The 72,089-nt window shown below is 39.7% G+C and overlaps 1 protein-coding gene across 1 annotated transcript; it reads right to left on the bottom strand.

Annotated features, from left to right (window-relative positions):
* Nucleotides 1-18,231: 18,231 nt before the first annotated feature.
* fam20ca (FAM20C golgi associated secretory pathway kinase a) lies at nucleotides 18,232-65,782 on the bottom strand (the record flags this gene model as incomplete). The annotated part of the gene is made up of 10 exons (XM_083897070.1): nucleotides 18,232-18,490; nucleotides 19,205-19,264; nucleotides 19,861-19,942; nucleotides 20,762-20,871; nucleotides 20,968-21,148; nucleotides 22,077-22,192; nucleotides 25,079-25,171; nucleotides 58,248-58,326; nucleotides 64,606-64,787; nucleotides 65,226-65,782. The coding sequence occupies 10 exons, from the start codon at nucleotides 65,780-65,782 to the stop codon at nucleotides 18,232-18,234; spliced, it is 1,719 nt and encodes a 572-aa protein (XP_083753196.1).
* Between the last annotated feature and the right edge of the window lie 6,307 nt (nucleotides 65,783-72,089).

The raw sequence follows: 72,089 nt of genomic DNA, 5'->3' as shown, positions 1-72,089 counted from the left end.
CATTATGTAATAAATCTAAAGCAACTGGCCATAAAATCCTGCTAATATGTCACATAGACTCAGGAATAATCACCAACAACAACAGTACAGCCAACATATTTACATAAACAAAATTATTTTATGCAAATGCAAATCATGTTTATGTTTTGAAATCACGTTTTGGCATGTGGCGCCACCTACCACCATCTACCAATCATTGCAGTCAGTAGAGTCTCAGCTGCCGAGCAACCACGGGTTGCCAGTTATGTCAGAAAAAGAAACCAAAAAGACCTTGGTATTTTGAATTTGAATGTAGTTGGACACAATCTTACATATGGCACCTTTAAACCAACTGCTGTTATAGCAACACATGAAGGAGGCGATATTAATTTGTCAAAAGCTACACAAGTGCTGACCAGAAAAGTCAAACTGGAAGTCTCTCACATAAATAACGGCAGCCGGCGTTTCTGCCAGAATTAAGGTCTCTATCTTGACATGACAGTAGATAGCTCTGTGACATCCCTGTTACCCACTGGTCTGTCAGAAATATTGAATATATAATAGACTTTGCATTCATGAAAATTGGTAAAACCCAATCCGTAGCACAGAGTTAGCTACAGTAAACCTTCACCACACTAGAGGATAATTGGCCCTGCCAACAATCTTGGGTGTCTTACGATTTTAGGCATCTCCTCTAGTCTTTCCAGCCTTGTCATTTAAGCATATACAAATTATGAGCTTGTTGGTTTTTAGTCCTGTTTGTGAGCCAGTTTTTTTTTTACATGGGTGTTTTTGTGTGTGTGTGTGTCATACTACATGAATAAATATGGCCACAGGAAAGCCCAGGGTTTGTTGACTGCTCTGATGTTTAAATGTGTGCCATGGCTTCTTCTGGCGCGGCTTGTGACTCACGCTCAGAGTGAAGCTAACACGCTAAAAGCAACTGCAACTCAGGTAGCTGTTAATTGTTACCAGCCTTATCTAATTCCACCACACGGATGACTAAGCTGGTTATTTTTCGAGTCGATCGACGTGTGCAGCGGGACACGAATTGTGACATTAGCTTCGGCTAGGCTAATGCATTCTAATGCGTTCCCTGCTGCATTTGTATTGGCCAGCTAGGACAAGTGTGTAGCATCCTGTCTGACTCATTGAGATCTCATTACAGATCACTCACACCCTTGTCACTAGCTTACCCTGTCCACATCCATCCTTCTCTCAGAACCTCGCTTGTCTCATCCATCTCTCTCTCCTCACCGATGGCCCACGTCTTCTGTCCTGATCTTTTTAGTATGCATTGCTAGGGAGCTTATGGCTGCAGGTAAGAGTTGCCGCATATGCATGAATCCCTGAGTGTGTGTGGATGTGTGTGTGTGTGTGTGTGTGTGTGTGTGTGTGTGTGTGTGTGTGTGTGTGTGTGTGTGTGTGTGTGTGTGTGTGTGTGTGTGTGTGTGTGTGTGTGTGTGTGTGTGTGTGTGTGTGTGTGTGTGTGTGTGTGTGTGAGAGAGAGAGGACATGTGAACTGTTGGCAATGGTTTGCACACATGTAAATCCAGGCTTGTGTGTGTGATTTTAGCAACAGACTTGGCTGAGTGAACTAGAACTTTGACTTTGCCAGCAAGCACATGCATTCAGACACAAACATGAGAGCATGTGCAAATAAATAAACACACAGTTTTCCGTGTCTGATCTCGATACTGATATCAGTCCAATAGTTTCATCTTAAAATAAGTCCACATTTATCACATAATCACTGGAGACCAGTATCAGACCAGTACTGATCATATCTGTTCATCCCTAACACACACACACACACACACACACACACACACACACACACACACACACACACACACACACACACACACACACACAGTGCCTGCATTACAGATGGCCAAGTGGTGCTTAGTGGGTGTGTGTACCTGCGCGCGCACACACACACACACACACACACACACACACACACACACACACACACACACACACACACACACACACACACACACACACACACACACACACACACACACACACACACACACACACACACACACACACACACACACACACACACGTGTGACTGATTCCTAATCTTACTTCCTCCAAGGTGCTCCTGCTATTCAACAGCCTTCATATTTCCCTCCTCTCTTGTCTTCCGTCTTTGTATAAAGGCTCAACACACATGGATTTATCTCCACAAAAGAGATGATAGGTATAATAAAGCAATAATGAGGCACGGAATAGCCTGGCAGCTCCATTCTCTGCATTCATTATGTTTTGCTCACCACAGTGGAAATACATGAAAGTGAGATAATTGATGATATCTAATTATAATTTAATTTCAAATTTTGGCTTGGGCTCATCCCTCGTTAGAGCCTCAGGTGACTTTGTGTTTTGTGTGTGAATAGGTGAGTGTGTGTGTGTGTGTGTGACTTTGGATGTATGTGTGTGTGCTTTCATCTTGGCTTCCATGGCTACAGCTCGGGCAGTTGATAGAAATCTGAGTGAGACGTCATCAGAATCTCCCTCATGTTTTCTCTGCATGATCCGACTCTGCGTGAATGAACAGCACACGTTGGGACGTGGCTGTCATTTGTGCCATGATTGTTTTGTTTCTCATTTTTCTTCTTCTTCGCTCTTTGTTTGAAAGAGTTTGGTTGATTTAGCACAGTGTGAGTTGCTGAGTCCACTTTCTGAGGTGCGATTGTGTTTATGACCCAAACCTCGATTGTTGTTAGCATTTGACATGTGTTTGACGTCTGAGGTGAGCTTGTGTGTGTGTGGGTGCGTGCGTGTGTGTGTATCCAAGGTGATGGGCCAGCTCTGACAATAACACTCTGATAAAAAAAAAAAAAAAAAAAAATCCTCTGCCCCCGCACTACACCCACCTCCGCAATGCTGCAACCTCTTTTCTCTGAGACACACAGAGGGAGGAGAGGACAAAAGCAAATAGGGAGAGGGAGAGAAAGATAAGAGAAGGAGAGCAAACAGAGATAGAACGGGGGGATGAAAAGCAGAGAGATACAGAGCAGCGCACCGAAAATAGCAATGGAGAAAGAGAAACAGGAGGAATACAAACTGAAGCGGCATCAAACAGAAAGAGCAGCTCCATTATTACACTGAATGCCGCTTGTGAGTTTGTGTGCCATCCACATACCAACACACGTCGTGCCCATCTCCAGCGACCACCACTCCGTTATCACCCCAGCAACGACCCACCATCAGGCCTGTGCACACTTTGAGATCACACGGCCAAAGTGGCGTTCATTCACTTCACTGACTGACTGGGCTCTGAGGCTGTGTGGCACTGGTTGCTATGGAAGCTAATTTACAGGCAGAGAATCTCTCTCTGAGTCCATAGCATGGAGCCAGTGAAACAAAAACATACACACGTCTGCAATCTAAGCTAGACACGCACATGCAGCCTAGCAACAGCACTGAATACGGGGGTCTGGCTAATGTACTCAGAGGGGATGCGGAAACGGCAAAGTGTTAGACTTCATAATGAATAAATAGATGGAAATGCGTATTTAAAGGTGCCACATGAATTATACTAGATAATGAGCACAGTGGGTCAGCAGAGGTTAAGGAAACATAACGTATATAATGATTTTATGGTCAGTTATTGTTGCCTATATAGTCTTCTGCTGACATCATGTGATCGTCATTCTCAGCTGCTGCTCACACTTTCGCTTTCATTCTTCGCCTGTTGCTGACGAGCTAAAATTAGCCACACAGGTTTATAATGATTTAACAGTTATGTACGTGTAAGTGCGTGATAATCATGCTCGTGCCATGTTTTGAGTTGGGATTGCAGTAACCCTTTTGAACACTAAAGGGTGCTGATGAACATGTTTTTTACGTACATCAGCTTTAAATATTCATATTCTATTTGTAAGTTTTAAGGTGACACGAGGGAATGCAATCTGTCCCTTGATGACCTCGGAATATAAATTGTGTGTACATTCATTTTATGATGGGGAATAAAATCCTGTCAGGCAGAGAGGCAGTTAACTGTGCCCTAAGTGCTTTCTCTTGGAAGTCTCCTCTATTCTAACCCACATCTGTCCTCTGTTGGGGTCGTCACCTTTCTCAAAGTCGCTTTGTCTTTTCTAGGTCACAGAAGTGATGTTTGTTCATTTTCGTAAAACGGCAGAAAATAAAACCTCATTTACCTTCATCTCCATTCAGATGCTTTTTAGGTGATACGACTGTAATTAGTTAAGCATTTCCTAAATGTCTCTTATTATAACCTAACAGAACACATTCTGTAGCGTTTTCCTCACTGCCTGCTGCTCACTCTCGCTCTGTCTTGATCTTTACTTTTTTTTTTTTTTCCACCTTCTCTGTTTTTGCCTCTTTAGTCTCAGCGTTATATAACTCCAGCAGCTGTTTGAGGACACGGGGGAGAAGCGAAACTTTTCAAAGTACTGTTGTTACTGCGTGATCAGAACACATGAGAGACACTCGTGACAGCTTCTAGTTCCAGTATTAGTCGTGCAGTTGCCCTGTTCCAATGAACACTTCCTGTGCACTTGTTATTTCCCACGATTCTTCTTTCTTTCTCTTTATCAGTCTTTCTATTCCTCTACAACTCCTTGATTCCTGCTCTCTTGTTGTTCTTCCTTTACCTAATTTGCTTTCTCTTGCTCTCTGGCAGATCAGTGCTATAGGCTTTTATTTGCAAGTCACTCATTTATCCGAATGCACATACACATAAACACACTTTAGTCTTTTAAGCGCATCCTTTCCAAGCTAAAATTATGACCTTGCTTGCCAATTATAGTGATGAACAGCTGTGCAACCAAATAAAACTGTGCACAGAAATTGCACACTCACCCAAAAAACTTTAATAATAGTACTTTCATAGTAATAAGTGCATATCATTCACGATGCAGCTCAAATGTGAGGAAAGTCACTGTATTCAGGGGCAAAATTGAAACGGTCCTTTATGTTGCTAAATGTGAAAGCATCTATATATATATACAGTTCATGTATGTGGGTTCTTTTTTCAGAGGAGCAGATGTGTAATTTCAGCGATTGCTTTTCAAGAAAACTGCGTTCCACAAAGAGCCTTCATCAACAGCTGCACCTGCATGTGACTTCATAGTGACACATACACTTTAATAACACACACACAGCGCGGATATATAGGTGCAGATGTTTTCATATCGGTCATCTACAGTGGTGGGAAGGAAGAGGTGTAAAAACTGAGGGGTGAGGAAGGAAGTAAAGGAAGGAGAGGGCAGGGAAGAGAGGAAGAAGAAGAGGAAGAGGGTGAAAGACGTGAAGGACAGTTGATGAACTGCTCGGCGTTGAACAGCCGCCAGATCCTTTTAATGAGCAAAGTGCTGCACCCAACACCTTGCACATAATCTCTATGTCTCTCTCTCTCTCTCTCTCTCTCTCTCTCTCTCTCTCTCTCTCTCTCTCTCTCTCTCTCTCTCTCTCTCTCTCTCTCACACACACACACACACAGGTTTGTGCAGCTATTCTTATTAGGACACACTGACTTCTATTCATTTGGACGGCATAAACAAAGCATTATCCTTCAAACTTAACCATAACCATGCGATGCCTTACCCTTATCTTAACCTAACGACAAATTCAAATCTTAGCCCTAAACTTAAACACTTCCTCAGAAATAAATTAATAAATTCTGGCTCATTAGGTCCAGGTTTTCATGAGGTCTCCGTGAGGACTATTGATCATGACAAGGTCAGTGTTTATGCCCAAAAAAAAGGAACTAAAGAGGTAACAGGCGCACACACACACACACACACACACACACACACACACACACACACACACACACACACACACACACACACACACACACACACACACACACCTTATTTTTGCCTTCTCCGCTCTGCAGCATCCCACCATCCAGCACTAAGTACTCCCTCCAGATCAAACAAGCAGCACACAGTAACCAGCATACAGATGAGCCGCTTCTCGTCTCTCTTCCTCTCTACCCCCCCCCCCCCCTTCGCTCCTCTCTCTCATCTCATTTCATCTCATCTCATCACAACCTCTGTGTCTTCTCTTCCCTGCAGTAACCCCTTGCTCTCTCTCTCTCTCCCCCAGCCCCCAACACCCCCCACATCCCTCTCTCCTCTCTCCTCCCTCCTCTCTCTCTCTCTGATGTTACTCACTCATGGAGGGGAAAACATCAGTCCTCACTACAGACAAACACACTGCACTGACACTGTCCTCACCAGTCCAATGAAAACATATTACCTGGAAACTGCATTAGGTTCATGCATGCCCCCCCCCCCCCCGCACACACACACACACACTTGTTGGCGCTTCATTCATAGTGAGGACACTCATAGACATAATGCATTCCCTAGTCCCTAACCCTAACATAAAAAGAGCTCTAACCCGAAACCCTTAAACCGTTTAAAGATGTGAGAATCAGCCAAAATGTCCACACACTCCGTACAGTTTATATGATTTTCGGTCCTCACAAAGCAACAAATACGAGAACACACGCACACACAGCAGCAGCAGTGCATGTGAGGAGCCACTGTGTGTAATCAGATCTAGGTTAGCAGCCGTGGTGCACTGTTCACTGGAACAGCATGTTCCCGCCCTCTCACACTGCACTCGTGCCGCGCTCTCCCGGTAAATATGCTGTGTGTGTGTGTGTGTGTGTGTGTGCGTGTGTGTGAGGTTGTATGATGCACATGAGGATGAAGGTAAAGTCTTTACACTGTGTTTATGCGCGGTGACGATAACAGAGAAGTTTTAGTGTTTTGTGTGGTGTCTGCGTTTACACCTTTGCGCACACATGGAAATGGCAAAAACATCTTTCATAACCATAGACTTTACTTTTCAGCCACTTCTGGAAAATATGTTATTTTCAGTGGAATATTTTTAATTTTACTGTTCATATTTTGGGACAAGCACCTTAACCTGATGACTGCTGTTGTTGTTTGAAAAATAGCCCCATAGGTGTGAGTATATGTTTGTCCTGTGATGGACTGGCGACCTGTCGAGGTTGTACCCTGTCAGTTGGGATTGGCACCAGCGGCCTCATGTGGAGGATAAAGCTCTAGACCAACAAACATCAACAAGTCCTTCAACTCTGATAGTAGGGAGTAAGGACTTCCTTAAGGTTACATGGTCTTTGTCATGATGTGGAGAGTTCACGGATAAAAGGAACAACACCGCTTAATCGTATTTTAAACTGGAGCAAAATATGTGAAAATCCATTTTTTTGTCCATTCATCCATCCATCCATGTGATCTCGCTTCATAAAAGACGTCACCTGACTTCCTCCTCTGCACCTCTCATAATTACTACATCCGCCGCGCGATCGCCAAAACAACGCGACGAAACTACGAGTCATCATAAGCTGCTCACACTTATGAAAAGGACAGTTTAGAATGGAATTCAATTCAATTTACTTTAAGGTCCAGGCTTCAGTAATAATCTCTCGGGATGTGTGTGTGTGTGTGTGAGATTTTGTGCTTTACAATTTCCGTTTCAGAGCACAGAGACACTGTAGATGTACAAGATGTACAGCCAGGCCTGGTTTACTCACACAGGCGTCATATCTTAGAGGCCGTTTTCCAGTAAGATGAGCAGGTATTATGTCACCATGTCGATTCCCAAAGTCACTGCGGACTTTACCAACACACGTAATGAAGAAATCTGTTGCGGTCGAGATAAGTAGTAAAAACAATAGACTTGGTTCTATTTATAAAAAAGCAGGAACTGTCTTTCGATATGAATACAAATGACATACTATGACTCATAGTTGGAGTGTCTGCATTCATTAGTAGCTGAGTAAGTGTGTTTGTTTCTGTGTGTTTGTGTGTGTGTGTGACTTTTAATGATCATACTGAGGTCCGGCTGCTCCCTACAGCTTTGCTTGTGTTCATGACACTTCTCCATAATGAGGGACAAACATTTTTTTTCTCCCTTTCTCTCTCCGTCTCCTAATAACCCCCCACAGTAAATATCCATGAGCCTCTGGGGCAATTAGGTGGGCACTTGGGGCTTATAGTGCAGTGCTCGTAAACACACACACACACACACACACACACACACACACACACACACACACACACACACACACACACACACACACACACACACACACACACACACACACACACACACACACACACACACACACACACACACACACACATAAGCGGACTAAATGAGACACAGAACATAAACAAATACAGACCACTGATTATAAGTTAGAGGGAGGACTGTGAAGAGAAAGTTGACCACGTGATGCTGTCTTACAGTGACCTCAGCCTGTCCTCTTCTCTCCATATCTGCCTTTCATATTTGCTCTTGTTTCTCATCATTTTTGCCTGTTTGTCGTGTTTTTTTTCCCTCTTCTCCTCTCCCCCTGATCTTATATATTTGTTTTGGTGTTAGAGGATAGACGAAAGCAGAGGTGGGAAAGAAAGCAAGAGAGGAAGAGGAGAAACTCGAAGGGGAGCTTTCACCTTTCATTACACCGCGGCAATGATTTGCCAATTTCAGTATGCCCTTTACTGACCATCACACACACATGCGCGCGCACGCACACACACACACGCACACACAGAACTGCTCTCCACACGTCTCCCAATCTCCATGATAATCAGCCTCCTTTCATTGTGTTGCATCATACAGGAAACCTGTTAGTCTGAATGTGTGTGTGAAGGAAAAGGAGAGCAGGCTCACAGTGTGTGTGTGTGTGTGTGTGTGTGTGTGTACCGTAGACGTTTTATCAGAGATGATGTCGTCTTTTAGATTCTTCCCGAAGGAAGAATAGGACATGAACATATTATTGGATGAGCAACAGGGGGGGCGACTCCGTTGGGTGCATAAAGAACCCCATTTGAATGGGGGAACGAGCACTTATTAAGAGCATGATGGCAATTTTGTAAATTATGGTCCCATTTAGAGGAGAATAGGTGATAAAGTATGGACAAAAGTGTGATTGACAGCTGGTGTGGTCCAATAGGAGCCTGGTTGCACGTGCTAACTAATGGTTGCGAAACGTCAACATGTGCCGAAAATTGCAATTCTGTTTCAAAACAGGTGTTAAGATTCTCGTGGGTGATGTCACGATTGGTTGCCTCTTGATGCGTATCCATTTTGTCGCCTCTTAGGACCGTTTCTGGTAAAAAAAATAAAAATACCGACTTTTTCAGGAACAGCAGTCCTCATATAGGAACCGAAGTGCAATCCTAATGGGGTAGAATGTGGTTCAACTGAGGTTAAGGTGAGACATTCACTGGTTATGGCTCAGAATAAGGAAAAGGGTCAGGTTGTCTGACATGAATAACTGTGTGTGTGTGTACAGTTGTGTATTCAAGGTACTTTGTTATGGTTTGTGTTTCTTTTTTTGTTTTACTGTAGAAAATTCAGGCTTTTACACACATACAGTCTATTTGGTTATATATATATATAGAAAAATATATTTCACAAACACAAGGAAAGCACACATGCATGCTCTCTGTGTTTATCTCAGTGCAGCTGTTTATGTGTTGATGTCGCTGCATTGCTATAGGGGATCAGCCTCTCATCTTCCATTCATATATTCTTTCTTCCCGTCACTTCTTATCACTCTCTCTCTCTCTCTCGCTCTCTTCTGCTCTGTCCCTTCTATTTCTTAGTCTTTTGTGCACATTGAGTCTATCTTGGTCGGCTCACACACACACACACACATGCACATCACAAACACACACATACTCAACACCACCAATCTCTCACCCCCGTTTTCCGTCCCTGACACCTCTCTGTGTTATCTCTGCCACTGCCTCCTCCATGTTGCGCTCTCCCTATCCCTTCCTTACGCACGCACGCACGCACACACACACACACACACACACACACACACACACACACACACACACACACACACACACACACACACTCACACACACACACACACACACACACACACACACACACACACACACACACACACACTGCTGTGCCTCTGTCGCTCTTGTTTTTTTTTACTCCTCTCTCCCTTCACTGTCACACCTCACACCTCACACCTCTATGCCCACCACCACCACAATCACCACCACCACCACCTCTCTCATCCTCTCATCCTCTCCTTCCCTCTGGTGAGTGAGGTCGTTGGTAGCATCTGTTTCAGTAAGCAGTGACACTGCAGTCTCAGTGCATATATTATTTTAAAGCCACTTTTAATGGTCTTAAATAGAACAAAAAGGCCACCTCTAAACTACACATATGTGATACAAATGCAGCACACACACACACACACACACACACACACACACACACACACACACACACACACACACACACACACACACACACACACACACACACACACACATCCCTGACCTGAACACATGAGGTAAAGCCGTGCACTGTCCTCCTCTCTCTCACAGCACAATATACCCAACACAGTAAAACCTGTACACAACTAGATCCAGACAACTAAACACAGTAGTTTTGAGTAGAGTAGAAAAAAATCTGAATACTCGTCACTGTTTTCATGAGACCAGGGTTTTTATGCGTGTGCGTGCATTTCAGATTTCTCCTGCAATAGGCAGAGTAAACAGCGTGCTATGATGACACACCATCCCTGTGACATAGCGTCCCGTTATAGCACTATGTAACACGTCCTAAAGCTCGGGGATGCTGAACGCAGCTAGAGAGGGGGAAAAAAAACAAAACAAACCACATGAGAAACAGAGGTTAGAGCTCGTGCATCCTCAGCATGTTCTCCATGTGTTTATCAGGCAGATTCAGTGTTTGCCCCCCCCCCCCCCCCATCCTCAAAGCCTTGTTGTTTGGACAGATGCTGGTGGAAAACAGTGTTAAGGCAGGTGTTTAGTATACGGAGTGTGTGTGTGTTTGTGTGTGAGTGTTCTTCTACCAAATGAAAATAGAACGCAGTCCAATGAGGGACCCTGCTGTCCTCTATTTGGCACACACACACACACAGACACAGATGCACACACTGACAAACACAGTCACACAGTCACACGCCCCCCTCTACAGTTCCCCCCCCTCATTTGCTCTGACTTTCATCTGCACTGTGTTGCAGAACATCTAGTATTCTGCTACAGAATTAAAAAACAAGTGACAGGGGGGAGAAAAAAAAAGCATGGTACCTGTGTTAGGTGTAAGCCGTTCTCTCCTCTCTCCGTTTGTCCCCTCCAGTCCCACTCTCACACAGCTGTTGTGAGCAGAGGCGAGCTGAGCTGAGCCGAGCTGAGCCAAGCTTACAGCAGCGAGGCTCAATCCTTTACCCTGCAATGCTGAAAATGGCACCAGTATTCCCTGATAGCGGCAATCTGCCTGCCTGCATCTCTCTCTCTCTCCCTCCCTCTCTCTCTCTCTGTCTCTCTCTAATGTTTTCTAGCTCGCCACCCTCCTCTGCTTGTCTGCTGCCATGTTGAGTGCACACAGGGCGAGGGGTGGGCTGCGAGGAGGGGGGAGCGGGGAGGAGGAAGACGGTGGTGGTGGTGATGACGGAGAAGGAGGAGGAGGAGGAGAGAGCGAGGGGCGGGGGGGGGGGGACTCAGGGGGATAAGAAAGCAATTAGAAGACAGGCCCTCTTCCTTCCAGTCGGGAATGCATAATGGAATTAGCTTGGGGTGGTGGTGGTGGAGATGGGTGTTTGGGGTGTTTGGGGGTGTTGGGGAGCCTCGTCCTGCAGCCTGTGCTCTGGAGTCTAGCAGCCTGTTCTGCAGCCATCACACGCTAATATGAGTGTGAGGAAGAGCAGATGGGGTGATGGTGTGGAGAGTGACTGCCATTGCACTGAGAGAGAGGGACAGAGAGATTGTTGACGCACTGATGAGAGAGAGAGAGAGAGAGAGAGAGAGAGAGAGAGAGAGAGAGAGAGAGAGAGAGAGAGGACAGAAGAAGTGCAGGCAGGACCACCTGGTCTTTCTCTCTCTGTCCTTCTTCTGTCTCAGGTTCTCTTCTCATCCCCTCCTTCTTACACACTCTCTCTCTCTCTCTCTCTCTCTCTCTCTCTGAGTGAGTGGGTGCACAACTTGGAAACACAACTGTGTGTGTGTGCAGAAGGGAAATGGAGTTTAGCGTGCAGTTTTCCATGTGCAGTTGCTTCTGTTTGTTTTGTGGTCTCCTTTTTTTGGCTTGGATGTGTGTGTGTATGAGAGAGAGGGATGGAGAGAGAGAAGGAGAAGGATGGTGAGAGAAAGAGGGCAAGAGAGAGAGAAGGAGAGAGGTCTTTAATGGAGATTGACCGAGCCAGGCTCTGCGTGGGGGAAATATACGTGTGTTGCTGATTGTGCCATGAATGAAAATAAGGAGTGAGTGAGGGAGGGAGGGAGGTGAGGGGGCGGGGATGGGACGTGTGACTCTCCACCCATTCAGCCCTCTCCTCCTCTCCTCCTCTCCCCTCTCTCTCTCTCTCTCTCTCTCTCCTCCTCCTCCTCTTGAGTGACAGATGAGGGGCTGCTGGCGTCGAGTTCAGGCGCGCGTCAATAATTAGCCTCCTCTCGTCTCCTCTCCTCTCGTGCAAGAAAAAGCGTTTGTCGCAACGCACCGTATCCACCCGAGCGTCGCCGATTCTGTTTTTTTTTTCTCCCTGTGCAGCAGCAACAGCAGCAGCAGCAGCAGGAAAGTGTTTCATCGGGTTTTCAGGCGGCGCCTCCTCCTCCTCCTATTGCGCTCTTTACATTACGCGTTGTGCAATTATGTCAATGCCCCGTGATCGCTCTTGGCACACACACACACACACACACACACACACACACACACACACACACACACACACACACACACACACACACACACACACACACACACACTAGGACGGAAAGATACGTAGAGGAGAGCACATCAGACAACCTCGGCAGCCCCCCCCCCTCTCTCTCGCCCTCTCACTTAAACAAATTCGCGCCTGCCTGCATTGCCAGTAAGTCCGTCGCACACGCGCGCGCACGCATTTGCACACGCTCTACGGTTCAAGGGCGATTGATTTGGAGTTTAATTTCTCTCCCGGTGCTCCTGACGCAAAAGGATGCGCCTCAGACTGACCTTGACAACAGACAGGGGGAGTTTAGTCTTTGTCGCCATGAGGCTCACACACACACACACGCACACACACACTAGTTTGTGCTGCTATTCTTCTGAAGACACTACATTGACTTCCATTCATTTGGACACAAACAAAGCGTTATCCCTTAACCTTAACCTTGACCAGTCGGTCGGTACTCTAACCATAACCTAAACCAGTTCCTCAGAAATTCGAAACTGCCTCATTAGTACCAGGTGTTGTTCTCCATGGAGACTCCTGGTCCTGACAAGGTCAGTGTTTATGCCAGAAAAGGTCCTACAGAGGCAACACATACAAGTAACACAGACACAATCTTCCAGGTCCCCATTCTGAATGAACGCGTACCATTTGCTTTCTAATTATAGGCTACTCCTAAATTTAGCTGCAGCCGCGAAATAATCGTCTTTAAATAATTCATAAGTTCAGACAGAGCTTGTTCCTGCTCCTGCTCCCGCTGACTGACGCGCTTATTGGCACAGTGTCGCTCAGACGGCCGAGAAACAAGCAGGAGAGGCCCGTGTTTTACAGAGAGGGACACAATTGCACCATGATGAGACATGATGAGCTCATTCTGCAAAGGTAACGCGACTGTAAAAACACTCACAGAATAGAAGAGAATAGATTTATATTGCCCTGGGTAACTATATCCCTATATCACTCGACCCATGAGTATTTGGCAGTTTGGGGATCAGTATCATCACCAGATGCGCGGCAGCTTTGCAAAGACTTCGTCGCGCTTTTGTGCCTAAAGGAGTTTTTCTCCCCGGGACGCATTTGTTTTGATCAATGCGGATCTGAGTGTAGCGTGATTTCGCCTGCAGCGCTGACATCAGTCGAGATGGACAGGGGTTAATTAAAGAATTGTCTCTTTTATCATTTGGAATCTCAGTGAAATATTATAATAAGTTCATATTGAGGAGGCTGCTGGCTTCTATGATAGTGTTGCCTCTTTTTCCTCTCTTCCTCAACTGGAAGATTGCATTACATTGAATGTGCAACATCGACAGCATGCACCTGTTTGTGGTGACGCTGTCAATAATAATGCAAAGCTTTGTAGTTTAGTCAATGACATTTTAAGTATTTTTTCGATTCACTCCAAGGAACGTGCACATCCTTAAACACCAGCATAATACAAGTTCACTCTGATGGGGGGAGGTGTAGGGGTCATGACGGTGAGGGCACCCACACACACACACACACACACACACACACACACACACACACACACACACACACACACACACACACACACACGCACACACACACACACACACACACACACCTTCGGATCCGTGGGAGGCTCCGCGGGAAGGGGTCGCTCTCTGTTGCCATAGAGATGGGAGGACAGTGGCGTTGGATACTGTTACTAGGCAGGCGAGGCTGCCACTGAAGGAGGTGAGAGAAGGCGGGGTTCGTCCCGCTGTGGCGGGTGACCATAATCTATTCTACTTCTGCTTGGTTTGATGTTCTCTGGTCAGGTGGAATTATTAAAATAATAATACAAAAATAATATTACTTTGGGTGAGAAATTAACCATTATTGATATTTGTCTGTCCCCAAATTATGTTCTTATTCATCAAATAAATAAAAATATTGTGAGTGCAGAACTTTCTCCACAAACTCCTTCAAGTCCCAACTCAGTATCCTTCAGTGCTTCAGTAGTAGTCATGTTATCCACATGTGCGTAAAAAAAAAAAAAAAAAAATCCGCTGTTCAAACCGTATTCAATTCGCTGCATTTAACCTCAGAGCGACAAGATGCGTCATAACTGTGACAGAGGTGCAAAAACCTTTCAAAAGTGACCGTCGGTGCTTGAGTGCCACCTGGCGCATTTAGCCAGTAACAGCGTTATAGTCCTGAGCGCCACACTCATACATGAGGTACACCAGCGCCCTCTCTCGGGGAAACAACACTATTTCTCCCTGTAGTACTGTGCATACACTTTTTTTTTGGATGTTGCTTGCTCTTTAGCAGAGTCGCACCAAAGTCACTGATATGACATCTATACGTCTCTAACCAATGTTACTTTACCTCTGCTGCCTCTTTCTGTGTTTATACACATACAGATGTAGTCCAGTTTATCCATAAACAAACCTCACATGTGACGAACTGGATCGTCCTCAGCTCCGGCGTCATTCAGCGTCGTTGTGACACTTCAGGACCAAGGACAGCGACGCGACATTCTTCTCTAATCGGCGTCCTCGAAACCCCATTTAGCACCACGGACAGCGCCCGAGATTTTCTTATGCATACCGTTGAACGCCGTCAGCACGTTGGACAGCGCCGCGGAGCTGTCCAGCGGCCAACTGTGGAGTGACAAGACACGTGCAAGCTAAACTTTTCCGTGTGGTAAATAAAGCCAGGTTTGATTCATCATATTTCACCAATGGAGAAATAGTTGCAGCCACCTATATTTTAATGTAACACATGAAGGTCGCAAAGGTTGCTGGTGCGAATCCCAGCTTACATAGGGTCGAGTGTTCAATTAATACAGTCCAATCCAATCCAACTTTAAAGACACAGTTGGCCAAAGTGCTGTACACAAAAAAGTAAAAACAATAAGCAATAAAGAGAGAATCCATGCACACATTAAGAGATCATGCAAACTCCACACAGAAAGGACCAGGCCAGGACAAGAACTATAGGAACCTTCTTGCTGTGAGGCAACAGGGTGTAACTGTATTCAAAGAAAAAAATGTTTGGCTTAGACAAAACGCTTGATGTGCAAGGCGAGGGCCTTGCTTTGTGGGCGCTACCATCTTGGGCAATCATGTTTCTTCACCTGCCTGAATGGACTGATCATCCAGAGAGTTGGGTTTGACACTTTCAAGCAGACACTTACTACACAAATAAGAAATTATATCATACATACTTTTTGGTTTGCCACCGCAGTTCTCTGATGTGTTTGGGAAGTTGAGAGGGGAGCAGAGGAGTTTGTTTGTTACATACTGCAGTCTCACCTTTACATGTCACACATTCTTACACACCGGACCTTTAAGCTTTCCCACATGTATTGTTTTTTTGTTTAGTTTTTTAAAGGTGTTTGTACTGGGGATGCATTCATCTCAGGGTGAGAAACAATGCTTTGTACCTCACTTCTTGCTTTTTCTCTTTGAAATGTTTTGAACCCACATTAAACACGGAGACCAGTGGGGATAAGATGACATGAGAAGCAGACAAAGTGCCTTGACATAGGCAAATTCACACATCAGCTACTGAAGAAAACACAAAGAAATAAAGGAAGCTGCAAAATAAATGTTTAAATGCAACAATAACAAATTCATGAAGGAGTGAGTAGCATGAAGATCTGACATCCATTTTTGATCCCAATTAATGTAAAACAGATCACAAGTTGAAGCTAAAGCCTTTTGAGATTCACTGGATTAAGTATTAAATACTAGAGTAAATCTTCAAGGTGCACTTTGTTTTCTTGTGTCAGGTTTTTCAGGCAAACATGAAGGCCTTGGCGGAGTTCTGACATTTGTTTTTCTAAGTCTTCCTATACTGACAGCTGAGTTTGGCAGCTGTTCAGTGTTTTAAATCTTTAATTTAGTTCAATACATTGCGAGTCCTCTCCCCTCAGACTGAAATGTTTACACCCACCTGTGCATAAAATGAAGAAAGAAGGCTTGCACACCTGCACACGCACACGCACACGCACACACAGAGGAGTTTTTGTCCTCACTTTTTGGTTTTTATTGCACACTTTACTCATTTAGTAAACAGATCTTCACAGTAACAATGCAATAGCAGAAAACAGAAGCAAATCACTGTCTGGTGCTGGCTGTTCAGTCTTCAGAGTTTCTATAGGTATGTACACTGAGAACATGAAAACAGTACCCAAGGTTATTTTTGAGGTGGGATGAGGCATTTCAACCTCTTCATCATCATCAACAGGCAGACTTGAGTCCAGCTCACAGGCTTTACACTGTTTGTAGCTCAAAGAATCCTGTTGTTCATCCTACCAACCCAAAAACATTCAAGTACTACATTTCTGTCATTGCACATGTACCGGGGTTAGCCAATACACAGGATCCTTGGAAGAAAGTGAAAATTGCACTGGCACCACTTCAACAACTTAAGACCATGTGTTTTTTTTTATTCCTTACATCTGAAAATAATAACAATAATAATTATAATAATAAAAAATCCCAATTTAAATAATACCCAAATATTTAATATATATTCTCCTACAAAGCAACATGAAGTAAAACTGTAGCCAAGAATGTATTAAGTCACTTTCACCCATCATAGCGATAAATAGCCATTTGAATATGAAATCTCATGACATTAAACAACATACAAACTGTAACATTTTGCATTGCATAATGTTGTTTAAAAAAAGTATATGATATTAGACAATACAAATGTTCCCGGACTGCAGGAAAGAATGGTGGTGCATTTAAATAAAACTGACATTTAACACAAACTGACCAACACATCAGTGTGAGCTTCATTCTTGACAGCGAGAGTCTTTTTTTGGTTCATGTAATAATTTTTTTTGTGTGTTGTACTGTTGTACAGTGGAGTTAAGGAAACAAAAAGCGATGCAAAAGATGAACGAGGCAAAACGTCAAAATTACAGTGAGAAATCTGAAACTTGAACTTGTTTTTCCACAGAGTTTGTGTCTAGAAATATAAACATAAAACCCGTCTTTGTCTGTACCAGGCTTCACTTCTCAGGCTGATAAATTTGACTGCAGGGGGTGAACACTATGTTTTTACAAAACAAACAATACTATCTCCAAATCTCTACATATTCCCGTTTATACATCGTAATAAAAGATAAAGCTTATTGTCTGGTCATAAGATGCCCAGTCAGTGTTTGCTCTCATTTGGTTATGCAATAACATAATAAAACGCACGAAAACAAGCTGATACCCCCGTATTCAAAACAAATAGGACACAGCAGTGGTTCCTTTATGTCTTAGACAACATCTGGTAAAACAAAAATACATCTGCAGCTGACAAATACAAAGTCTCCTTTCCATGTGAGTGCAGCCGTTCACTGCAACTGTGGACAGGTTCTTCTATAAACACCACAATTATACAGCAGATTCCAATAGAGGCAATTTTGGCAAGTCTTGGAATTCACTGAATTCAGCTTGATAGCAGAAGCGGGACGTTTGGTCCGATCCCGTTGGCCCGACAGCCACAGACGTGGTCCATTGTCCATGAGTCACTGGTGGTCCCCCATCGCCCGTAAGCAATGCCCCTCACTACCTATGCCCTCGGCTCCTGTGGGTGGATGTGTCACCAACTATATCCTCCTCCACGACATTAACGGAGCCTTCTTTCTCCACACAGCCCGCGAGGACCTGCAGCACCAGCCGGAGCCTGCGGTCCATGGCCTGCAGGTGTGGCTGGATGAGAACGGGAGACAGACGGTCACGCAGCAGGGACTCTTCCATCAGGGAGCTCAGCTGGTATTCCTCTTTGGCCAGCAGCTGGAGACGCAGGTATGTGGACTTCCTCACCCTGAAAGGTTAACAGAACATTTGATATGGTTTTTGTTTCTTTTGTTTCCATTGTCCATTGTGGTTGGGAGTCAAACAAACCCGTAGATATAAATACCAGGCAACACTTTAGCAGAACACCAACGATCCTTAGAGACGGCAGAGTTAGATCTCCGCCAGAAAACACAGAGTGATGGAAAAGGTATCAATGCTTGTGCAGTGATTATTTCACATCAGAATCCAACGATAACTAGCTTTAATATCCTTTTTTTTTTTTTACTCCCAATTACTGAGATGAGTAAGCATTCTTTAGAGTATGATGAGGGGAAGATTATCACAAAGCTGAAGATATCGAATAATGCCCGCTCCTACTGTTTACATACTTGCGGAAACCACCTGACGCCATACGATATGATATACCTTTATTGTCCCACAATGGGGAAATTCCCGTCGTATATATTTGGTCCGTTAAGTTCTGCGATACATTGCTCGGACTGGATTTATAGTGCACAGTCAGCTGTGACAGCTTGAAACTGGCAATGGCACAGTTGTCTACGAGTTCCGTTCTTTAGTTTCAAAACAAGAAGATTGAGGAGAAGGAATGAAAAAAAAAAAAAAGACACCTTAATTGTCAGTTTCACATGACCTCAGTGTTCTTATTTTTTATTTGCAAAGGTTTTGAAAAAGTTTCGCATAATTACACATTTACACACAGAGAAGTTAGATTTAGTCTGACCTGCAGCACTGGCTGAGCGGCACCAGGATGGATATTTCGTCATGGGAGTGTTTTCCAAACCTAAGAGGAAGGAAACCATTTGTTTATAAAAATGCCAAACAGACAAGACATCAAAAAGACGGGGGAATGAGTAAAAAGCTAAAAGAAGGAAAGAAAAACAAATCTATATAGGTCAGAAATGATGTTCTCTAATCATGGGCTACACAATAATAGAACATATTAGAATTTAGAATTTCCATGTTGCAAAAAGCTTCCCCCGGTAGCTCGACAGTTAACATCTTAATCTCTCCAGATGTAAAATGTTCATTAGTTTTCTTATCCAAGTTTGGAACTGGGGACCAGAATCAGACCTCCATAAATCACTGTCAATCCATATCACAAACAACAAAGATATGGCAGTCCAGTAGATTATCTTATTTATCATAAAGAGTATTCTATGCTGGACTTTGCTTTTGAAATGACTACTCAAACAGTCGCTTCATAAGTTCTATAGTTTGAGAAAGCTTGAAAGAGAGAAGATTGATTTCCATTGATTAATTTCATCTCTAATTAATGTCTGAGTCGCAGCGAGATGTCAGTTGCCGTGTTCATCACAGTGGCTCAAACGTTTACTGCCTCCCGAGACAAACACTTCACGAGCTGATGAATGTCTTTACCCTCTTCCGTTGTCAAGGTGAATGATGAAAGTGTCGTTTCCAAACTTCTCAAAAGTTTCGTAATGATGACGATCCATATTGCCTGCACAGGGAGAGAGGACAACGGTAGAGAAATATGATTTGGTGTGTTGGGTGGATATGTAACAGTGTAGTGACAAGTTCGCAATATCACAATGACAAAGGTGTCTCAAAAGCTTCGTGTGGCTATGACGGTGTTAAACAATCGGTCGTCTGGGCAAAAACACAGAGCAATTGCCAGTTGTGTTTGGATGTTTTTGTCTTGTGCACCAGTAACAAGGTAAAACATGAGATAAATGAGTAAAGCAATGCTATTACCACAATGATTAGCTTTTTGCTAACACACAGACCCTCAAGCAAGCAGTGTGCATGCAATTCACAATGGATAGATCGACTGAATGAAGGTACTATTACTATCACAAAAATCACAATAAATGTCATGTAATTGTACACGTATACCATCTCATATTATCATATTTGTGTGTCTTGTATTGTTATATTCGTTGGAACAAGGGTCTTTCTGCATGGAGTTTGCTTGTCTCCCCATGTGTGTGTTGGCTTTCTCCGGTTTAGTCCCACAGTTCAAAAACAAACAATATGGGGATTAGATAAATTTGATCAACTTTAAATTGATGGTGAGTATGAGAGTGAATGGTTGTTTGTCCCTATGTGTGTCCCTGTGATGGACTGCTGATCTGTCCAGCATGTACCCTGTCTTTCGCCCCTATGTCAGCTGAGATTGGCACAGCGCTCCGAATGCGATCCTCATGTGGAGGATAAAGTGGTAGATTATGGATGGATGGACATATTTATACAACTATAAATACAATTTATTTTTTTACTATATCAGTTATATGTCACACCCTAGTTACTCTCTGATTACCCATTAAGAAGTCAAAGATGGTCATGTCCATGATGTCCAGCAGGCGATTGCCACGGTCATACGGGGGCGTCTGCTTCACTTCGTCACAGTAATCTGGGTCCACCTCCCACCTGGGAATACACAGAAAAAGAAAATCCAATTTGAATGTCATGAAGACTTGAGGTTTACTCTTGAACGTCGTTCACATGTGCCTTCTGTTTTCTTACTCTGCTTTCTTGCGTTTGTGGTAGGAGCGTCTCCAGGGGTTTCTCCAGGTCTTGCGTTTGGCCAGGTTCAGGTCTGGCAGGAAGGCTGCGAGCGAACCTTCAATCTGGTCTGGTTTCCCGCACAGAGCATGCTCGGTGGAGCAGTAGTACGAACATTCACCGTAGAAGCAGATGTTGTTGGCTGAGGAAAGAAAGAATGAAAGAAAGAAAGGAAGAAAAGCCTGGTTTAGAGATGAAGTCAAGCAGGAAGAACAACAAGGGGATTAACACAGTGCTACATGCTGCCAGTGAGGAAGTAAATATTAAGAAACAGAGGAGGCAACAACAAACCAGCATGATGGTTTTCTAATCGCAGTATCAAGTTGTAAAACTGGCAGGATAGAAAGTGCTGATTCAGTAAAGTCAAAGAGAACTTAGCATTCTTTTATCCACATTATCTTCCTACTGAGACGATGTGAATGCAGGTCAGTGTGGCTACAAGAAGCATTTGAATTTTACCAGTGTTGTAATTTATAGAAGTACAAATACTTTAATTTTAGAAATCACACATCTGTACTTTGTTTCTTTTGTCTTGCTCAAGGGGACATATAGTTTAGCAAAGCCAGAAAATAAACCCACAACCTTCCAATTGGAAGGCAACTATACTTTAAGACAATTACTTAAGTGATATTATTAAAAGTGACTTCAACTTCTACCAAAGTCATTTTCTGGTCCTTTACGATACCTTTTTACATCATGTTTCTTTCAATTGTTTTATCAAACAAATGAAAACCCTCCACAGTTGACAACTTTCTGAACAAATTACCTTATTTATTTGTGCAGTACATGCTTTTTAACTTTTATAACTATTATAATGTTTAATATCTATAAATAAATTCACACCTTGTGAAAGCCTGGTGATTTGTCCAGGTACTTTATTCTTTGTCTTTCTCCTATATGTCTCCATGCAGTTCCCTGTGTGACCCTCAAAAGGTTAAGCAGTACAGAAAATGCATGGATATAAAATAACCTGACTTACAGTGCCACCCTGTGGTGAGTTTTGGCTTTATTTATTACCACACATGGTTGTTCTGTGTTTTTGAAACCAGTGACACTGACACTGTGCCTACCTGGTGAAATGAAGAAGGTCCTCCACAGCTTCTTATCACGCGTCACATCTCTGATCTCTCTTGTCATGTTGACGAGCCGACCTGCCACCGGGGGCACTCTTTTGAAATCAAGGATCCTGGAGAAAGAGACAGAGGCAGACAGAAGAAAATGTTATATAGTATTTAAAACATCAGACCTTTTCAAGGGGAAATAATGCTGTTGTTTTTTAATGAACTAACTTGACATTATTCCAACTTGCACAGTGTTTACTTTTTTTGTGAACAGATGCAATGCATCTTCTTTTTCCAGCTCATTGTCATCTGCATTAATGTTCATTATCTGCATTCATGTGTCCATTAGTGTCTTAGTCAGTACACTGAGTGATTTTCCATCAAAATTGACCTGAATGGTCTTCATAATTCACCATCTTGTGTGATTGGCATCAAAAAGCAGCATTATTCAACATTCGCCATCTGCTTATAAGCAAAGACAAGGACGTGTGAGTGTCTGTTGCACCAGCAGTCACTGAATTTACTGAAATGAACTCTGCTTGCATTCTGATATTGTAATAGAGAGTAAAAGAGATAAAACATATGTTTTTACTGTTCAAATTTAAAATTTAACATCAAATTTAACAGCAAAATCTGGTATGTACACACTCTTAGAAATAAGGGTTCCGAAAGGGGCCTTCTACAAGGGCTGAGGTTCTACCTGGAACCATTTGCTTCTGAAAAACCCTTTCCCAAAGAAAGGGTTTTTCAGAAGCAAATGGTTTTCAAGGATTCTTGGTAACACTAATGGTTCCAATAAGAACCACTTTGATCCAGAGAACCCTTTAAAACCCCTTTCCTGAATAAAGGGGTTTAAAAGGGTTCTTGGTGGAACCCTCCAAAAGGGTCCTTCTACAAGGGCAAAAAGGGTTCTTCTATGAAGACAAAGAGGCCAAAGAGCCTTATATAGTTCTACTTAGCACTATTTCTAAGAGTGCATGTACTACACTGTTTTTTCAAAATGACTTCATTTCAAATTGTTAATACACTATTTTGACGTGCAGCAAACTGTAAATAACTTCCAGATATTGAAAGTTATCACAGTTAGCACTTTTATGATGATTAAAATAAGCAAGAAAGTCCAGAAGGACATGTTGAGGCTCAGGTGATAAAGGGTTAAAAGGTAGTATACACGTATCCTTCACAGTATAGTGTCTGGCAGCAGGGAGCATAGTACAGTCTGGTACAGAGATCACATATTGTATTGCACGTTTCAGACTTGACGATGTTCGGTGAGTGTTGGGGGGGGGGGGGATAAACCTTTTGTGAGATTAACAGTCTGATGGCTTGTAAAGCTACTATTACTGCTCTCAACTGTGTGTTCTCTGTCCCTGTCTCTCTGTCTGTCTCGCTCTCATTCTGTCCTCATGCTCCCATGTTAGAACATGATATCTATTCAGCCTCTGTTTAGACTCTCTCACCCTTTTGTTTTCTGTTCAAATGACCCTGGCCCGTTTGAGACAAGCTAAGCCTCCTGGGAGCAGGCAGGAACACAGACTTACTGGCTGGGTTGGACAGAGTTGGGGGAAACTTAAGCCGACAGAGGACGGCATTCAGGAGCTGAAAAGTGCACTGTCATGTCAGGCCCTGGTGACAAAGGAGCACCTGTGTGTGTGTGTGTGTTAGTGTGTGTGTGTGTGTATTGAGAGTACATTCAAATGTTTCCCTGATTTTGCCCATTGCACATCCCTGAGTCATGAGGAGTTCACACAGCTATTCGAGGACTAAAGGATAGTATACAGGTGAAGGACTCAATAAATATACCCTGTCCATACTAAATCCGCTAGATTTAGTTGACCTCATAGATAACCTCATGCTACTCATCTTTTCTGCTAATTCTACTATTACTACTACTGCTACTACTACTAATAATTATTCTTGTATAAAGTACATTAAAGGGATTCTTGAGTAAAAGTACCTTATCAGAAAATGACATTGGTAGAAGTTGACGTCACTTTTTTATAATATTACTTAAGTAAAAGTCTTAAAGTTTATCACATTTACTGTACTTAAGTACCAAAAGTCATTTCCTGATATAAAATGCACTTAAGTTTTAGAAGTAAAAATAGTAAGGAGTTAGGATTGAGCCATGGTAGCTCAGTGGAAGGTTGTGGGTTCAATTCATGAATCTGCTCATCTATGCGTCCTTGAGCAAGACACTTTACTCTATGTTGAAGCGTTTGAAAGGGTGAATGACAAAAATATAGTGTAAAACAGCTCATCAAAACTAGAGAAGCTATATAAACACAGACCATTACCAAGTCTTCTTCTTCTTCTGATTTTATTTGGTAGTAACGAGTAACAAAGATAGTTAGAAGAAACGTAGTGGAGTAAATGTCGCAAGAAACATAAATAACAAAGTAAAGATACGTGAATTTTGTATTTAATTTGTACCATTCACATTAGGTCCCATTCACCTTAAATGTTAGCCTGGCTGATACTGGATATCTGGATATATGACTTGTGGTTTGTTGTCTCAGAATTGTTATTATTCATTTTCAATTCAAAGTGGAAATGAAAATCACAGTTATTGATACTACTGACCTACAGTACCTGTTAAATCACAAACATGTATACATTAGAATCACATGTATGTATGTTTTTACATCTCTTTAGTTATTTTTATTCTATTTTATTTCATTTTCTAATATTACTGTACAGCACTTTGGTCGACTGCTGTTGTTTTGTTTTTTTTACTATGCTTTATAAATAAAGTTGGATTGGTTTGAACACAATTGAATTGTGGCAAAAACATATCAAGCAGCCCTAGTAAAAATGTTGCTGTCTGTGTGAATGAACATGTCACTTGTGATTCATCATTTTTCCTGGAAAGGAATGTGGAGAATGAAAATGCACTCAGACGTAAAACATGAGTCACCAAAAAACCTCAGCTGGGTTGTTTTTTGTATGTGTGTGTGTGTGTGTGTGTGTGTTAGGCGTGTTTAATGTTTAAAACGTTGGTGAAAACTCACCTGTCCAAGTGAAAAGCAGCAATCTCAGCGTTGTGCCTCTCAAAGTCAGAGAAGTAGAAGAAGTCTGGCGGGGTTTGCTGCTCTCGAGTTTGCCTGAAAGACAGAGAAAAAAAACATTGAATATAGCAGTAGGACATTTTACTCATCAAAGCCACCCATGTATCGTAGATTTTACACTATATAATTGTAAAAAGGAGTCATCCTGGAATGAAAATAGTTAAAAACAGTTGAAAAAAATAATTCATATGTGCTTTAATTTCATGTTTTCTTTTTTTTTTTTTTTCTATTTGAGGCATTACTGCTTCTGTCTTTGCAAATCTCCTCAGCCGTCATCAAACGCTGTTTCCTGAAGCGTGAAACTCATCTCAACGCTTCTTTCTGGAACACAAGCTGACGCACGAGTCCAAAGCCTGAGTGGACAAGGCTGCTGAGGGGAAGCTGGAGGAGATTTCTGCTCACATCCTACACACACACACACACACACACAGGACTCCATGACTTCAGAGGACATTGCGTTGACTTTCATTCATTTCCTGGAGACTTACGCTAACCTTAATCATAACAAGAACGGGCCTAAATCTAACCCTAACCCTCATCCTAACTTAAAAAAAATTTCTTCATGTATAAAATGTAGTAATCTACGGTATGTGGACTTGATTTTTGTCCCCATAAGGAACACAAATTCCCATAATGTGACTGTGTAAACAGATATAGGTCCCCACAACATAACGAATACCAGGTACACACACAGAGGACTAAAGGCCAGACAGAGACAAAGGAGCCTGTCAGTAAGGGGCGAAAATCTACTGTATATTACACATAGATGACAGATCTCTTGTGCGCCTTCTCCGTGTCTCTTCTTTAATTCTATATGCTGGATCAGTAGCTGCCATTACACCACTCAATCACTGGCTACTGTTTCCTTTCTTTCTTAGCTCGAAGTTGAATAATGCCTGATTATTCCTGTCATTTCAAACTAAGCATCACCACTGAAGCTGGAGAAAACAAACCATATACTGTTTCATCTTTATTCAGCAAGCGCACTGCTTCTTTTTTTTTTTCTTTCTTTCTTTTTTTTTATTTGCTGTCATTAGTTTCAATTCAAAAGACGACATGAACGTTGTAATTGTGCTGTGTTTTTTTCTCGCTGGGTTTGTTCTGCGCTGACCTCTCTCTGTCACCATCATGTGTCATTAACCTCAATCTGGCTGTGTGATTGTACGTTTGTGTGTCTGTGTGAGAGAGCGATGGAAAGAAAAGAAAAAACGAGTGTGTGTGCAGAGTCTGGGCTGCAGCTGTTGTGATGTGTGTCTCCTCCTCCTCCTCCTCCTCTACCATCTTTCTCTAATACACTGTGCAGGTCTAAGCTCATAAAAAAAAGCATAAAATCTGCCAAGTCAGCGAAACTGAGTCCACATAGGCATACTGTTCAGCTTCATCACTTCATGTAATCACACACACACTCTCTTTCACTCTCCTTCAGATAAAGGGACTTTATTATTTATTATTAAGATCTGTGTGTGAACAGAACTAAGGCTAATTCGTGATTATGTATTGTGTGTGTGTGTGTGATTTACAGCTTTTCTCATAACATACTACCTACATTCAAAATTCTAGAATTTTATGTCTTGGTGGCCATGGCAACCCAAGCCTGGAATTCCTGTCAGTCAGGTTTACATAACATGTTTTCCACAGTGGAAAACTAATAATAAAACAAGCAAACAAACAAACATAGTGTATGGTACCAATGGCAGCTGAGTGCATACAGTATGTCAAAGGGTGTGACAGCTAATGTCTGTGAATTATCATGTGCATTTCAACCTGTTACTGATGGGGTCTGTGTACTGTGTACTGCATGTGTGTGCCTCTGTTTTTAAAGTTTAGCGTTACTTTAGAGACTCATTTTAACAATCCGGAGTCACGTAAACATGTCAACAACAACGCGTCATGCACTAACGTTGATGCCGTAAACGCGCCCAGCACTAATAAACACATATATATATGGAGTGTGGCATCACTGTCTTCTCAAAATACTATAAATCAGGGGTTCTCAAAGTTTTGATACCTGAGGGCCAATTTAGGAACCCAACATTGGACTGAGGGCTGCCAAAGGAAAAAAAAACTGAAATAAATCCCGTTAATAATTATTTATTTATTTTAATAAATAATAATATTTGTAATGACCAGATGAGAAATTCTACAGTTTACACTTATTGATCTGTGTCCAGTAATGTCCAATAAAAATTTAACAAGCTGAGTAGCTCCTGGATTAAAACTATCAACTGTAATTCATTGCGGGCCGCCAGAAATGTTTCTGCGGGCCGCCATTGGCTCGCGGGCGGCACTTTGAGAACCAATGCTATAAATGTACATGGCTAATATTTGTTTCCTGCTATCTTGAGAGGCAGAATGTTGCATATTGCACCTTTAATACATTGATATAGCATGGATTTATCCCACTTAGTGCCTCATAGGCTGTTATTATGTTATGTTACTATGAGAGTATAGAAAAAAACATGCCATTTAATTGTTAGAACTATGCATCTTGTTAAGTATATAACCAGAAAATGACTTTGGTTGAAGTCAAGTATACAATATTACTTGAGTAAAAGCCTTACAGTATATAACACTTACTGTACTTGTATTTGTCACCTCATTAGGACCAGTTCTGACTTCATGGAGACCAAAACCTGGTCCTAATGGGCAAATCTCTGAGGAACTGATTCATTTAAGGGGCAGGGTTTAAACTGTGGTTATGTTACGGATAATGCTTTGTTTAGGCTGTCCAAATGGTGTGTGTGTGTGTGCTAAAGAATGATTTATGACGATCATTTTCAGATGAAGAAATGACAAATCAACATTTGACATCTGATCGGCTTTTGCAAGTTTATAATGTGTGATAATTACCTTTTGTCAATGTGTTACCTTAAAAACATAAATGGATAACCTTTATGTGATATTGGATGGATGGTAGAGATGGTGATACAATAATGTATAATAATAAATGTATAAGAGCTTTCACAGGGTCCCAGACTCCATGTTGCAACCTTTGGCTAATAATAACAATAAATAAAAATGAAAATGCAGAGTTAACGTAGCACCGACCGTCAGCTGTGACAAGCCACAGCCAATCCCATTAACAATGTAAACAGATGTAGCAAAACAAGACAGCGTGTCGTCAAGTACGCCCTCGTGTCCTGAGTTACAAGTCTCCTAGACAGCATCAACATGGTCAAAGCGGGCTATGAATATAACAAGGAGAAAACATTTGCATGCAGGTTTCTCACGGGGAAAGAAAAGGATAAAAGGAGATTTTGACCTGCTTTGATTCACCAGTTCTGCTACTATGCAGCCACATAAAAGCACCTCTTATCAGCTTCACCGCATAAAACGCTATCCAGCAGTTTCTCATTTCCTCTGTTTTTGTCCACTTTGACCCTCTTGTTTTGTTCCACGCCACTTTCCCCCAACAAAGACGACTAATGTGATACAAACTTCTCTCCCTCTTGATATTGATTAGTTTTTCTTTTCAAAAAAAGAATCACATACAGTACTGTCTGCTGTTAGATGCTTCTAGGTTTTTTGTGTATAAGGGGTTTGGAGAAGTGCAGGTGATTAGTGTGATGTATTCACACTCATGGGTAAATGGCTGTATGATATCATCATAAAAATACGATCTCTACAGTACTACGAGTGAGGGCCGTAGTACCCCCTAGTTATTTAGAATACTAAATAATATCTGCTGGGAAGCTTAGTATTTAAATAAACAAATATAAATTATTTGATTTGGAACTACGAGATCCTTCATGACACCTATAAAAAATGTGTGCTCCACATAATATTCAAAAACTATTTCCCAGGTTATTGTGTCTTTATATTAATACATTTTTGGTGTCATGTTGAAAAGCTGTACTACACTATGACAATTTTGGTTGACTTTGGACGACATAATAACCGATTACATTTTTGGCAAATTTTGGACAAAAATATGTCTTGAAAATTGTCCGATTTTGGACGAAATAGTGTAGAATGACATTGAGGTCGACGACATAGTATAGTATGACGTTTTGGACACATTTTGGGCTTAAAGAAAATTTCAAAAAAATTTCAGATTTTGGATGACATAGTATAGTATGACGTTTTTGTCCAATTTTGGACCAAATACTTTTTCAAAAAAATGGTCAGATTTTGGACGTAATACTGTAGTATGACATTGAGGTCGACGACATAGTATAATATGATGTTTTGGACACACTTTGGGCTAAAAAAAACAATTTTCAAAAAAATTATCAGATTTTGGACGACATAGTATAGTATGACGTTTTTTGTCAAATTTTTGACCAACATTTTGTTTTCAAAAAAATGGTCAGATTTTGGATGAAATAGTGTAGTATGCCATTGAGGTTGAGGACATAGTATAGTATGACGTTTTGGACACATTTTGGGCTAAAAAGAAGATTCAATTTTTTTTTCCGATTTTGGACGACATAGTATAGTATGAAGTTTTTGTCAAATTTTGGACCAAATTTTTCTTTCGAAAAAATTGTCAGATTTTGGGCGCAATAGTGTAGTATGACATTGAGGTCGACGACATAGTATAGTATGACGTTCTGTCACATTTTGGGCTAAAAAAATAATTTAAAAAATTGTTTCGATTTTGGACGACATAGTAAAGTATGTCGTTTTTGTCAAAATTTGGACCAAATTACTTCTTTCAAAAAAATTGTCAGATTTTGGATGAAATAGTGTAGTATGACATTGAGGTCGACGACATAGTATAGTATGACGTTCTGTCACATCTTGGGCTAAAAAAAAAAAATTCAAAAAATTTACAATTTTGGACGACATAGTATAGTATGCCGTTTTTGTCAAATTATGGACCAACATTTTTTTTTCAAAAAATGGTCAAATTTTGGACTAAATAGTGTAGTATGACATTGAGGTCGATGACATAGTATAGTATGACTTTTTGTCACATTTTTGGCAAATAGAATGTTTTTAATTTTTTTTACCCATTTTGGATGACATAGTATAGTATGATGTTTTTGTCAAATTTTGGACCAAACATTTTTTTTTTAAAATACAGCGAGATTTTAGACAACATGTGCCGCACTGAGACCTGACACAGCCAGGATTTGAACCCGCGATCTATAGCTTGAAAGGCAAGTGTCTTAACCACTACACCAATGTATGGATCGACTACGGAGGACATAGCATAATATGAAATTTCAGCCGAAGACAAAGTGTAGTATGACATTGAGGTCACCATTTTGGCTAAAAAAAATGTCCCAAAAAATTCAGATATTGGACGACATAGTATAGTATGACGTTTTTGTTAAATTTTGGACCAAATTTGTTTTTTCAAAGAAATGGTAAGATTTTGGACGAAATAGTGTAGTATGACATTGAGGTCGACGACATAGTATAGGATGACGTTCTGTCACATTTAGGGCTAAAATAAAAAAATAAATAAAAAAATTTACGATTTTGGACGACATCATATAGTATGACGTTTTTGTCAAATTTTGGACCACATTTTTTTTTCAAAAAAACTTGTCCGATTTTGGACGAAATAGTGTAGTATGACATTGAGGTCGACGACATAGTATAGTATGACGTTCTGTCACATTTAGGGATAAAAAAAAGAAATTAAATTTTTTTTTTCGATTTTGGACGACATAGTATAGTATGTGTTTTTTGTCAAATTTTGGACCAAATTCGTTTTTTCAAAAAAATGGTCAGATTTTGGACGAAATAGTGTAGTATGACATTGAGGTCGACGACATAGTATAGTATGACGTTCTGTCACATTTTGGGCTAAAAAAATAATTAAAAAAATTGTTTCGATTTTGGACGACATAGTTTAGTATGTGGTTTTTGTCACATTTTGGACCAAATTAGTTTTTTCAAAAAAATGGTCAGATTTTGGACGAAATAGTGTAGTATGACATTGAGGTCGATGACATAGTATAGTATGACGTTCTGTCACATTTTGGGCTAAAAAAATAATTTAAAAAATTGTTTCGATTTTGGACGACATAGTATAGTATGTCGTTTTTGTCAAATTTTGGACCAAATTAGTTTTTTCAAAAAAATTGTCAGATTTTGAATGAAATAGTGTAGTATGACATTGAGGTCGACGACATAGTATAGTATGACGTTCTGTCACATTTTGGGCTAAAAAAAAAAAAAAAAATCAAAATTTTTTACGATTTTGGACGACAGAGAAAAGTATGTCGTTTTTGTCAAGTTTTGGACCAAATCTTTTTTTTTTCAAAAAAATTGTCCGATTTTGGATGAAATAGTGTAGTATGACATTGAGGTCGACGACATAGTATAGTATGACGTTGTGTCACATTTTGGGCTAAAAAAAAAAAAAAATCAAACAATTTTACGATTTTGGACGACAGAGTATAGTATGTCGTTTTTGTCAAATTTTGGACCAAATCTTTTTTTTTTTCAAATTTTTTTTTCGATTTTGGACGAAATAGTGTAGTATGACATTGAGGTCGACGACATAGTATAGTATGACGTTCTGTCACATCTTGGGCTAAAAAAAAAAAATTCAAAAAATGTACAATTTTGGACGACATAGTATAGTATGCCGTTTTTGTCAAATTTTGGACCAACATTTTTTTTTCAAAAAATGGTCAGATTTTGGACTAAATAGTGTAGTATGACATTGAGGTCGACGACATAGTATTGTATGACGTTTTGTCACATTTTTGGCAAATAGAATGTTTTTAATTTTTTTTACCCATTTTGGATGACATAGTATAGTATGATGTTTTTGTCAAATTTTGGACCAAACTTTTTTTTTTAAATACAGCGAGATTTTAGACAACATGTGCCACACTGAGACCTGACACAGCCAGGATTTGAACCCGCGATCTATAGCTTGAAAGGCAAGTGTCTTAACCACTACACCAATGTGTGGGTCGACTTCAGAGGACATAGCATAATATGAAATTTCAGCCGAAGACAAAGTGTAGTATGACATTGAGGTCACCATTTTGGCTAAAAAGAATGTCCCAAAAAATTCAGATATTGGACGACATAGTATAGTATGACGTTTTTGTCAAATTTTGGACTAAATTTGTCTTTTCAAAAAAATGGTAAGATTTTGGACGAAATAGTGTAGTATGACATTGAGGTCGACGACATAGTATAGGATGACGTTCTGTCACATTTAGGGCTAAAATAAAAAAAAAAATAAAAAAAATTTACGATTTTGGACGACATAGTATAGTATGACGTTTTTGTCAAATTTTGGACCAAATTTTTTTTTCAAAAAAACTTGTCTGATTTTGGACGAAATAGTGTAGTATGACATTGAGGTCGACGACATAGTATAGTATGACGTTCTGTCACATTTAGGGATAAAAAAAAGAAATTCAAATTTTTTTTTCGATTTTGGACGACATAGTATAGTATGTCGTTTTTGTCAAGTTTTGAACCAAATCTTTTTTTTTTCAAAAAAAATGTCAGATTTTGGACGAAATAGTGTAGTATGACATTGAGGTCGACGACATAGTATAGTATGACGTTCTGTCACATTTTGGGCTAAAAAAATGTTTTGAATTTTTTTTTACCGATTTTGGATGACATAGTATAGTATGATGTTTTTGTCAAATTTTGGACCAGACACAGCCAGCATTTGAACCCGCGATCTATAGCTTGAAAGGCAAGTGTCTTAACCACTACAACAACGTGTGGGTCGGACATAGAGGACATAGCATAATAGGAAATTTCGGTCGAAGACATAGTGTAGTATGACATTGAGGTCGATGACATAGTATAGTATGGCGTTTTGGTCACAATTTTGGCTAAAAAAATGTTCCAAAAAAATTCAGATATTCAGATATTGGACGACATAGTATAGTATGACGTTCTGTCACATTTTGGGCTAAAAAAAAAGATGTCAAAAATTGTTTCGATTTTGGAAGACATAGTATAGTATGTGGTTTTTGTCCAGTTTTGGACCAAATCTTTTTTTTTTTCAAAAAAATTGTCAGATTTTGGACGAAATAGTGTAGTATGACATTGAGGTCGACGACATAGTATAGTATGACGTTCTGTCACATTTTGGGCTAAAAAAATGTTTTGAATTTCTTTTACCCATTTTGGATGACATAGTATAGTATGATGTTTTTGTCAAATTTTGGACCAAATTTTTTTTTTTTTTTTTAAATATAGCGAGATTTTAGACAACATGTGTCACACTGAGACCTGACACAGCCAGTATTTGAACCCGCGACCTATAACTTGAAAGGCAAGTGTCTTGACCACTACACCAATGTGTGGGTCGGCCTTCAGAGGACATAGCATATTATGAAATTTCGGTCGAAGACATAGTATAGTATGACATTGAGGTCGACGACATAGTATAGTATGACGTTTTGGACACATTTTGGGCTAAGAGAAAATTTCACAAAAAAAAAGATTTTGGACGACATAGTATAGTATGACGTTTTTGTCAAATTTTGGACCAAAACTTTTTTTTTTTTTAAAATGTTCAGATTTTGGACGTAATAGTGTAGTATGACATTGAGGTTGACGACATAGTATAGTATGGCGTTTTGGTCACAATTTTGGCTAAAAAAATGTTCCAAAAAAATTCAGATATTCAGATATTGGACGACATAGTATAGTATGACGTTTTGGACACATTTTGGGCTAAGAGAAAATTTCAAAAAAAAATAGATTTTGGACGACATAGTATAGTATGACGTTTTGTCACATTTTAGGCTAAAAAAATGTTTCCAAAATGTTTACAGATTTTGGACGACACAGTATAGTATGACGTTTTTGTCAAATTTTGGACCAAAACTTTTTCTTTTTTTAAAATGGTCAGATTTTGGACGTAATAGTGTAGTATGACATTGAGGTTGACGACATAGTATAGTATGGCGTTTTGGTCACAATTTTGGCTAAAAAAATGTTCCAAAAAAATTCAGATATTCAGATATTGGACGACATAGTATAGTATGACGTTTTTGTCAAATTTTGGACCAAATTTTTTTTTCAAAAAAATGGTCAGATTTTGAGCGAAATAGTGAAGTATGACATTGAGGTCGACGACATATTATAGTATGACGTTCTGTCACATTTAGGGCAAAAAAAAAAAAAAAAAAAATTGTTTCGATTTTGGACGACATAGTATCGTATGTCGTTTTTGTCAAATTTTGGACCAAATTAGTTTTTTCAAAAAAATGGTCAGATTTTGGACGAAATAGTGTAGTATGACACGTTCTGTCACATTTTGGGCTAAAAAAAAAGATGTCAAAAATTGTTTCGATTTTGGAAGACATAGTATAGTATGTGGTTTTTGTCCAGTTTTGGACCAAATCTTTTTTTTTTTCAAAAAAATTGTCAGATTTTGGACGAAATAGTGTAGTATGACATTGAGGTCGACGACATAGTATAGTATGACGTTCTGTCACATTTTGGGCTAAAAAAATGTTTTGAATTTCTTTTACCCATTTTGGATGACATAGTATAGTATGATGTTTTTGTCAAATTTTGGACCAAATTTTTTTTTTTTTTTTTAAATATAGCGAGATTTTAGACAACATGTGTCACACTGAGACCTGACACAGCCAGTATTTGAACCCGCGACCTATAACTTGAAAGGCAAGTGTCTTGACCACTACACCAATGTGTGGGTCGGCCTTCAGAGGACATAGCATATTATGAAATTTCGGTCGAAGACATAGTATAGTATGACATTGAGGTCGACGACATAGTATAGTATGACGTTTTGGACACATTTTGGGCTAAGAGAAAATTTCACAAAAAAAAAGATTTTGGACGACATAGTATAGTATGACGTTTTTGTCAAATTTTGGACCAAAACTTTTTTTTTTTTTTAAATGTTCAGATTTTGGACGTAATAGTGTAGTATGACATTGAGGTTGACGACATAGTATAGTATGGCGTTTTGGTCACAATTTTGGCTAAAAAAATGTTCCAAAAAAATTCAGATATTCAGATATTGGACGACATAGTATAGTATGACGTTTTGGACACATTTTGGGCTAAGAGAAAATTAAAAAAAAAAATAGATTTTGGACGACATAGTATAGTATGACGTTTTGTCACATTTTAGGCTAAAAAAATGTTTCCAAAATGTTTACAGATTTTGGACGACAGTATAGTATGACGTTTTTGTCAAATTTTGGACCAAAATTTTTTTTTTTTTTAAATGTTCAGATTTTGGACGTAATAGTGTAGTATGACATTGAGGTTGACGACATAGTATAGTATGGCGTTTTGGTCACAATTTTGGCTAAAAAAATGTTCCAAAAAAATTCAGATATTCAGATATTGGACGACATAGTATAGTATGACGTTTTGGACACATTTTGGGCTAAGAGAAAATTTAAAAAAAAAATAGATTTTGGACGACATAGTATAGTATGACGTTTTGTCACATTTTAGGCTAAAAAAATGTTTCCAAAATGTTTACAGATTTTGGACGACACAGTATAGTATGACGTTTTTGTCAAATTTTGGACCAAAACTTTTTCTTTTTTTAAAATGGTCAGATTTTGGACGTAATAGTGTAGTATGACATTGAGGTTGACGACATAGTATAGTATGGCGTTTTGGTCACAATTTTGGCTAAAAAAATGTTCCAAAAAAATTCAGATATTCAGATATTGGACGACATAGTATAGTATGACGTTTTTGTCAAATTTTGGACCAAATTTTTTTTTCAAAAAAATGGTCAGATTTTGAGCGAAATAGTGAAGTATGACATTGAGGTCGACGACATATTATAGTATGACGTTCTGTCACATTTAGGGCAAAAAAAAAAAAAAAAAAAATTGTTTCGATTTTGGACGACATAGTATCGTATGTCGTTTTTGTCAAATTTTGGACCAAATTATTTTTTTCAAAAAAATGGTCAGATTTTGGACGAAATAGTGTAGTATGACATTGAGGTCGACGACATGGTATAGTATGGCGTTTTGGTCACAATTTTGGCTAAAAAAAAAATGTCCAAAAATAATTCAGATATTGGACGACATAGTATAGTATGACATTTTTGTCAAATTTTGGACCAAATTTGTTTTTTCAAAAAAATGGTTAGATTTTGGATGAAATAGTGTAGTATGACATTGAGGTCGACGACATAGTATAGTATGACGTTCTGTCACATTTTGGGCAAAAAAAAAAAAAAAATCAAAAAAATTTACGATTTTGGACGACATAGTATAGTATGTCGTTTTTGTCAAGTTTTGGACCAAATTTGTTTTTTCAAAAAAATGGTTAGATTTTGGACGAAATAGTGTAGTATTACATTGAGGTCGACGACATAGTATAGTATGACGTTCTGACACATTTAGGGCAAAACATTTTTTTTTTTAAATTGTTTCGATTTTGGACGACAGTATAGTATGTCGTTTTGGACACATTTTGGGCTAAAAGAAAATTTCAAAAAAAAAAAAGATTTTGGACGACATATTATAGTATGACGTTTTTGTCAAATTTTGGACCAAATTCTTTTTTTCGAAAAAATTGTCAGATTTTGAGCGAAATAGTGTAGTATGACATTGAGGTCGACAATATAGTTTAGTATGGCGTTTTGGTCACAATTTTGGCAAAAAGAATGTTTTGAATTTTTTTTACCGATTTTGGATGACATAGTATAGTATGACGTTTTTGTCAAATTTTGGACGAAGTACTTTTTCAAAAGAATTGTCAGATTTTGGACGAAATACTGTAGTATGACATTGAGGTCGACGACAGTATAATATGATGTTTTGGACACATTTTGGGCTAAAAAAAACAATTTTCAAAAAAATGGTCAGATTTTGGATGAAATAGTGTACTATGCCATTGAGGTCAACGACATAGTATAGTATGACGTTTTAGACACATTTTGGGCTAAAAAAAAAATAAAAAATTTTTTTTTCATTTTTGGACGACATAGTATAGTATATCGTTTTTGTCAAATTTTGGACCAAATTAGTTTTTTCAAAAAAATTGTCAGATTTTGGATGAAATAGTGTAGTATGACATTGAGGTCGACGACATAGTATAGTATGGCGTTTTGGTCACAATTTTGGCTAAAAAAAAATGTCCAAAAAAAATTCAGATATTGGACGACATAGTGTAGTATGACGTTTTTGTCAAATTTTGGACCAAATTTTTTTTTCAAAAAAATGGTCAGATTGTGAGCGATATAGTGAAGTATGACATTGAGGTCGACGACATAGTAAAGTATGACGTTCTGTCACATTTAGGGCTAAATTTTTTTTTCGATTTTGGACAACATAGTATAGTATGTCGTTTTTGTCAAATTTTAGACCAAATTAGTTTTTTCAAAAAAATGGTCAGATTTTGGACGAAATAGTGAAGTATGACATTGAGGTCGACAACATAGTATAGTATGACGTTTTGTCACATTTAGGGCTAAAAATTTTTTTTTAAAAATTGTTTCGATTTTGGACGACATAGTATAGTATGTTGTTTTTGTCAAATTTTGGACCAAATTAGTTTTTTCAAATAAATGGTCAGATTTTGGACGGAATAGTGTAGTATGACATTGAGGTCGACGACATAGTATAGTATGACGTTTTGGACACATTTTGGGCTAAGAGAAAATTTAAAAAAAAAATAGATTTTGGACGACATAGTATAGTATGACGTTTTGTCACATTTTAGGCTAAAAAAATGTTTCCAAAATGTTTCCAGATTTTGGACGACATAGTATAGTATGACGTTTTTGTCAAATTTTGGACCAAAACTTTTTTTTTTTTAAAATGGTCAGATTTTGGACGTAATAGTGTAGTATGACATTGAGGTTGACGACATAGTATAGTATGGCGTTTTGGTCACAATTTTGGCTAAAAAAATGTTCCAAAAAAATTCAGATATTCAGATATTGGACGACATAGTATAGTATGACGTTTTGGACACATTTTGGGCTAAGAGAAAATTTAAAAAAAAAATAGATTTTGGACGACATAGTATAGTATGACGTTTTGTCACATTTTAGGCTAAAAAAATGTTTCCAAAATGTTTACAGATTTTGGACGACAGTATAGTATGACGTTTTTGTCAAATTTTGGACCAAAACTTTTTTTTTTTAAAAAATGGTCAGATTTTGGACGTAATAGTGTAGTATGACATTGAGGTTGACGACATAGTATAGTATGGCGTTTTGGTCACAATTTTGGCTATAAAAAGGTTCCAAAAAAATTCAGATATTCAGATATTGGACGACAGTATAGTATGACGTTTTTGTCAAATTTTGGACCACATTTTTTTTTCAAAAAAATGGTCAGATTTTGAGCGAAATAGTGAAGTATGACATTGAGGTCGACGACATAGTATAGTATGACGTTCTGTCACATTTAGGGCAAAAAAAAAAAAAAAAAAAATTGTTTCGATTTTGGACGACATAGTATCGTATGTCGTTTTTGTCAAATTTTGGACCAAATTAGTTTTTTCAAAAAAATGGTCAGATTTTGGACGAAATAGTGTAGTATGACATTGAGGTCGACGACATAGTATAGTATGACGTTCTGTCACATTTTGGGCAAAAAAAAAAAAAAAATCAAAAAAATTTACGATTTTGGACGACATAGTATAGTATGTCGTTTTTGTCAAGTTTTGGACCAAATTTGTTTTTTCAAAAAAATGGTTAGATTTTGGACGAAATAGTGTAGTATTACATTGAGGTCGACGACATAGTATAGTATGACGTTCTGACACATTTAGGGCAAAACATTTTTTTTTTTAAATTGTTTCGATTTTGGACGACAGTATAGTATGTCGTTTTGGACACATTTTGGGCTAAAAGAAAATTTAAAAAAAAAAAAAGATTTTGGACGACATATTATAGTATGACGTTTTTGTCAAATTTTGGACCAAATTCTTTTTTTCGAAAAAATTGTCAGATTTTGAGCGAAATAGTGTAGTATGACATTGAGGTCGACAATATAGTTTAGTATGGCGTTTTGGTCACAATTTTGGCAAAAAGAATGTTTTGAATTTTTTTTACCGATTTTGGATGACATAGTATAGTATGACGTTTTTGTCAAATTTTGGACGAAGTACTTTTTCAAAAGAATTGTCCGATTTTGGACGAAATACTGTAGTATGACATTGAGGTCGACGACAGTATAATATGATGTTTTGGACACATTTTGGGCAAAAAAAAACAATTTTCAAAAAAATTATCAGATTTTGGATGACATAGAATAGTATGACGTTTTTTCAAATTTTGGACCAACATTTTGTTTTCAAAAAAATGGTCAGATTTTGGATGAAATAGTGTACTATGCCATTGAGGTCAACGACATAGTATAGTATGACGTTTTAGACACATTTTGGGCTAAAAAAAAAAAAAAAAAAAGTTTTTTCGATTTTGGACGACATAGTATAGTATATCGTTTTTGTCAAATTTTGGACCAAATTAGTTTTTTCAAAAAAATTGTCAGATTTTGGATGAAATAGTGTAGTATGACATTGAGGTCGACGACATAGTATAGTATGGCGTTTTGGTCACAATTTTGGCTAAAAAAAAATGTCCAAAAAAAATTCAGATATTGGACGACATAGTGTAGTATGACGTTTTTGTCAAATTTTGGACCAAATTTTTTTTTCAAAAAAATGGTCAGATTGTGAGCGATATAGTGAAGTATGACATTGAGGTCTACGACATAGTATAGTATGACGTTCTGTCACATTTAGGGCTAAAATTTTTTTTCGATTTTGGACAACATAGTATAGTATGTCGTTTTTGTCAAATTTTAGACCAAATTAGTTTTTTCAAAAAAATGGTCAGATTTTGGACGAAATAGTGAAGTATGACATTGAGGTCGACAACATAGTATAGTATGACGTTCTGTCACATTTAGGGCTAAAAAATTTTTTTAAAAAATTGTTTCGATTTTGGACGACATAGTATAGTATGTTGTTTTTGTCAAATTTTGGACCAAATTAGTTTTTTCAAATAAATGGTCAGATTTTGGACGGAATAGTGTAGTATGACATTGAGGTCGACGACATAGTATAGTATGACGTTTTGGACACATTTTGGGCTAAGAGAAAATTTCAAAAAAAAATAGATTTTGGACGACATAGTATAGTATGACGTTTTGTCACATTTTAGGCTAAAAAAATGTTTCCAAAATGTTTACAGATTTTGGACGACATAGTATAGTATGACGTTTTTGTCAAATTTTGGACCAAAACTTTTTTTTTTTTTAAATGGTCAGATTTTGGACGTAATAGTGTAGTATGACATTGAGGTTGACGACATAGTATAGTATGGCGTTTTGGTCACAATTTTGGCTAAAAAAATGTTCCAAAAAAATTCAGATATTCAGATATTGGACGACATAGTATAGTATGACGTTTTGGACACATTTTGGGCTAAGAGAAAATTTCAAAAAAAAATAGATTTTGGACGACATAGTATAGTATGACGTTTTGTCACATTTTAGGCTAAAAAAATGTTTCCAAAATGTTTACAGATTTTGGACGACATAGTATAGTATGACGTTTTTTGTCAAATTTTGGACCAAAACTTTTTTTTTTTTAAAAATGGTCAGATTTTGGACGTAATAGTGTAGTATGACATTGAGGTTGACGACATAGTATAGTATGGCGTTTTGGTCACAATTTTGGCTAAAAAAATGTTCCAAAAAAATTCAGATATTCAGATATTGGACGACATAGTATAGTATGAAGTTTTTGTCAAATTTTGGACCAAATTAGTTTTTTCAAAAAAATGGTCAGATTTTGGACGAAATAGTGTAGTATGACATTGAGGTCGACGACATAGTATAGTATGGCGTTTTGGTCACAATTTTGGCTAAAAAAAAATGTCCAAAAAAAATTCAGATATTGGATGACAGTATAGTATGACGTTTTTGTCAAATTTTGGACCAAATTTGTTTTTTCAAAAAAATGGTTAGATTTTGGATGAAATAGTGTAGTATGACATTGAGGTCGACGACATAGTATAGTATGACGTTCTGTCACATTTTGGGCAAAAAAAAAAAAAAATCAAAAAAATTTACGATTTTGGACGACATAGTATAGTATGTAGTTTTTGTCAAGTTTTGGACCAAATTTGTTTTTTCATAAAAATGGTTAGATTTTGGACGAAATAGTGTAGTATTACATTGAGGTCGACGACATAGTATAGTATGACGTTCTGACACATTTAGGGCAAAAAAAAAATTTCAAAAATTGTTTACAGATTTTGGACGACAGTATAGTAGGTCGTTTTTGTCAAATTTTGGACCAAACTAGTTTTTTCAAAAAAATTGTCAGATTTTGGATGAAATAGTGTAGTATGACATTGAGGTCGACGACATAGTATAGTACGACGTTCTGTCACATTTTGGGCAAAAAAAAAAAAAAATCAAAAAAATTTATGATTTTGGACGACATAGTATAGTATGTCGTTTTTGTCAAGTTTTGGACCAAATTTGTTTTTTAAAAAAAATGGTTAGATTTTGGACGAAATAGTGTAGTATTACATTGAGGTCGACGACATAGTATAGTATGACGTTCTGACACATTTAGGGCAAAACATTTTTTTTTTTAAATTGTTTCGATTTTGGACGACAGTATAGTATGTCGTTTTGGACACATTTTGGGCTAAAAGAAAATTTCAAAAAAAAAAAAGATTTTGGACGACATATTATAGTATGACGTTTTTGTCAAATTTTGGACCAAATTCTTTTTTTCGAAAAAATTGTCAGATTTTGAGCGAAATAGTGTAGTATGACATTGAGGTCGACAATATAGTTTAGTATGGCGTTTTGGTCACAATTTTGGCAAAAAGAATGTTTTGAATTTTTTTTACCGATTTTGGATGACATAGTATAGTATGACGTTTTTGTCAGATTTTGGACCAAATTAGTTTTTTCAAAAAAATTGTCAGATTTTGGATGAAATAGTGTAGTATGACATTGAGGTCGACGACATAGTATAGTATGACGTTCTGTCACATTTTGGGCAAAAAAAAAAAAAAAATCAAAAAAATGTACGATTTTGGACGACATAGTATAGTATGCCGTTTTTGTCAAATTTTGGACCAAATTTGTTTTTTCAAAAAAATGGTTAGATTTTGGACGAAATAGTGTAGTATTACATTGAGGTCGACGACATAGTATAGTATGACGTTCTGACACATTTAGGGCAAAAAAGAAAAATTAAAAAATTGTTTCGATTTTGGACGACATAGTATAGTATGTCGTTTCTGTCAAATTTTGGACCAAATTAGTTTTTTCAAAAAAATTGTCAGATTTTGGATGAAATAGTGTAGTATGACATTGAGGTCGACGACATAGTATTGTATGACGTTCTGTCACATTTTGGGCAAAAAAAAAAAAAAAATCAAAAAAATGTACGATTTTGGACGACATAGTATAGTGTGTCGTTTTTGTCAAGTTTTGGACCAAATTTGTTTTTTAAAAAAAATGGTTAGATTTTGGACGAAATAGTGTAGTATTACATTGAGGTCGACGACATAGTATAGTATCACGTTCTGACACATTTAGGGCAAAAAAAAAAAAAAAATTCAAAAAAATGTACGATTTTGGACGACATAGTATAGTATGTTGTTTTTGTCAATTTTGGAGCCAATGTTTTTTTTCTGGAAATAGTATTATATGAGGTTTTTGTCAAATGTTGGACGACATAGTATGGTATGACGTATTTGTTACATTTTTTACCAAAAAATGTCTTTCCCAAAAAATTTCAAATATTGTACGACAAACTAAACTATGAATTTTTTGGTAAAATTTATGACAACATACTAAAGTATGACTTTTTTGTCAAATTTTGGATGCCATCGTAACCTATGACTTGTTTGTCGAATTTTAGACAATTTTTTTATTATGACTTTTTTTTGTTAAATTTTGTACTACATACGAAAGTATGACTTATTGTCAAATTTTAACAACATATTAAAGTATGACTTTTTTGTCAAATATTCAACAACATACAAAAGTATTACTTTTTTGTCAAATTTTGGATGACGTACTATACTGTGACTTTTTGGTGTCATTTTGCAAACATATACTATGATGTTTTTGGTTGATTTTATAGTGAACACACTATTAAGTTACAATGTTTTTGAATTACTGAAAAAATAAGAAGAATTTGTCTTCATAAATCAAATCTTTTCTGTATAGAGTTTTTATTTCAGTCAGTCTACCTTACTTTTTTTTTCTTTCTCAATCTAACCTCCCCCCCAGTTCTTTTCCTCTTTCTTTGCTGTCTGACCCGTTCATAAATAAAGTTGCAGGCAGAAACGAAGGACTTGGATTTTGTGTCTTAATGTATAGCGCTGAGAAAAGCGGCAATGCTGTGGGCTAAGTCACTATCTGTGACCACCAGAGCTCTCTGGCAACACTTGAGATAGATGACAGGCAGAAACCTTCAGAACCAGTGTAAATTGTGCGTGTGTGCGTGTGTGTGCGTGTGTACGTGCGCGTGTGTGAGGTGGAGTCACGACTGAGAGTCAGTGAGAGAGGCAGAATGCGCCTATCCAACTGTCTCATCACAGCAGATGGCTCTGAGTCTGTATGTCAGGGATCATGCCATGGCTTATGGGTCTGTAAAGCCCTCCTGGGTTCTCTCTCTCTCTCTGTGTGTGTGTGTGTGTGTGTGTGTGTGTGTGTGTGTGTGTGTGTGTGTGTGTGTGTGTGTGTGTGTGTGTGTGTGTGTGTGTGTGGTGTGTGTGTGGTTTAACAAATCACACCAAAGTGATGGTGATGTAATGCACATAAGACTTTAAACAATAAGTATCATAAGGCTTCAGTATATGAACAATAAGTGCTGTGATGAATAAAACGTTTTAATAGACACATAAACACTGGTACTTCAGTAATATAAGATGAGATTTGTCAGTCTCTTCCTCTATAGTCTCCTCTTTCATTCTGGAGAGAAAAGCGATCCTGTAATCTTACAATTACTTCATTGTCTCTGATTTCCCCCCCAAAAAAAACACAGTTACTGTACTTTGAGTCTATTAAGACTTCTTTGACACTGGTTTCCTTATTTTTTCAGTAATGCTGCCACAATTTTCCGAAAATCTCTAACAATACTAGTAATAATTCCCAGCTGTTATGGAAAGTAGCAGCAACTGCTCAGAATCTTGACTCCCCATTACTCTTGGAGCTATTTCTGAAATTGCTGATTTGCTCTCTTTCTTGCTGGGCTTAATTGACTGGGTTTACATATTCAGCCACGTTCCTTCGACTTAACACTCCACCGAGTGCAGAGTTTAAAAACCTGAAATCACTGTGAAGACCTGATGCAAAGCTGCATGGTTATACCTGGGCTTTTGGGATCTGTTCCCAACAATCATCTTAAGGGGCTCCACTCGTCCGTCCATCCATCCATCCATCTTCTACCGCTTTATTCTCCACATTGATGGTCACGGACGGAGCTGTGGCAATCTCAGCTTACATAGGGCGATAGGCGGGGTCACACACTGGACAGCTTACCAGTCCATCACAGGGCCATGTACATAGACAAACAACCATTCACTCTCACACTCACGGTCAGAGTATTCAATTTACCTAATCCCCATATTGCAAAAGGGAGAACATGCAAACTCCATGCAGAAAGGCCATTGTTCTGACCGGATCTTCCTGGGGGAAGAGGTCTTCCTGCTGCAAAGGCAAGCATGCTAACCACCAAAAGTCTGGTTGGCTCCACTAGTCGTGAATACAATGGAAATACTGGAAATCTTACTAGTATCACAATGTATCATGCCTTTTCCCCAAGCTATATTTTGGTAAATAAAATAAAAAGGCATTTCTATGTCCAAATCAGTGCTTGTCACCTGACAAGTGCTACCAAACAGCAGCTTTCTGATATCACTCAACTAAATGTTTGATGACTCATCAGTTAAGTAGTTCACAAGTAGTAGTTTTTTGTGATATTACAGCAGTTCAACACCAAAGGACTATATGCACTGCAGTTTGCAGTTAAACAACAACAACAACCAACACTCTTTGTTAGCTAGAACTATTTTGTTTGACCTGTATGTCTTCCTCATGTGTTCTCACAGGGATTAAAAAAAAACAAGGGAATAAAAAAGGAACATCTTCATGAGAACAACTGACAAAGACTTCTAAGTCTAAATCATTTGTTGCACTTTCACCTGATTTTCCTGTCATTTCTCTATGATTAACTCTGTAATAAAACCATCAATTGCCTGGTGCTGGCTGTGTTGCTTTTGCAGATTCAAAGGAAACACAGACTGAACACAATATTAGACAAATAGATTCACATCAATTCACTTCTTGACCTCTGTTTAATATGCATGAAATGAGGTGAAAATGAGGGTTTTGATGGGCTAAGGATGTACTATTGTGTGTGTGTGTGCACTGAGGGGATTATACTGTATTATGTCCATGTTCATGGAGGATGAGACAGGTCTTTATGCTTATGGCTGCCCCCTTTCACCCCCCCCCATCCCCCCTCTCTGTGTCTCCCTCCCCTTCACCCATGACAAACAAACTGCATATCCTCAACAATCAGGCTCATTCCAGCAACACAGAGCCACACTTCATATTTAAATGTCCATCCACAGAGGATAAACTGTTTTCAATAGCACAAGTCTGATGCAATCCTGCACAGGGAGCCCAAATGTATGAGTGTGAACAGTGAATTATGCAGAACATATGGAACCATCAAGGGTATTCTGGGGTCAACAGCGGTTATATGTTAAGATGTAAAAGCTGCGCCATATTTAGAGAAATGATCTTTGCTTTCTACATAGTACTCTTTAACACAAGTCCACCTGTCCTGAAAACATCTACAAGGCTTTGACGGCGATACCAAACTGTCCATCTGTGCCAAGCAATTTACCACGAAATGAGGTGTAGAAGAGATACACAAGGAATATCAGAGCAATGTAGGTTTTTCTTGTTCCCCTGTAAACTATCACAAGTCAGACCATTTTTTTTATGTAGAGAAAGAAATAGTTCTCATGACTGAGACACGCACAATCCCTCTTAGATAACATTCCAGCAGGATAAATTCCTCCAGAAAGCCTCAAACAGTTGTCTCAATCCCTCACAGCTCCGGAATTATGAAAGAAGATGAGGACGGGGAGGGAGTAAAGCTACAAAACACGAAAAAGCCAGATTCAAACTGAATAACGTGGGGGGAAAGTAAAAGAGGCCATGCACCTTGGCACCTCTTTTCTTAGAGAGAAAACAGAGGATCAACAATGTCCACAAACACTGACCATTCTTTGATAATGAAAACAAACTGCATAGTTTTCAGCCATTTTGGGATCAGTGGGGATTTTAAGAGCTTTCCTTGTTTGTGTCTGTGAGGTTTTGTTACTGCCTCCACTCTAAATCAATGGACATGGCTGCAAGTCTTCATCTCAGAGGGACTGAGCAACAAGTGGTGCATGCTCTCCAGCATGACATGTAAGCCAAAAATGATGAGAGGTTGAAAGCAATCCTGGCCTGAGAAAGTCAGTAAACTGCAGGGTTTGAGCAAAATAGTCTCACCACTCAGGCTGAGGAGGGTTTTGGGAACAATTCAAAAAGATGCTGAAATTCTGGTGATCTTCTAACAGTCTGCATTCCCTTATACCCCTAGTTGTTCCTCGCTTTTTACTGTAATCTGAAATATAATGAGGTTGGGTGCTTCCTTTGTACACATACACCTTTGAAAATCTCCTCAAAGCTCATGAAGCAGTGCTATGTTTTAAGATCACTGCATGTTCTCTCTTAGAAATAGTATACATTTGAGGTTATAAAAGGCTAAAAGAAAATCCTGACCTGCAAGAAAACACAATCGTGCTCTCATCTTGAATACAATTCAAACCAGATTTCCTGAGTGTAAATTGGCACTTGACTGGGACAGAATAATAGAAGCCAAACCTTAAAGCATAGTGTGTTAAATGGACATTCTAAGAGGCTCAGCACACAGGTCTGTCCTCCAAAGTAGCCTGCAGTGCACACTGGTACACATTTATTTGATTATCACACCAGGGCTACACTAATTAATGCAAATTATAATAAATCCAGAGAAGCATTCATTTCCAGAACAAATACCCCAACGTGATTGTGTCGGCACGCATGCAGACACACACACACACATACGCACAAGAGCAACACAAAGCCTCACATAATAAGAAATAAAGAAAGAGAGTAAAAGCTTAGATGGGTTGGTCATGTGCGGAGGAGGAATAGTGATTATAGTGGACAAAGGATGTTGAGGATGGAGCTGCCGGGCAGGAGGGAAAGAAGAAGACGAGGTCTATGGATGCTGCGAAGGAGGACATGAGGACAGTTGGTGTAACAGAAGAGGACACAAGGGATAGGACAAGATGATTTGCTGTGGCAAACCCTGAAGAGAGAAGCTGAAAAAACAGAATGAAATACACATTACCTTTTCATTGTGGCTTCCTTTCATGCTTTAACAAAGCTTACACATTGTGTTTTTTGTGCGCGTAAACTAATGGCTGATCACTACATCTTTTAAAATAAACATTACTCAGATGATATGTCACTTATTGGTTCAAGTACTCGCTTTGTAATAGAGAATATAGAAATCCTATCTGTGCCTCAAGGCTCTTTAACCATGTCTTTTATTTCTCTATTTTCATTAATAAACTTGTTTGTTCTTAATATTATGCTCAGCTGAATTAGAACAGTACGGCCATTCCATCTCTGTCACAAACATTTAACGAATGAGCCACTTTATTATCTGCATTATGACCTCCAGATTCTCAATGGATATATACTTTAAAGGTTTTCCTCAGCACAGCACAAATGAGTTTCTGCCTCATAAGGAGAAGGTTTTGGTCTCTATGTCGACCACTCGCAGATCCACATTTTATTTTGAATATCTCTGGAGGTTTTAATCCCTAACAAGCCATAACAGCTTGAAAGGCTCAGTACAATTCCCCCCTTGATTAGCTTAGAGTGAGGCTTGTTTAAATGCCATTTTCCAGCAGCACATGAGTGATGATTGAACACTATTTGATTTCGCGGTGCTGTGTTTTTTCAAGCGTCCTAATGAATGTGTTTATTAGTTACCTGCAAAGCTCTGGTGAAGTCATAATAACCTGTTCTGTGCCTGCAGTTCATCCGTCACTTCACTCAGATTAAGAAGAAGCAGCTTAATTCTTAGCAGGTTAGTTTCAATGCTGCCTGTCGTCACTGTCCTAAAATAGATTGCACACCACAAAGTGAAACTCAACTACATGAAACAAAAAGCTTCAATACCCCGACCAAAGAAAGCAATTAAAAAAAGACCTGCCAGAAAGCTGTTTTGTAGCCGAGGCAAAAGCATTTGTGCTTTGTTTCTCCCACAGCTGAACTTTTCTATTTAAACCTGTCAACAGTCTTGTTGTGCTCAATGGTTTGTGGTCAGATGCCATTCTTTAAATAGAAACCATCAATCAGAGACTAAGTAGTGGCTGAGAGATGTCATCGTGGTCATGAGTGGGTGATGGCGGTGAAGGAGGATGTGGTGAAACCATGAGAAAATCACTTCCAAGAGTTGCATTTATCCTTGTGTAAGAGCTAAGTGGGATGGAACGAGTCCATTGCACTTGAGGCTAAATCAAGTTAATTTATATTTGAAAGGGATGATGAATAAATGTCAGATGTTTTTTTGCACTGGACCCAAGAATAGATTCCAAACCGACTGAGAAATCTCTTTATATCCGATATCTGCCTGAGATCACAATGCCTGAGATCACAATTACAGCGTACTTTTAAGTGCTGTAAATGATGCTCACATTGAGAAGGAAGTAAAAGCAACACAGGGATCAAATGTAAAAAGGGAAGAGTCTGAGCAGGAAATACTCCCTGGAAACATTATTGTTCATGGAGCGTATCACGAGGCAATGTCCATGCATCATCATGTGACGGCTGCTTTTTGCAATGTGACCTATAATGTCACAGCTCACTGTGTACCGATGCATCATCTTTAATGTTTCCACGTTGAATGTCGGTGCACTGCTCCTGCTTGTTTAGTGGGGCACAACATCATCTTATGATATCTTGTATTCAAATACACAACAAAGACAAATTCATAACGTCCTCAGACATAACCATGAGCCTGACACTCAGACTAAAAAATAGTTGACAAACTTCAAAAACACCTAAAAGGGTAACACTCAAATGCATCAAATGCACTCACAGCATTGTCAACCATTTTCACTTTTTTCAGTGTAATACATTAAATATTTTTGCTTTAGGAAGATGCACACATTACATCAAATAATGTAATCATTTGTACTCTACCAGAAATGCAGCTGTGTAAAACAACATAAGAATTATTTGCACACATTTTACCAGCAGCAGCTGCACTCACTGAGTCTCCCTGCACCTCCAGCACAGAGGCTCCACTGTTTGCATCACTTCACTGATGCCCAGAGCAGCAAAAAGGAGGATGCATGGTCGGATAGGTATGACCAAGGCAAACCCCTGGATCAGGTTCCTGACTCCCTGGCTCTGATACCAGACCTGGACCAGACCAGACCACAGCAACCCCTCCCACATCCTGCCCAGACAATGGCCAAAGCCAGGAAGCCCCTCCCCTGGTTTAATTGGTAGACAATGATTGTATTCTCCTCCCCTTCCCCAGGTTTGTGTCAGGGGGATAGCAGAGTCACACACATGCACAGCCTAATTGCCACCTTGTAGACAAGCGTGGGTCCAGCCTACAATGGTTGTGTTAACCTTTGTGCATGTTAGCACAAAAGGCCCGAGTTACAGAGCCACAATGCTCTCTCTCTCTTTCTCTCTATGGAAGAACTGTTGTTTCATTCATTCAGCTTGGACACAGACTCAAGTGGACTGTGATAGATCTACCTGGGAAAGGTCCTTATCTAACGACTGGGCTCAGTGGTAAGGGGTGGTGCAGTGCGTGTGGTCCCATTGTTAAAGGACAACAGTTGAGTTAGAGACTTGGTAACAATGAGGCATGTGTGCAGCATCCAAAGAAAGGAGAAGCATAGTTCCTGTTTTGTCTGTTGAGCCCAAACAATTAGTCTCATTATGGCTTCTGAGAAAGACTATACAATAACAAACAACAGCCTATTAGCAAGAGTTTATGTTTCGGCTTCAGTTGCAGTCTAATTTGTCAGGATAAATTGTTAAAAGGCAAATTCGTAATCACAGATAGTGGATTAACCAAGGCACTTAGCGTTTGAAAATTCCCCTCAATTAAATGCAGTATACCTGAGTGCTCATTTAAGATAGCCAACCTTGGATACTTAATGTGTAATTTCAGCAGATATGCTCAACTGCAAAAGACCCAAAAAAAACAAAAAACAAAACTTTAAACCTACCATCCCAGCCTCATAAAACATGATGCTCATTTCGAAACGACTTAAATTCGTGTCCTGGAGCAAAAATGAATTTTCTGCATTCCTGACAAATGTGGCAGTGACATTCCTAGAGGGAAGCTTAGGAATTCCCCCATCCAGTATTTCAGACAATAATGATATGGTAGGATGGCTGAACGGCATAATCATGTCAAGCAGTGACAAAGACGGGGTCAGAAAGCACAACAAACTCGCACAATCGAAAACATATAATTCACCCGTATGTGGTGCGACGAAGAAGTGCACACGCGTTCTGGTCCACACCCACAGGCATGGAGAATAACACACAAAGTGTATACTGTAGGTCAGCAAATTAAATATCAGGACCAATCCCTTTGCCTTCAAGTGTAAACGGATATTTTGACATGTCGACCACTGCCTGTGTGTCTGGGGAGGACTGAGGGAATCTTGTTTTGGAACAAAACAAATCTGAACATACACTTGAGTAGATTGTATGTAGCTGACACGTGGATACAAATAGACAATATTTATCTATATTTCTTCCAAACCCAAGCCCCAAGATAGAGTCAGTGGGTAAGCTGTCACATTTGAAAAATGCAAAAGACAAAATGCATCCTTAAATCTTGAAGAGTCGTGAAAAGCTCAACGGGTGGATGCTTCTCAGGTCAACCTATCAGGATTATCGTTTTTCAAAGAGGGATGGTGACAAACGATGAGACCAAAACCATAATCCTTTTAAAAGCAAAGGACTTTTTAATGAATAAACACTTTTGTTTGCTGGCAACAGCAGTGAGAGCTGAAGGAGCTGGTGGTGTGCGAAATGGGACTCCTTTGTAGATCATTTTGGTTTCAGTGTAAAACATTTTGGCTCGGAATTGAGTTGAGGGACAAGCCAAAGATTAGCACTGCCTCGGCAAATCAAACAAACAAGTCCTTAAAGGAGCACGGACAGGAGGTGGAGATAAACACAGAGAGGGATAGTGATGAAAAACATCACTATCTCTAGAGCTGACCTTGTAAAACATTCATGGGAAATGTCATTACATGAAGTGTGCATTTGTTTGTGTGGGAGTGGGGAGAATGTGCGAAAAGAAAACAGTGCTGTGCTTCCCTGTCTTTGTTTTGGGAATACGCGCGTGCCTGTCAAAGAGGTTATTTGACTGCTTCACTTGATGCTAAAAAGAGGATCTCACGAATGAGGAATAGCGAGAATAGACATTACGCTGGGACCGAGGAAAGAAAGAGGAACATGAAACTTCTTCAGAACAGCCAACAAATGGAAAATAAATATGCCAGTCATAATTATAATTATGGCATGAATTATGTAAAATGACTGACAGTAGATCACCCAAATGTGTGAAAGACATGGCTTGAATAACAAGATGTAATTAGGTGATGGGCAGAACTCACATAAATACAATTAACACCTACTGTCGACTGAAATTCTGCCGGAGGCTCCACTAAGCAAACTAATACCCAGTTCCAATTGAGTGTTTGAGTGTTTGTTCTGATGATCTGTCATACACACTTCCAGTTCAAACACAACCCACATCACTGGTGAAACAGCAGATAAAGGATTTCAGTACGCAGTTTGTTTGAATAGATGCCTCAAAATCAATAAAAAAGTCAGAAAGTCAATGATGACAAAGGAAAAACACAGATAATTTACACCCATGGCAGAAATCCATGCTGAGATTGTTGACATTATCAGCCTGAGGTTGGACAGAATGAAAGCCTTTGACAGACTGAGCAAATGGATGAAGAAGGAGCGAGGCCGGAGAGAGAGGATGAAAGAAGAACGTGGATGGGGTGTGTCGAGAAAATGTAGTGTGTAAGATTAGCAATCCTCTGTCACATTAGAGTGGCTTAAACCCAAATGAATCTTAAAGACCTGAGGAGGGAGACGGTGCTGCCCAGAGCCTGGAGAAGAGCTGCTGGGCCTGATCCTCCCCGGCTGCCTGGCTGAAAGTACAAAGCTGCATGAGAAACAGATGTTGTGACGCCTGACTGGAATACACTCACTCTGTGTGTTTGTGCGTGTGAGAGATAAAGAGAGACAATAAAATGTAAAAGAGAGACGAGGGGGAAAAAAAAGTAGCAGATAATGTTTGATTTTCCCCAACTTTTTGAAAAACAACAACTGATACGAGTCGTGTCCGATAACAGCTTCTGCTCAAGAAATATGGTAAATTATAGAACATCTGATTAACCCAGCTGGCCTATTACAATAAGAATGTTGGCACTGGACTGTTTTGAAAAAGTCTCACTCTCTCTGATAACAGTGTATCACTATGATTAAGGTTTGGAAAAGGTTGTGGTTATGGAAAATGAGCGATGGATTAGGAAGGGATAGAATCAGGCAAAACAAGTGGTTAGGGACATGGAAAACTGTGGTTATAATTAATAGACACATAGTTACATCTTGATTGCAGGTCACTGTGCACACCATTACTTTTCTGCCTCCCAACATTGAAGGCACAATGCTTCTTGCATTGGCATTTAACTCTGGCACTCTATGTCAATCAAAATCATCAATATAGACGTCTATTCTGAGATGCTACAATATTGAGCGATCACATTTAATGCAGTTTTGTAAGATATAAGATATATAGAAGCGGAAGGGGATTGTAGAAGCAACACGTCAACACATCAGTGGCTCTCCTTCCTTCATTAAGTTGAGGGATGAAACCTATTGCATTAAAACGACCGAATAGTTTCACAAAAGTCAAACAACAGTCTGCAATGGACGCTCACACAATACACACTGACATGTGGCAGTAAGTGGGGACACAGCGGGACTCAACATGGACACAAATACACACAGTCGAAATTGATCGCCTCCTCCATCTGCCTGACCACACCTGTGCCCCACAGACTCTCATTAATTTCAAACGCCAGGTCAGACAAATTGCCTGGCATCCTGAGCCGCTGCTGCTCTGTCCCCTGCCCGCTGATTGGTCTAGTCGGGGGTGTTTGTGTGACATGAGTGGACTCAATGGGACGGCTGTGAGGCCCCGAGACTCTCTCTCTCTCTCTCTCTCTCTCTGCCAAAGCACCATTCCTCCAGAAAGGCAGGATAAAACCCACTATGTGGACAAGTCGCTGACACAGTTTGTATCAGCGAGTGAAAACATGAATGTGACAACTCAGCTGAAGCTGTTTATAAAACCTAAGATTGAGGTCAGGAGGGAAAACTTAATTGTGGACTTTAAGGCAATGGCGTTAGAGTGAAAAGATGTGATGTTTCATCACATCTTTAGTCTCTTCATGTGCTTCACGGCTTTTTTTTTTTTTTGACTTGTCACAGTGAAAACCATTAGGCAAGTGTTAAATGGTGCATAGTTGGGACTGAGTGAGCTCGTTTTTGAACATGTGTGCGGGCAGAGTGCGAGCTCACAGTCACCACCTTCTGTGTCATATACCCACAGCTCTGATTGAGAGGCTACAGCTGCAGCTTCACAGGCTGCTCATGGATTTTTCAGTACCAAGTCTGGGCGATGGAGGATGCATGAACTCTGCAACCCCCATGGCGTTTTTTAACTTTTTTTGTGTGTGTGTGTGCATGTGCATGTGTGTGAGCTGCAGCTGTGCTAACAGCTGTCTATAGTAACATGCCTCAACTGTGCCCATACAAAACGCTCAAAGATGAGCTCAGATGGCACCTTCCAAAAGTGTAGAACTCATGGGAACTATGGGGGTATCCTTACAGCCCTCATGGGAGCGCTTTAGTGAATCGACGTCCACAAGAGACGAGTGCAGAAAAGGAAAGTCAGGAAGGGATTCTGTGTGTATTGCAACATATGTATACACGATCATGCCATACTCACATGCGGGTTCTCAAACAACGGGACATTTGACTTTTCTTTTCTACATATTGTGAAGTCATTATTCCTCTCCTCTCTTTGATTTCATTGTTTTGTTTATCTCGGATCATCCCATCATTGTGTGACAAGGGACAACTCAATCTGTGGTCCAGCTCTTATTGTCATTTGGTCCACAGATGCTTGCTATCTGAGCTGTGGTTTTATAGGATTGTAATTCTGGCATATACAGTTAGAGAAGACTGAATGACAATGACACAAGAAGAGATATTTGTCGACAAAAGGTGATTTCACCAGCATCAGGCTCACCATAAAAACACACAAACATGGGCGAATTTGAATTAATAATACAATCAATAGATCTTTCATGATTAGATGTTCAATAATAAGAACAGGGAGCAACAATCTCCACAGGACATTTTCGTCCCAACAGACAGAGAGGATCTATGGAGGAATGCCACTCATAACCCATCTGGGACACAGTGGATATCATTGAAGCCTCCGAAGTGACTTGTGGATATGAACTAGCCTGTGGATTATAAAAAAAGGAAGCAGCCTCCTGGGTGTTACAGCTAACGGGCTCAACATCCAACTCCACTGGCCCACGAGAGGCCAAGCTTGTCAAAACTGATTGGGTTCATGCAGATGAGGATATATACTGATTCCCCACGGTGGTACGGAACGGGCATGTATGCCCTAGATACAGTATATGTTCTAGCACATGTGTTTACATATAATGAGCCCTGTTCGTTGATATGACAGCTCTCGGCAGGACTCGGCGTGTACACAACAAAGAGGGATGATCAAAGTCATTTCTTGCAGTAAGCCATTTTTGAACCATGAGACTAACAACCAAATCAAAGTGAGAGGAAACAGACTTGTCAAACGATTGTGCATGATGGAGAAATTAATCCTCCCCTCGCATATCTGAGGCTTATACCTCTTTCCTCAATCCCTCAATCCTCTATCTGACAAATCCAATTAGCATGACATGAACATTATGGTTCTGTATACACACAAAAGGGCTGGGCATGAGAGACACGAGCCAAACAGAAATGAAGCCCTGACATAAAAGGGCCACATTCAGCCAGAACATGGCTCCAGCTGGAAGACCTGGTTTCTTGACAGGTTGGCAGTGCTGACTACTCCCTCACCCTCTGGTCTATCACTGCTGCACATTTCCAATACTAAGCCTCTATTTTCTCATTTGACACCACATTGCTCTCCTTTGTCTACAGTCTTCTCATTTCAGTTTGATATCTAGTTAAAATTGTATCTATTTACTATACATTTTTTGTGAGTGACAACACTGAGATTTGTCTAGTTTTTACTTAAAGGTGCATTATGTAATAAATCTAAAACAACTGGCCATAAAATCCTCCTAATATGTCACAGAGACTCAGGAATAATGTTCATATAACATACTGAACAACAGTACAGCCAAAATATTTTCATTAAAAAATATATTTTGCAGACTGCAAATCATGTTTTTGTTTTGAAATCATATTTTGGCATGTGGCGCCACCTACCGCCGTCTACCAATCATTGCAGTCAGTAAAGTCTCAGCTGCCTAGCAACCACGGGTTGCCGGTTACGTCACAAAAACGAAACCTAAAAGACCTTGGTATTTTGAATTTGAATGTAGTAACTGTTTTTGGCCACATTCTTACATGTTGTAAGAATGATGTACATAGTATTGTCGGGGGGCTACATAATCACCAAATTGTTTTAACCCTTAGAATACAGAGCATTTTGGATGCTTTTTTCCATTACTATGTTAAATCATACAGTAGTCGTATATCCGATATATATATATATACTTTTTTTTCTCAGCACAACCTAGGCAATCTGATGAAAAAAAAAGTCAAAATCGGATTGAATTTGTGAAATTTGTAAATACAACAGTTCAAACTTCACTTGGCTCATTTTTATAATCACTACTAAAATGCTAATATCGAATGAATCATAACTTGACTCAATAACAGGAAAAAAAACAGTGCAGTCTCCTTGCCCACGCCAGTATTAGGAGTATTCAACTCAAAGGACACGTGAAACATCCAAATCTCTTTGAAGCGTCACTTCTTCACAATGTGAAGAAAAACAATGCACCACAGCAACTATCTGAACTACTATACCCACAATGCACTGCCACTCCTAAAATAAAAGTGGGACACGTCAGTGCCATGATAGATGGAGACAACAACACCTACCGTGTACTTCAACAAAAGTAGAACACAGGTTATTTTTCTACAGTATTTCTCTCAGGTATTTTTAGATTTCTACTCCCGAGGACTTTTTGTGCGATAAATTACTGTAAACACAGACACAAATGTTAGTGACAGAGCGGAGAGTTTGAATAAAATATGACAGGCTAAATAAAGAGTCGCAGGAATCTGTAGTGTATAATTCAGAAGCTGTAATTACTGTCAAAAGAATGTCCACAGTTGGGAAAGACTGCTTTACTCATATCTACTTTAAGAAATTAGCACCACTCCTTTATATTTACAAGCTTACCACGTTTATACCAAGTCTTACCATGAGGAGCGCATGTCATGAATAATAATGCATTAAAATGCACTAGTGCATTAACTACAAGTAGTAGTGATGAAATAATACATCTGTGGCCACATCTTCATTCTTTCCACTTAAAAATTTAAAATTGTAGGTATTCTATAATTACAGTCTATTAGTGAATAAACGTATATTTTGTATAAAAGGGTCCTGAAAACCAACCCAGGACACAACTTAGCTCAAAATGTGCACTAATACATGATGAGCTGTCCATATTGTCTAGTTGCCCATGTTGCCTAAAAGTATTTAAATGTTTAGTTCAGTGTAAAAACAGAAATGTCCCCACAAATAATTCAAAGTACTATTGTTTGGACCCTTTTCTTTGAGCCCGTCTCAAAACAGGCTGCAAAATCGAACCATGGATTGACCTTGAAGTAAAACGTCATGTTAAGACAAAGAAAAATGACTCAAACGTACAAATCTAAATGGCCACTGCTGCTGTTTCAAACTAAGGGATAAACATCACTCTTCATTCGGGTAAAAGAGGAGAATATGAGCACAACACACTCGGTGGAAAAACTGCTAATAAACTTCATAGCCTCTCCATAAATCAAGCCCTGACAGTGAAAAGATATTCAGCAGGAATATTTCCTCATTCATTTTTCAAGTTGATGTTGAACTCACTGGACTGGACTCCTTATCCTCCCATTAATGTGACTTTGGCTGGTATGGTAATGGACTTGGCTCACTTGGAATAAAGAATGATAATAAACTAACCCTGCAAAGGTCATCAAAACATGACACTGTGCGCCTTCACAACCATCACTCACTTGTTTCTACAATAAAAGACGCACAGACACCGTCTCTACTGCTTTTCCGCTCTCTCCATCTCTTCTCCAGCATCTAATACTTTCCATAGAGGCTCTCATGAAGAAAACAATTATGTATTTCACAGCAATCAAACCAGGTTTCTGAGCAATTACTTCTGATCACAGCCTAGTTGGCCTGGACACTGTTTATCCCCACTGGCAAGGGAATGCATGAGGCAAAACTCACCATCAGCTGAGAGATTTCGTGTGCAATGCGCCTTTGTCAGCATATATGCCTCCCCAAAGATGTCTTCACGATGGCTCAGTGCTCATTTTAATTAACACATAAGCCTGTTGATGTTAATTAAAAAGTAGACATCAGAAAAAGATCACAGAGACGAGAGAGGCCGAGTGTAACTGAACGCACCAAACGATGAAGCGAGAGTGTTTGGTGCTTATTCACGTGAGATTTGGTGCGCAGCGCTCTCGAAACATTCACATTGCAAGTGAGCACATCAAACCCAGTTGTATCCAACACATGATACATGTGTTGTTTGATGTTAATAGTTATTGGGGTTAATACATATTTTCTGAAATCTGAGAGATCGGATCGGCTACTAACATGATTATTATCAATAACAGCCCAAAGATCTGGCATGGGCGAATACATACGTGTAGTGTAATTGTGCTATCGTGCAGTCGGCGACTGTGCTACTTACTTCATGGGCTTGAAAAGTGCTTGTCCATAGTTCTGGAAAGTCATGATGAGTTTCAGCTGGGTGCCTCCTGATTTCATGGCTGGGGAGGAAACAAAAGAGACGTCAGATCACAATGTAAACCTGTTCAAGCACAAACACGCACTACATGCACAGAATGCAAATGGGGGCTAATCAACCCTTAGAACACAGAGCATTTTTCCGCTGCTTTTTTCCATTACTATGTGAAATTGTACAGTATATACAGAGGTTATAAAAATGTGCAATATAGAGTGTCTGATATCCTTTTTTTCAGCACAACCGAGGCAATCGGATGACTTCTTTAAATCACTACTAAAATGCGATTTAAAATGAATCATAACTTTGACTCAACCACACATATGAAAAAAGAATATGAAAAAAACTAAATTTTTTAAAGCCTGAATATGTGACCTATAAACACACACGCTCCCAGGATGTCCATATAAGGAGTTGTGTATTGTTCCCACAGCAATTTACCAAGGGTGCACCTGCGGTACAGATCTGTGCCTCGTGAGCACTAAGGGTTAAATGAAAGTGTGTTCGAAAACACAAGCCATCGAAGCTACTTCAGTGTCCCTTAAGTTTAAGTTCCCTGTTTCCATTTCCTGTTTCGGTAAGTAATTCAAAATTATTTGGGCTTCCAATGTCAAACTTTTATAAGAGCACCACAATAATCGATCTCTGGCAGCCTTTTGTCGGGGTACCAAGCGCAGTGGTCCGGTTCATACAGGGTGGAGCTAGAAACACTACAGTCTACTCATTTTTGGACAGAGATTTGTTATTTGTGTCGCGACAGTAGAGGAAATACTGTCTGCAGCCTTCTCTCAAACAAAGCCGGTTTCTTCTTGTGATAAACAGACAAATGCCAAGAAGAAATGACACAGAGTGCAGGATGTCTTCTTTTGTACAATTAATTGGCAAACTGCACTGTGTCACGCTGGTACGATGTGATGGCCCACACACACCCCACAGTGGAAGCATAAGCCACATCAGTGTGCGCTCATAGTCAGCTGAAGTGCACTGCTCCACTTGGTGGGATTGAGGCTTTTGTATTAATCCTGTACGGTTCTAAATGCTATATTGCTATCCTGTTTTCAAGGCGGATTCTTCAACACAACCCTGCAGTGACCCCTTGCTCGCTGTGGATGGACTTCCTTGAAGAAACCCGCTTTCATCAGTATAGAAATGATTCATCACTGGAAATGGTGATCTCTCAAAACAACTTGGTATTGATTTGCTGTGATCCCTCCACTGTGGGGGTCAAGCACTCAGGCCTGTAACTCCTCTCTTGGTACAACTCCCCACACAAGCATTTGCTCACTTTACAAGAACAAGGTGAAGACTCATCCGATCATGTACATGTATTTATCCGTTTTCTTTACACATCTCTGTGGACCCCTGTCTTTTGCAGCCCTCCTACATTTTTCATTTATTGGTAAGTGTGGATGTACTGAATAAAAACATCTAATGACATCCTCCGCTGATATTCTAATTCACCCGAGGACCCCATTTTCTGACGTCTTTCCCATAGATCTGAGTGCAGTTGTCACTACAGTCACTGCGCCAGCTAAAACACTAGTCAGCTGAGTCTTTATGACAGAAGCGCCTTCAATCTGTGCCTCAACAATGAACCATAATTCCAAGTCACTTAGATATTTTCGACTTCATATCTTGACATAAATCAGAATGAACTGGATGGGCTTTGCATTATCATACACGCCGCAGAGCACGGTGGGACGTTAGTGGCTTTTATTGTAACCGTGTAGCACACCTGTGTGTAAGCATCTGTATCGGTTAAATTTCTCCACTCATGTATTCAGTTCATTTTACTGGAATCCATTACCCATCTGTATAAACATACACAGTAAATACAAACAAATACGGTGGCACATATGCACAGCTGCTCCCTTATTTGCCAATTTCAGAGAAAGCAATTTTGCATGAATGCATAATAGAGCTATCACATCTGCCGACCAATTAAAACAGGCACTGTACAGTCACAGTGCGACTGAGGCAGTTAGGAGTTGGGTGAAGAGCGAGGAACAAAACGGAGAGAAACGGTGAGACAAAATAAATCCACAGTGACTGAAAGTCCAAATGAGAATGAAACGAGAACTCAGCGCTGACTGCATGCAAGTTTAAGTTTTAAAAACATTGGTTGCTCCCAACTGTGTGTTCCCATCCTTGTTATTGATGTTCATCAATTATTAGCTGTTCACAATTTAAAGGTAACTTGTATGGCTCCCTGAGGATATCTGCAGTTTTCTGCTACAGTCTAACTGTAAGCAGCCGTCATCCTTTACTATGTAAATGCTCTGTATTTAAATAGCACTTTTCTAGTCTTGATGACTACTCAAAACTGCTTTACCCTGCAGTTTTTCTGCCACACGCTGCAGGCACAACCAAGGACACATTGGTATGTAGACTAAAATTTAAACAAATTCACAACGTTGTGTTTAGTAGTATGTCGTTAGTTCCACCTTAGAGCTAACAGCAGTTAGCATTTGGAAAAGTGATAATTTGCAGTGCTCCAGCAGGCACATTGCTGTCATATATAACATGTATCCACTGGACAGAATCCTCTGAGGCTGGGAGTGTGTGTAGAACTCTGTGCTGCACTGTGGAGCCAAGAATAGAACTTTTTGCGGGCTTCGCAGACTTCCAGTTTTCGGACTGATAGCACTAGTGTGTTCTGACGGTGCCCATGCCTGGTGTAGCGTGACAAATCAGCAAAATTAAAATAACTCCAAAAACATTGAAAATCAAGGATGCACACCATCTCGTCAACCCAGCGAGATATGCCCATCACAGACACACAGACACAACTTGCTTTATAGATAGATAGATAGATAGATAGATAGATAGATAGATAGATAGATAGATAGATAGATAGATAGATAGATAGATAGATAGATAGATAGATAGATAGATAGATAGATAGATAGATAGATAGATAGATAGATAGATAGATAGATAGATAGATAGATAGATAGATAGATGGATTGATGGATAGATAGATAATTTGTTTGTGTGTACTGTTATGGCTTGGACCAGCAGAGGGTGCACATCAATCAACACACTATTGTAATTAGTATAGGAGAAGAAGTCAAAACTCCTGGAACAAATGGAAACTAGCCTTTGAGTTGCACCTCTATGTCACAGGGCTGCACCTCAGGCAGATGACAGTCATTATGTAGAGTAGAACACTGCTTTTCATACAAAAAAAATGTTGACTGTTAATCAGGTTAATATCTGTGTATCCCACGGACATCTGTGTCATCAGAGAGAGTGTTTCTCTGCAACAGGGCAACATAAGCAGCTTTTTCATGCAGCGGTCTCATTCTTTCATTGAGGTCAGGTAACCTAGTAATGTACAATGTTTAAAATTTAAACTAAGAAAAAGACGTGTTTCTGTAATTCATTGTCCACGATTAACCAACTGTTATTTATTAACTTATTCACCTAACACTTTATGGGAATGCAGGGTATTTGCAAACATACTGTGCGTTCTGTCTCTGTCCAATGTTTAAGACCAGATGTTTCTTTGTGAGTCTCCGTGGCCCTGCCTTGTGCACAATGTCAGTGATTGTTTGTGTATGGTAAATTGACCTTGTGTATCCAGGAAGAGGAGCCAAGGCAAATGTCCCTGACAAAGGCTCTTGTCAATTGTGTCCCTCAGGGGCTGAAGGAGTCTCAATTCTTTCATCTGTCTCAGATAAAGTAACCATGAGTTCCGTCTAAATGCTTAGTGTTTCTGTCATAAAAGACTTAGGGTTTAATTCGCATTATCTTGAGCTATGACAGAACACAGCGCTTCTATCTAACCCGAAAATCAACACTCGCCTCCTGTAGTGGACCTGCTTATTGACTGTCTTGGCAGCTGAGGAGCTGGCTGCACTCTAACCTCTGCACAGATCTGTGTTTAGTGTTTATTGACTCTCTTACTCTTTCTCTCAGTGTGATCCTCGCAGTGTTTTCTAGTGTTTTTGTTTGTATATGTCATCCTTTTACTCCCATTCTCTCTGTGATGCTCTTGTCTGTCCAACTTCGTCTGACTCAGCTGGCAAAAAGTCTGCCCATTTCCCGTGACTCATTCTCAGACCCTTTTGAATTTTACAAACACTGGCACACAAAGTACAATGTACATAACCTCGGGTCAGTGTATTTTCTTTGCCACACGGGATAGATACCTCGTCAAATCAAAGACACAGACTATCATGCCTACACATAAGCCAGATTTGTTGAAGCCAGGTCAAGTGGATAGTGCCCGCGGAGGAATTGTTAAACTTGGTATAGCTATACATCAATCCTGAAACCCTGAGAGATCAGAAATGACTGCCCTACATTTAATGCTGTGACCATGACCCCATAAGCCACAATCCTAAGGACTGACTCAATTCACTGTAGGGTGCTGCAGGGCCTTTCAAATGTTTCTAATCAGAAAGTACAAAAGGTAATCCCCTGCGGAAAAGCCTGACAAAGCTCAGCTGATTGTTTTTTTTCTGCTCTGACATGAAACCAAACATGAACAACTTCAAACAGACATTATTTTGATTTTCATAAAAGGCCATCTGTCCCGATAGCGCTGAGCGAACGTACGTGTTTGCGCTCACCCGACTATCTGTATCTCGCTCCGTTTCTCCGAGCGTCCGCACATTAATCGATGTCCCCCGTCTTTTGTCTCTACACCTTTTCACAAAGCTCCAGGTCTTGCCCACCACTATCTGATTTCCCTCCTGTGCTGTGGTGATAAATCCATCCTGCTCTCACCCGTGCCACCTCACGGGACGGTCCTTATGATTTATGAGTCCAGCTGAGTGAGGACTGAACAAAAGGCCAGAGCCTGCCCCGACAGTGAGAGAGAGACACAGAGGAGCAGAGGCAGGGAGGCAAGGAGGAAAGAACAAGAAGAAGAAGAGAGAGAAATTGCTGAACAGGGAAACTTTCTAATGCTGTTTTGGAATTTCAGTGAGACAGATAAGTGGTAAGTGTGCACAACAATTACAAGGCACAAACACTGTAATGCATGCTTCCAGCCACACAAACACACCACACTGTACAGGCAGTGTTTGTATAGGTGTGTCCTGGCCCATATTGATGGTTCATACGTTATGAACAAAAGGGACATAAAAATGCACATAAAGTAAATGACTAAAGTGCAGGCAGAAATGTGGGCTATGAATGAATGATAACCGATACGCACTGGTCGGGAGCCTTACTACATTATTTATCTCCATTATTTCTGCACAGAGACAAGCTTGTTTTCTATATACGCTTTGGTAAAAATAATAAAGAGTAATAAAAAAACACATTTATAGTCGTTTACAGAAAAAAACAAAACAGTGTGAATAATACAAATCAGTGTTATTGCAAACCTGCAGTCAAAGATAATAGTATTTTGACATGTGCGTACGGGAATTCTTTTTACTACGCTGATCGTGTTAGGACTTAATGCCCACATTCACTTTTTTTCTGAAAATAATTTGCTCTAGTTTCATGGCTGGTTCAATAACAATATCTCTCCTACCTGTACACAAACTGGAAGTTTAGGAATGAAAGAGGAAAGGGACATTTGGACTTCCTTTCTCTTTATTCTGCCATTGAATTTATTGAATGCCAAAATATTTCTTATAGGTATGTGCGATCTTTGCTTGTTCAGAGACTGAACTCTATTCAATCAAACCATGTCACCAAATTACATGACTTAAACATCAGTTTGGCCTATACGCACAAAAACACACACACAGTTCTCTCACACACTGACACACCAACATGATGTCTTTCTGCACGGAGTTTGCATGGTCTGTGCATGTGCGTGTTATTCCAGGTACTACAATTTCCTCCCACAGTCCAAAAACATGCAGAGGTTAAATGAACACTCTAAAGGTGTGAATGTGAGCGACACACGGTTGCTCCTCTCTGCTCCCTTCCTGTCGCCCTGTGTCAGCAGATTGGCTCCAGTGACCCGCGACCCTCATGTGGAGGATAAAGTGGTAGACAATGAATGAATTAATTAATCAAGCCCCTGGAGGGAAGGAGGCTGAATTCTGATTTATAAACTCTACTCTGGGCTCCTTGTTATATACACAGAGACACTATACACAGAGGCGATCCTAGACTCAGGGGGGGCCCCAGGCAAAGAAGATAATTGGGGCCCTTCACCGTCACTCTTGAGGGCACACTTGTTATGACAAAAATGGAGACTGACTGTTCAAATGATCTTAACATTTCTAAATAAAGCTAAAAATGAATATTGGCCTATTACTTTATTCTAATGCACATGCTTTATGACACACACACCTTGATAAAGTAGCCCTTCCTTCCTGATTGACTGACTCACCCACACTGGTGATCCTCTGTGCAACCAGGTCCTTCAACAGGGCATCCAGCACAGGATTGTGTCTGCCGTACAGCTCATAGCGGTTGATCCCAATGTGGAAACGTAGCCAGTTAGGATAGGATTCTGCTGTCACGGCTGCTGTCGGAGAGAACTCTTCCCCTGCATTCCCTTCTTCATTGTGCCTGAGGAGGAGGAGGAGGAGGAGGAGGAGGAGGAAGGAGAGAATTCATTTTTATTTTTTTTGAGAAGCTTTGGTGCCAGCAGACTATGGTTAAGATTATTTGCAGTATAATGAACGTTTAGACAATGTGTTACAGTCTCTTTACATAGAACAACTGTACTAGTCTAAGTGATGCAGTAGTGACACAGTTATTATGAATACATGGTTAAAAAAACAGTTACACTGAATAGACAGAATCCAGTCCAACAGGATGAGAACTAAGTGGCTTTAGATAGATAGATAGATAGATAGATAGATAGATAGATAGATAGATAGATAGATAGATAGATAGATAGATAGATAGATAGATAGATAGATAGATAGATAGATAGATAGATGCACACAGCTGTTGGTTACACATGACATTTTAGTTAAGTTTAATGGGTTTCCATAATCTCACCATCCTTGGTTCCCTGTTGCTCTCGGATAAAACCGGATGTCAGTATTGACGTTAAACAAAGTGTCATCGTCCGTGAGGGGAGGAAGGTCAATCTTGTATAATGGATGCTCAAACAGAGCAGAGAGTTTGGAGACACCGTGGGCATGGTCGCTCCGACCCCCACTTGCGCCTCCGATGAGCGGCTTGTGGTCGTCCGCTTTCCCCGCCGACGGTCTGAGCCGCCCCCGGGAGTCCGTTTTCTCGCCGCCAGCTGCTGCTGTGATCTTTTCCAGGGAATTCGATGTGAGGTTGGAGCTCGGCTCGTTGCTGAAATCCTGCAGGATCCTCAGCGTGTGTTTGTTAGGCCATCCGGCTTCAGCCGCCGACCTGGCGCGCTGCTTCCCCCAGCCCTGCGTCTCTCCGCCCGGGTGAAGTGCGCACTGGCAGCCGCCGTCCCCGCTGTCCGCTCCAACTGCACGCTTCTCTAGTTTAGGGAGCAAATCTATCATGATGTGCATGGTGCACGCAACCAAAAACACCATCAGTATCAACACTCGGAATTTACGAAACAATATCATCTTGATGTTTTTTTTTCCTCCCTCCTTTACACTGAGTATGTAGCTTTAAGCGCAGCGCACCTTACGCGCAGTCATTGATGTCCACTGTTACTCGATGACAAAGCAGCGATGTCTGTTTGAAGATTTATTTACTCTGCTCCCCATGATCCGCCAGTGTTAACCACTCCATGGTGTGATCACACTCTTTTATTTTTTCCCGATTTTTTCCCACACAGGTGAGCGGACCCACGCATGGTGAGCCAGAAGACACTTCACTGGCAGCGGCTCAAAAAGTGCTTCTCATTCATCCTGTTGTTGAACAGGGACTGTGTCAGCCAGGAGGAAGCACCACTGTATTAAATGTCAAAAAAAAAAAAAAGTCACAGTGAGAGGAAGAAAATGGTCCTGTTCAAAGCACCGACATTCTTCCTCAGAGCTGCTTCCTTGTCGGAGTAAGATGTCAAACGTGTTTTTGTGGGCGAAAAAGTGACAAAAAACAGACAGATTCAGATAAAAACAGCTAAAAACTGCCTCCCCTGGATAATTGTGATTATGAAAAAGCAATGCAAATATAAATTCCAGATGATCCTTGGTGAGGATGCTTGGATGCTGTCCCGCTGCTGTTGACTGCGAGCCTCGGCGGAGTCAGATCAGAGACAGGCTGGCAGCAGGTGCAGGCGTCCTGTTTTGTCATTTGTCCTCACAGACACTGTCTTCTTTCCAAGTGTTCATCCTCGGTGGGTGCGTTCAATGTGGGGATCGTATAATATAGCTCTACGGCCGAGTCCAGCCTCGATGTCGTCATGAGGAAGAGATTGGCTGCGTCTCTCCTCTTCTCTGCACATACGAGCAGCACTAGTGACATGAAAGGCGAGCTTCAAGAGAGGAGGAAACAAAAAAAAAAAAAAAAAAAAAAAAAAAGCTGTGCACTGGAACCCTGTAAGGCTGCAATTCTACTGTGGGCCGTCAGGGGGCGTTGGTACAACCTGAAACTGCAGAGGTAATACATGAATGGAGAGACACATGTGCTTGTGTAACCTACTGTAGGATATTCTTGAAGTGTCAGGAGGTTCTGATGAGTCCTTGAAGAAGAAAGGGTTCACCAGTAAAAAGGTGTTTTTAGCTCACTACACTACTCTTATTATGCTGGAAACTAAATATTACAACATGTAACACCAAATGTGTGGAAGTGTAAATTTGAATACACAATAAAACATCAACTTTTTTTTTTTCAGCACCAAATTGAATATAGCCTCTATAGCAGGGGTCTCAAACTGGCGGCCCGGGGGCCACATGCGGCCCCCCAATCGATTACATGCGGCCCCCCCACTTAATATCATGTTATAATGAAAACATAGCCCACGACCTCAGAGTGTGTAGCTGAGGCACAGCTGCCAGTGAGGTGATAGAATATAATATATGTTTCCTAGCAATGTTTATTATAACAGTAATAATAAGACATTTGGTCATAATTATCCCATGAATAAATGTATCATATACAACATGCAATTACATATATAAATACACTTGTTAGGGCCCGAGGGGCCGGAACAGCAACACTATTATTTATGTAATTTAAAATAAATGTCTGTTTTTGATATTAATACATTAATTTTGCATCATAAACAGTAAATAACAAGTGTCTGTCCCAGAAAGAATCACAGAGCTAATTCTTATTTTTGTATATCCTGTTATAAGGCTGACAGGACCAAATGAGTTGAGTTAGAGGCCATCACATACACGTAATATGACATTAATTCTAAACCAGATAAAACCTAAAATAGAGTTAATGAAGGAACACATAGATCAGAGCCCAGGTGCTTCCTGTTTGAGTATGGGAGAGCCCACAAACGTAGTGCTATTGTACAATTAGTCATCATGCATTGAAAATGTATGAGCAAAAGTTAAAAGGATCTTGAAAACATGGCTTTAAAAATGTTGTGGGAAAACAGGGGCAGAGTATTCTGAGATTCGGCTAAATCTCTGTCAGACACCTGCAGGGTCCGAAGTGATACTGGCCTGCATCACAACACAACAATACATCTTATACTCTCTGTCTAAATCTTGTAGTTTCACAGATATAAATATACATGGACACACATTTTGAAACAACAAACTTTAAAGCGATTGTTCAGTTCAATGGTTAAGCTGTAATTTATCGAGACAGAGCCAGTGCTGACAAGTGGAAACGGAAGTGTGTGTTGCTTTCTAAACTGTTCCCCAAGTCCTTAGAGAACATCAGCTCTTTCTTGGAGAAGGTATAGATGCATCCAGACCACAGGACCACCAGACTGGCCCACAGCCTCTTCCCCCGAGGCAGTCAGGCTGCTAGATGAACAATTCCGCTCACACCCATACCCGACCTCACACTCCAACACACAAACACACAAGCGAAATAAACTGTGAACGGGACTTTCGCATATAGCCACATCACATTGTCACTCTCCACCACACGCAGTATCGTTTTCCCAACACTGCAGAACAAGAACCGTATGGAGATGTTCCACTGATGCACTTTCAGAACAACGTACGGTTTGGGCACTTATTTACTGGGTTTGTACCTCACAATTTATGGTTTGTGCTACAAGTTGCTCTCGCCGTTGCTCAACAAAGACAAGAATAAAGTAAAGTGAAGTATCGACATCACACAGGAGTAACTTCCCCCATGAGATAAACAATGCCGCTTTTCTCTATAGTGTGTGGGAGTGAGCAGCAGTCAGAAAAAAAAAGGCTGCAAACAACAACACAGAGCGAGCATCTTCTTCAGATATCACATTTTCAGTGAGCGCAGGCATCCGTGTATCAAGCTGGTTCTTGGTCAGAGCAAAGTGTATAAATGAACTAACCTTTTATTGTATATACTGCAGATTTAATGAGCCTGATTATTATTATAATATTATTATAATGTATAAACTAGTAAGTGGTTGCTTGACCTGCTTATACCAGTCAGCTGCATAGCTGATCTGTCAGTGCACGTGCTTGCCTATAATGTTAATGCTGACCACATACCGTGCATGTTTACGCTATAAAGATTATGACTCTTACTATGCTGTGTCCTTAAAGGTGCATTATGTAATAAATCTAAAGCAACTGGCCATAAAATCCTCCTAATATGTCACAGAGACTCAGGAATAATGTTCATATAACAAACTGAACTCACCAACAACAACAGTACAGACAAAATATTTGCATTAAAAAATATATTTTGCAGACTGCAAATCATGTTTATGTTTTGAAATCATGTTTTGGCATGTGGCGCCACCTACGGCCGCCTACCTATCATTGCAGTCAGCAGAGTATCTGCTGCAGAGCAACCACGGGTTGCCAGTTAGGTCAGAAAACGAAACCTAAAAGACCAGTATTTTGAATGCAGTAATCGTTTTTGGCCACATTCTTACATATGTCACCTTTAATCTTTATTTGAGCCATGAACACATTTCAAATTAGATTCTTATCAGATTATTACCATCGTCAACAACTTTTAAACGGACCAACTATCTGTTTCAATCACTGATAAGGTCTGACGCACCGTTCACTTTGACCACAGGGGGGGGGAAATTCAGAGTACGGCTTCGTACAGCGGCATGGAATCATTCAAGCTGTATTGTATTTGGGTCAACTGAGCAAAAAAAGAGAAAGAAATACATAAAAAGAGAAAATGATACACATTCCCTTGGTTTGTATGATATACAAGTCTCACCAAGTGATTGGAAGAACTTCACTTGGCTTGTGCCCGTCATTCCCAGAGGCACTCGGAAGCTTATGCCACTGCTAGATTTGTGCAGCTAAATTTAACAGGGTCTTAAAACTAACAAGAAAACAAGTTCTCCCAAAGGACAGCATGCTATTCCAACTTATCCCGAGCTCGAGCGGCATGTATGGACATGTTAGAATCCACTGATATTAAAAATAAAAAAAAGGAATTCCATAAATTAAAAGTAAAAGGTTAACCACACATGAGAGTTTACTGAAGGTTTGTTAGAATGCTACATTGCGTTGAGCATAATTCATCAATTTGCATATGCTCGTAAACACAGAATTTGCAGTACATCAGCCAGTATGCGGAATTTATTTGCAATTGTTCTACTGCAGAAAGGTTTGTTCTGTCGAGTTTTTGGCAAATAAAAAGGGTGAGTAGAACATTTAAATAATCTATGCTTACTGCATAAAATTCAAATGACAGCACTTTTGAAAGGGGAATTGAGAAATCCAATCGTTGTCATTTAAACCAAATTATAATCTGCCGTTTCATCATGTTAAAAATATCATATAGGCGTTCTACATCCACCAGGGTTACTCTGTATTCCTTATAAATTCCACTGAAATGCACTTGTTAAATGACTCACTGCTTTAACTTGGCAAGAAAAAGTGGCACACAGCTTTTTCCACATGGTTTGCTGTAAAAAATCATTTGACAGTTACATCAAACTGAACAAGAATACACAATGCTTCAGCCTTGAACGGATGTTTTTATACATAAAAAAACAATAAATGTGATTCTTTTAATAAAAATGAGTGAGTCCATTCTGAATAATTAACCTGTTTTGTTAACAGTAAGTATTATCTCTTTTATAAGCCCCTGTTTTGAATCTCACCTCAAGGAAGTTCTGATGGCATAGGGCACTATAAGGTTACACAGACCATATTTATTGGTCCAGAAATGTTCCCGGGGGCAATTTCTCTGCATCAATTTCTTGCAAGCGTTTGACAACCTTTGACCCAAAGAAAGAACTGTGGCGAATGACGGAGCGGTTCAGCTTCGGAGGGTCCCAGAGTCGTTCTGTATTTCATAGCTGAATCTGGTCTTACATGACTTGGGCATAAAAAAAAAAATAATCTCATTGTGTTTAAAATAAGATGGGAAGGGAGCAAAGCGGAGAACAGATGAGCTAAATGTAAGATAAATAAACCAGCGCATACTCTGGATTCTGGTGTGGTTTGGCCCATTGGGAACCACAGATGAATATTTTTGTGTCTGTCTGAGTGTCTGGAAACTTGACCCGAGGGCTTGTCTGCTCCTCAGGTTGGAAGTTCACCTCAAGCTCCAAGACCTATAGACATCACTATACTGTCAAATTATAATCTGCAAAAAAAAAAATCAAGGTTTATACATTAAATGAATCGATAAACATACATGGTATATATGTTTTCATTTCGCTCCATAAAAGGCTGTACGCTCAATCACATCAAGCCCTGTTAGGCAGTTTTATGAGCCTGATGATTTGTTAACAGCCAATTTCAAACTGAGATATAAATGGCTGAGCAAATGTCAAAAGTATAGAAGTTAATCGGAGAATAATGGGCCTGAGTAATAGCAATATAAAACGGTGTTTTGACAAATGGCTTGTCATTTAGCTACGGCGGCATGTTAAAAGAAAGGAGGGGTGTTGACGTGTGAGTCTGAACTAGTGACAAAGAGAACGAGAGAGAGAAAGAGCGTGAGGGAGGGTGATGAGTGAAAGTTGTTGATTTGATTGAGGACAAACTGAAAATGGACTTTAGGGGCACGTGCAGGACATTGTGCGCTATGAATCCATTAACGACCGTAGGTGTCTCTAACCAAGAGCAGTTTACTTTTGCTGTGACCCACACTTTGTTTTGTCTTTAAATTGACAGTAGAAATAGCCATCGTACATGAGTGTGTGTTTGTGTGGTGCTTTAATGTACAGCTGTAAATGTGACACTATTGCATGCTTTCAGTTTTAATTATTGCACAATCGTCGGCCGGCTTTTTAATGTGTAAATCAAATTTCGATATGAAGCATCACTCTGACACACGGACTGTATTAGTCTTTGGCTGTGATGCTCTGCCAGTCACAGCATGACAGAGAATTAAAATAATGGGTCTGTTGGTGTCATGCACAGCAGTGCAGTGGTCCCGCTGTGTTGATCTCTTTATCTCAAAGACTCAACGAGTAAAACTCAGTTTAGGGATTTTAAATTAGGGTATTGTGTGTGCGAGTGACCTTGGCTGACACGGTCGCGACGGTTGTGTTGTGCCTCGCGCGATCATATGTGTGTATAGAAGGACTGATTCCAAAGGAGACGTGACAGTGTGTTACAGCAGCTGCTGGTCCATTTATCGCATGCTTGGGTGGTCCATCATCCGCTGACAAAGTAGTTGGCATCATGTTGTCACCCAAGGCCCCCACTTCATACCACTATCAAAGGCCACATGATAGACTGTCTGTCTTTTTCCATTTACTCCGAGGTGACTATCAATATCACATAAAGCTCATTTTCAAGGATAAAGAAGATTCCTGTGGGTGTAAACATGAGCGTTTGTGTGCACCAAGGACAATGATGAAACGTCCACCTAAATGGTGGA

This window comes from Microchirus variegatus, assembly GCF_963457635.1.
Source record: "Microchirus variegatus genome assembly, chromosome: 10".
In the NCBI taxonomy this organism is placed as follows: domain Eukaryota; kingdom Metazoa; phylum Chordata; class Actinopteri; order Pleuronectiformes; family Soleidae; genus Microchirus; species Microchirus variegatus.
This window is presented reverse-complemented; position numbering and strand designations above follow the sequence as displayed.